Source organism: Melozone crissalis, unplaced genomic scaffold (genome assembly GCF_028551555.1).
Source record: "Melozone crissalis strain CALT ecotype California unplaced genomic scaffold, PUWL_Pcris_2 ptg000063l_1, whole genome shotgun sequence".
Lineage (NCBI taxonomy): Eukaryota > Metazoa > Chordata > Aves > Passeriformes > Passerellidae > Melozone > Melozone crissalis.
Genome location: NW_026535841.1, coordinates 10,723,090 through 10,784,037, shown reverse-complemented (window position 1 = coordinate 10,784,037; position 60,948 = coordinate 10,723,090). Strand labels below are relative to the sequence as shown.

General features: G+C 55.6%; 3 protein-coding genes across 8 annotated transcripts; 1 reads left to right on the top strand and 2 right to left on the bottom strand.

The window, feature by feature from the left end:
- Positions 1-207: 207 nt before the first annotated feature.
- On the bottom strand, positions 208-16,031 carry TPST2 (tyrosylprotein sulfotransferase 2). 6 transcript variants are annotated; one of them, XM_054289105.1, is made up of 9 exons: positions 14,448-14,988; positions 8,317-8,382; positions 6,360-6,529; positions 5,696-5,788; positions 4,213-5,115; positions 2,586-2,784; positions 1,682-1,732; positions 1,526-1,574; positions 208-424 (listed from the first exon to the last, which is right to left on the bottom strand). In XM_054289105.1, exons 5-8 carry the CDS (start codon positions 5,046-5,048, stop codon positions 1,545-1,547), a joined length of 1,116 nt encoding a protein of 371 aa, XP_054145080.1. In that variant the 5' UTR covers positions 5,049-5,115; positions 5,696-5,788; positions 6,360-6,529; positions 8,317-8,382; positions 14,448-14,988; the 3' UTR covers positions 208-424; positions 1,526-1,544. The 6 variants fall into 6 exon arrangements, with proteins under 6 accessions (XP_054145080.1, XP_054145078.1, XP_054145081.1 ...); XM_054289103.1 differs by lacking the exons at positions 5,696-5,788; positions 6,360-6,529 and adding an exon at positions 15,964-16,026 and having other exon boundaries at positions 14,448-14,594; XM_054289106.1 differs by lacking the exon at positions 6,360-6,529.
- Positions 16,032-17,033: 1,002 nt separating this feature from the next.
- Positions 17,034-20,487, bottom strand: CRYBB1 (crystallin beta B1). The gene is made up of 5 exons (XM_054289109.1): positions 20,347-20,487; positions 19,495-19,613; positions 17,851-17,983; positions 17,585-17,727; positions 17,034-17,214 (listed from the first exon to the last, which is right to left on the bottom strand). The coding sequence occupies exons 1-5, from the start codon at positions 20,485-20,487 to the stop codon at positions 17,034-17,036; spliced, it is 717 nt and encodes a 238-aa protein (XP_054145084.1).
- A 4,047-nt stretch (positions 20,488-24,534) lies between these two features.
- On the top strand, positions 24,535-25,814 carry CRYBA4 (crystallin beta A4). The gene is made up of 5 exons (XM_054289110.1): positions 24,535-24,573; positions 24,679-24,797; positions 24,973-25,114; positions 25,213-25,355; positions 25,667-25,814. The coding sequence occupies exons 1-5, from the start codon at positions 24,535-24,537 to the stop codon at positions 25,812-25,814; spliced, it is 591 nt and encodes a 196-aa protein (XP_054145085.1).
- Positions 25,815-60,948: the final 35,134 nt, after the last annotated feature.

Sequence of the window (60,948 nt, the reverse complement as noted above, 5' to 3'; positions counted from 1 at the left end):
GCAGGGCCAGGGGGCAGTTCCTGACCCTGGGAGTTGGGAACAGCAAGACCGGGATGGCCTTTCCCGATCCCAGGAATACGGAACAGCGGGGATGGGAGGGCTGTTCCCCACACCGGGAACGAGGAACAGATCACGAGACATAAACGCGATGTACGGAGTCCTCCAGCCACGGCACAGGTAATGTCCTGCTGTCCATCAACCCCAGCCCGGGTTTCCATAGCTGCATTCCCCACAGAGCGCTGGGACCGGCCGGGGATGTTCCCGCCGTGGAGCACGTTTGGCCTTTGCAAATAAATGCAAATACATTCCTGGAGCGCAGTCATTTGGCAACAGTAGGAGCAAGCAATATGCTTGGAGAACAGATTTCCACGGGCCCACTGCACACTTCGTCCTTCTCGGGCAACAACAGGCCATTGGCAGCGTTCTGGAAGAGACAAAACACAGAACCTCAGGGGCAGGGTCCCCTCAGGAGCAGGATCCCCTCAGGGAAGGATATCCTTGGGAAGAGGATCTCCTCAGGGGCAGGATCCCCTCAGGACCAGGATTTCCTCAGGGGCAGAATCTCCTCAGGGAAGGATCTCCTCTGGTAAGAGGATCCCCTCAGGAACAAGATCCCCTTGGGAGCAGGATCCTCTCAGGGGCAGGATCCCCTCAGGAAGACGATCCTCTAAGGAACAGAACTCTTCAGGAGCAGGATCTCCTCAGGAGCAGGATCCCCTCAGGGGCAGGATCCCCATAGGAACAGGATCCCCTCAGGACAGGGTCCCCTCAGGGGCAGGATCCCCTTAGGAACAGGATCCCCTCAGGACAGGATCCCCTCAAGAACAGGATCCCTCCAGAACAGGATCCCCTCAGGAACAGGATCCCCTCAGACTAGCACAGCAAGGCCTGACTGAGAGTTTAAAGCCCCTGAGACACAAAAAATGGCCAGAAAAGAATTCTCAGCCCAGGACAAGGGAACACACAATTCCTGATCTTCCCTCCGTGCTTCTGATCTTTTTCTAGCCCAGCCATCTGCTTGTACACAGAAAGTTGCTCTTAAAGAATCAGTTTTAGTGCCAAGAATGGTATTTTATGCTTTAGCATGGAGGAAGAACATCCAACACATCAACAGTTGTCTCTGGAGCAGCAGCCCAAGGCAGCAGCTTTGTTTTCCATCATGTTTTCCTTTGTTTTCTATCCCCTTCCTCAGGTCCATGGCACGTCTTTGGAGGCAGCTGGGGAGCAGCTCAGCTCATCCACACATTCCATGTGTCCCTGCTGCCCGCGGGGACGGGCTGCAATAACCCTCCCAGGCGGCTGAGTTTCATTTTGCAGCTTTAATCCCGTTCCCAGAGCTCAGGAAAAGAATTCCTTACAAATGGTCCCACTCAGCAGCATTGTGTGGGAAGACCTGAGGCGACTGTGAGGGATCTCTGTGAGGGAACCCCAGCTGATCCACAGAAATCACACAAACCAAGTGCTGGTCCTGGAGCGACACAGGCAGATTTGCCCAAATCCCAAAATTAACTGCACAGGGTCTTACCTGGAAATCATTAATTTTCTTAGTGAGAAGATGACGTGTTCTGAGTCACCTGGAAGAGCCCCAGAAGAGAAGGGTCAGCTCTGAGCCAGCATTCCCCAGGGAAGGCAGCAGCAACCAGGTACCCTGGTGTGTCCCAAACCCTCAGGGTGCTCTTACCTGCAGGTGACCTTTGAGATTGGCCGGTGTTTTATAATCCCCCTTTAAAACCTGCGGGAAAGAGAACCTGGAGTGACCCCCTGGGACAGTGGAATCACCTCTGGGTCACTGCTGTTACCCATTCCCAGCCTTCCCAGGGAAAAGGCTGCACCTTGAGTGCTCTGTCCTGCTCCCTCCAAAACAGACACGGAGGGGCTGGAGCGTGTCCAGAGAAGGGAACAAAGCTGGGGAAGGGGCTGGAGCAGCTGAGGGAGCTGGGAAGGGGCTCAGCCTGGGGAAAAGGAGGCTCAGGGGGGACCTTGTGGCTCTGCACAACTCCTGACAGGAGGGGACAGCCTGGGAGGGGTCAGGCTCTGCTCCCAGGGAACAGGGACAGGAGGAGAGGAAACTGCCTCAAACTGTGCCAGGGGAGGCTCAGGTTGGACACGAGGAGGAATTTCCTCATGGAAAGGGTGGTCAGGGACTGGAAGGGAGGTTTGGAGTCCCCATCCTTGGAGGTGTCCAAGGAACATGCTCCATGTGGCACTCAGTGCTCTGGTGGGGAGGACTTGATGGTTCTGGGAGACCTTTCCCAACCTGAATGACTCTGGAATTCTGTGATTCTGTGATTCTGTTTTTCCTGTGTGAATCTGCTCCCCTCTGTTCCATCCCAACCTGGCTCAGGAGCTTCCCTTGCTCCAGAGGGCTCGGTGAGCTTCCCTTGCTTCCCAACCCAGCCCAGGAGCTTCCCTTACTCCAGAGGGCTCGGTGAGCTTCCCTTGCTTCCCAACCTGGCTCAGGAGCTTCCCTTGCTCCGGAGGGCTCGGTGAGCTTCCCTTGCTTCCCAACCTGGCTCAGGAGCTTCCCTTGCTCCGGAGGGCTCGGTGAGCCCCTGGCCTGTCCCCTGCACGGCAGTGCCACTCACCCTGTGTGTGTTGTTGACAACCAGGGGGTCGGGGTGGCCGTAGTTGGGGGGATTGGCGTAGGGGTCGTAGCCCAGCCTGGCCAGCATGGGGGCGATGTGGGCCATGTCCTGCAGCACATCCCCCGGGATGTGCCCGATCCATTTGGATAACGCCTCCATGTTCACCGGCTTGATCACCTGGTCTGTTGACCTCTCTATCCTGGGGAAAATAAAGGAAAAAAACAAAACACACAATGGCTGGATTTCATGCATGTGCTGGGCTCACACACAGCTCACAGCCACCTCCACAAAGAACCACAGGACAGGATCTTAAATCCATCTTAAATCCCATCCTGTTCCACTCCCTGCCATGGGCAGGGACACCTTCCACTATCCCAGGTTGTTCAAATCCTGTCCCACCTGGCCTTGGGCACTTCCTTGGGTGGGGTAGCCACAGTTTCTGTCCCTCACAGCCCTGCTCTGGGGAAGCAGACCCTGGCAAGGGGTTCCACAGCCCCGGAGGCTGGATCCTTCTGTTTACAATCATGGAATCACTGAGGCTGGAAAAACCCTCTAAGACAAATGAGTCCAGCCATTCCCCCAGCATTCCTAAGGCCACCACTGACCCATGTCCCCAGGTGCCACATCCACACAGCTTTTAAATTCCTTCAGGAATGATGACTCTACCACCATTCTGTTCTAATGCTTAATTAGCCTTTCAGGGAAGGAATTTCCCTTTTTATCCAACCCAAACTTCCTCTGGCACAACTTGAGGCTGCTTCCTCTTTTCTTACAGGAGGGATCTATCCTTCACTGGGATGGAGGGTTTCACCTTGACACCTTTGCTTATCAGGGAAAAACAATATAAGATGTGTGGGCTGTAGCACAGATACACCTGGTGACCCCTATGAATATTCAAAACCTGATCTAAGCAACCTGGACCAATTTACTCTGAGCAAACAGGGAAGTAAAGCTGGCTGCACTCCCAGGGCATCCTGGAAAACTGGAGCAGCTGCACATCCCCCCGTGGCTCCTGTGCCCTCACCACCAGGCACCATCAACTGATACAGAGACTTGGATAATTCCCTTACACGGCTGATTAAATTTTGCTAAGCCTGACTTAAGCCTCCATTTAGAAAAGAAAAAGCATTAAAAGAGGAAGAGAAAGTGGGAGAAGGCAAACACCCCCTACACATGGAAAGGGCAGGAGGGAGTGCTGGGTGTGCCTCCACTGGGCAGGTATTGCTTTTATTCTGCAATACCAACCCCAGACCTGGCAAGAACTGCAGCTCATCATCATTAGCAGCACAACTAATCACACCAAGGAGCCATCTGAGGACGGGTGGAGAAAGAGACATTAAAGAGCTCACGTTTCAGAGCAAGCAGTTCTTTGCAAATTAGAGACTGAAATAATTTCTGCAGTGTCAAGAGAGATTAAACAGTCACCTGCTCCTGAAATCCTTGCTTGACAAGCTGTTCTGTGGAGTACAACAGATTGGGAGCATTAAAGCCATCTCTTACTCAGGAACACAAACCCCACTGCAGTACAATGTGCTGTCAAAATCACACACAAACACCAACAACGGGGCTCTGTCCTATTTTACCCTGCTTTGTGCAACGAAAAGCTGAGGAAAGAGCCGAGACTCACTTGGAAAGGGACACCCCACCGGGCTTCCCGATGAGCTCCTCGTGGTGCAGCACCGTGTCGCTCCAGGAGATGTCCAGGAACCTCATGATGTTCTGCATGGACTGCTCGGGGTGCAGCACCAGCTGCTCGTAGTAGACGGGCAGGCAGCGGGCGCGGCCGATCTCCAGGCACTGGGAGTACATCACCTCGATGGCCTTGTTCCACTTGGTCAGGCAGTCCCGGTAGCTGTTCAGGTCGAAGCCGGCGATGGTCACCTTGCGCGTGATCATCGAGTGCACCGAGGCGCGCCCGTCCCGCACCATCAGCAGGAACTTGGAGTTGGGGAACAGCCGGGACAGGTACACGGAGGATTTCAGCGTGAAGGGGTCCTTGTTGCACAGGTACCTGGCGGGCTCGCCGTGCTTGGCGATCACTTCCAGGATGAAGGCCTGCATGGCCGCGTCCAGCACCTGGTCCGTCACCCCCGCCTCGTCCAGCCGCATCTTCTCGCGGCCGGACTTGGACCAGGCCTGGCGCATGGCCAGCACGCGGGGGATGATGCGGGTCTCCTCCCCGCAGCGCACCTCGGGGTGCGCGTCCAGCATGGCCCTCATCAGCGTGGTGCCGCTGCGGGGGACGCCGCCGATGAAGATCAGGGGCATGTCCTTGCTGTAGCGGTACTCCACGTGGTTGGCGTCCACCATCACCAGCTCCTCGTTCTCCGGCCTCATCAGCCTGTGCCTCCTCTCGCTCAGGACCTGCTGGCACTCCAGGACCTGCTGCCCGAGGTGCAGGGTCACCATCAAGGCCACCACCGAGCCCAGCAGCAGCAGCACCCTGCGCGTGGTGACCCGCATCCTGCTCTCCTGGGCACAGGCTGGGGGCTTCAGCTCTCTGCTAGCGAGTGTCCAACCCCACGGGCATCTGCAAGAGAACAGCGCTGTCAGAGCAGCCATGGGATGGTGACACCATCCCAGATTTCATCACCTCCTTCACTTATCAGCACCTCATTTCATTTATCAGCACCTCCCAGGCTTGGTGCCCTACACCCAGCAGGTAATTAAAGTCTGCCTCAGTGCACACCCAAAGAGAGAATTTCTGCATTGTGCTCCCAGAAACACAGGTTTACAGCTGGAGCAAAGCTCCAGGAACGTTTTGGAGAGGAGGGGCACTGTACATTCAGAGACAAAAATCTTTACAGAGAGCCTGCTCCATCCAGATAAAGCCAAGACCCAAGCTGAGGTTATTCCTCCCAAACCCAAGTCAGCACTCCAGCACTGCTCACCTCCCAGCCACCTGCATCCTCCCTACATTTTGTTTAGCTTAACCCTGCAGTCACAGAGGAGGGGGAAGCTGAAATAAGAGAAAAACAAAAGCCTCTCATGCCAGCTTTAAGGGTCTGAGTCAGGAGAAACCGTTAGAATGAAACACTGAGAGGTTCAACCATCTGAGAGTGAACAGCCACACGCAGCGTTCACCACCCTGCCCTGCCTCGGCAACTGACCTGACAGAGAAATCCGTGAAACTTCATCTGGCACCGAGACTTTTCGGGGTTTTGCACGGCTCGGCAGGACATCCAGCAGGAAGGCTGCAGCCTCTGCAAGTGCCCAGCTCAGCTGCGTGCCCGGAGGGACTCCCGGGAATGCTGGCACCGCTTCCCGCTCCCTCCCCCCCGTCCGCCCCAGTTGCGAGTGCAGGTTTTGCAATCTTCCCCTGGGCTCACCCCGGGATTTCCAGTTCTTTGTGATTATGTGGCTGGGGCAGGAGCTGAATGGAGTGGAAGGAACGGGCCGTCCATGGATTCTGTTTTGCTGACAGGCCAAAGAGCTGCTCCAGAAAAGAGTTTCCCCCCACAGAGAAGGAATACATTGTGCAGCAGCCCATACGGAGCAGGGAGCAGGCAGGAGAGAGCCTGGAGCTGGGCAGCTTTCCTGCTCCTCCTGCCAGGCACTCAGGGACTCCTCTGCTCCCCACTTCCAGTCCCTGACATCCCACTCACCATCCTGGACTCCACCCACTGGCTTGTATGCACTCCTGCCCAGGCAGCGCCTCTCTGCCAGCCCAGGGATGCCCTCCCACAACCCAGCAGCACAGCAACATCACCACCAAAAGTATTTTTGTGGTTCTTTACTCCCTGGTCCACCCTGACCAGCTGCTTGGTAAGATACCTGAAGCTAAACAGCCTCAACTGCATCCCCAGGCATGAGATAAAGTGGGTGGATTTGTTGGGATGTAGATCAGAGGGACATCCAACAGCTCTGGCATTTTTGCAGCACCAAGCAGAGTCAGGGCCATTAACAAGACAAGTGCTGCTCCTTCCTGCTCTCTTCATCTGTTTCTGTCATGTAAATATATTCAAATATTCACCCCAAAATAATTGCAAATGCCACAAGACCCATTTCAATGGATGGCAGAGGAGCAGGCAGGATTTAGGGCCAACTGGAATAATTAGGGCAGTGCAGACCAAGACAGGCTAATTAGCAGCAAAGGCTGCACCATGAAAGGAGGCTGGAGCACAGAAGTGCTCTGTTCTCCAGGAGAAGCAGCTGACAGGGAGCAGTTCCCATCGAGATGCTCCAGCAGCTCCAGAGGGAACAAAGGGACTCTCATATTGTGTTCCATGGGGCTGCCAGCTGTGCCAGGGGAGGTTCAGGTTGGACATCAGGGGGAATTTCCTCATGGAGAGAGACTTCAGGCCTTGGGAGGGGCTGCCCAGGCAGGTGGTAGAGTGTGCTAGTTGTTATCTATCTACCTAGTGCCTGGGGGAGTTCTTTGCTGTCTAAGGCAGCGCAGTGGTGCCCCAGAAAGTTTGTGTTCACTGCTGGTCATGACACTCTTGGGTCAGTGACTTGTGCTGGACTTCAATTTTCTGCTTTTCCTCTGCTTTTGTTCCCTTGTTCTTACAGTAAGCTCTTCACTGAACAGTGCCCAGATGTGATAAAGGGCTGCTGTTCGAATAAAACCAGCAGTTAATAGAATTTTAATTTCCAGCATAATTAAAACACTCCCATGTAAGGCAGAAACGCTGCTCGGAGCTCTTGCTGTGATCTGGGACAGAATTTTGTTTTTGTTGTTGTCATAGACTTAACCATAGGATTTGTTCCCTGTCTGTTTAGGCCATCTTAGCCAAAATGCCTGTTTAAATAAATGTTGCAACAGAACATCAATGAGTGCTTAAATCCTGAGGTTTCTTTTTGAAACTCTTTTTGAAGCTAATAAAGTGCACTGTTACAGGCTATATACTCCCAAGAGAAAGACTTCATTTGAGACAAGGTGAAACTTCAAGGCAAATACAGATGTGTAGATGGCACAATGAGACAGAGCTGGTTCTCAGGTCTTTTGTGAGATTCTCCACTGAGAACTTCCTAAAATTTATGGGCCTCATTAGTCTGTGAGGGAAGATGGATGGGTCATTTCCTCCCCAGCAGACATTGTGCTGGAATCAGGGTGCAATTAGGTTCCAGAGACAACACCCTTTCAAATGCCCAAGCTGGCTCTGAGAGCTTCCCACTTGAGCAGGATTAGGGAGCTCTCAGAGGCTACTCTGGCAGGGAATGGTGACATGGGAGCAGAAAGCAAAGCAGCTGCAGCAATCCAGGGCTGAAACCCCTGAGTACAGCTTGGACACAGGGATGTCACACAGGGGCAGGGGCATGTACCTGGCCAGCATCAGGGGGGTAAGGCTGGTTCCAAAGAAGAAGCTGTGGAGGAAGCCATGTTGTGGCAGTTTTGTGTTCCCCTTGGGATGCCTTTTGCAGCTGCAGTGTGCCTGGAGCTTGGGGCTTTGTGGTTTTGACAACCCTAACCCTAGGTGTAACCCTAACCCTAAGCAGAGCACTAAATCAGCTTGTAAGGCTGGCACCCAGAGTGTGGGGGAGAATGGGGACCAGTGGGGATGTGATGGCAGTGACAAGAGCTCCTGCAGGCAGCAAGTCTTCTGTATTCCCATGCTGATGGGACTTGAGCATGAAGAAGGCTGACACTGTGTCGTGCCAGCTTGTGAAAGCAGCACAGGATCAATGTGGTACCAGTGGTGGTGTGGACAGATGTGCAGCATCATGAGACACATGTGCAGCAGCCACCCAGCCTCCCAGGGGAATCACACATCCAGCAGCTTGCTCTTACCTTTTCCCCGTACGGTCATGGTGCTTCTAGTTGAGCTTCATGCTGAACCCATGGCCACCAGAACACCTGATGGGGAAGAGAAGCCACAGTGTTGATTTGTTTATTTAGCACACACATCCACTCCCCTCCTCAGCACCTTCCCCTCCTCCCCACAGCCTCCCCTGAGCCCCAGGGAAAGGTGTTCCTGCTGGAGCTGGTGGCCCCAGCTCATGGCAGCGCTGGCAGCTGGACTTGGCACACCTGCCCTGACACACCAGCGCTGTTCACAGAGCACAGCCAAGCCAGGACACACAGGGGGAAGCAGCAGGGCTGCTGCTCTTTTAGGAAATGCAGCCTGCTGGAAAGGAAAGAGGCCTCAGGGGGACCCTAGCAGCCTGGATGTTTAAAGCCCAGGGGATGACAATCCAGCTGGGCACAATTCCAGCACACACTGGCCAGCACAACAGCCTTGACCAGAGGAAGCAGCTCCAGACTCGCCTGCTGCAAATGCTGAAATCAGGCACAGGTCAGACTATGACCAGAGCCCCCAAATCAGTGACAGTGGAAGGAGACAGAGCCCAGAGGACCTGCAGGCCTGGCAGGACCTCCTGGCTCCAGCCCCAAGAACAAAGCTCTCACCAGCCTCACCACCTGCCAAGGCAGTAGCATTAGCCCTGCACAACATGGAAATCCCACCAGGTTGGGAACCAAACCTCTGGTCACTGGCTTTCCCACAAGGACTGCTCCATGCCAGGGAGCACAGCAGCCTTGGCTGGAGCCATCCTGCAAACACAGAGCATCCTGGGGACAGTCTGGGACACGGAGCTGCAGCAGAGCACCCTGAGGGGCCAGGAGCTGGCGGATCACCAGATGTGACTCTGCTCCCAGGATCACAGCATGGACATCTTGGGGTCACTGCTGCTGGGACATTCCCAGTCAGCTCCCCCTGGCTGTGCAGCAGTCCTGGCCTTGCAGGATGTTCCTGAGAACATTTCCAGGAGTGACACTAATGGCTATTCCAGTCTCCTCTCGTGCCATCGAGTGTCACCGGCCCCTCCGCCTCAGCACTAAAGAGAAACCAGAGGGAAACTCCACCCAGCAGGAACTCTACAAGGGCTTATCCGCAGTGCAGGCGCTTCCCTGCGAGGCTTCCTGCTCAGCCTGGCCTCCATGGACTACAGGATTCCAGCTCCAGACCAGGCTGCAGCTCCACGGAGCAGCAGCTGCATCCCTGGATGTGCTTCTGCAGTGCCCTGAGTGCTGAGGTGCAGGGACAGAGGTGGTCCAACAGCCTACCTGACTCACCCTGCTCCGGAAACAGCTCCAGATCCTGCCCAGGCACAGACACACGGACAGACACACAGACGCACTTGTTTGTGACTTCCTTCCTGATGCTGTGCAGGGCGTCACCACCAGCTGGGCTCCAACTGCAGCTCTGACCGAAACCCAACCAAAACCCCTGAGTCAAACCCCTGACCTTGGCACCTGCACTGGGAACGGGTAAAAACCACCCCCGGAGCAGCCCCAGAGCCAGCACAGCACCCTCAGCAGGGAGGAAACACCATTTGCTAAAGTGTTACAAACAACTACAGAAACAGTTTCTATGAGACGCCCCATATGATCCAAAGCTGCATTTTTCTTTAAACCATTCCCAGAAATGAGTGTCATTAAGGGCAGCCTCCCCAAAAGATGTAGGTGTGGCCTGGAAAATTTGAGCTCAATTTGTTGGTGCTTAATAAAAGGATGAGGATCTGCAGACGCCCCTGTGGCGGAACAGCAGCAGAAACTGTGGTCAGCAAGAAATGTCCCAACATATCCAGCTCACATCTTTACAAATCAGCAATATTTAATTACTGAATTGATAGTCTCCAGTTCATTTACAAAAATAAACACAGCTTGCCTGAGGGCTGCTGCTTCATCCCAACCTGAGCTCAGTCCAATGCTGACACTGCTGATGAGAGCTTTGCTCCTCCTTGATGCTCCTGCTGGCAATTTCCAAACATTTCCCAAGTATCTCTCTTAGCAGGACTGGAATGCAGTGAGCATGGGGCACGGGGCATGGAGCATGGGGCCAGCCCCAGTCTCCACCAGGAGCACACAGAGGCACCACAGGGGTGGCTGTGGTCACTGAGTGCAGCGTCAGCCCTGTTGCACAACCCACAGCTCTTGCTCCTCCACCCTAGCACTGCCCAGACCGGGATTGATCCCATGGGACAGTGGGAACAGAGTCCAACCCACCCACCCCAGTGGTGGGACAGGGGCTCTGTACCCATCTCTGCTGCAGGTGTGCCAAGGCTCTAAGCCTTGGAGGGAAGATATGAAAATTAAACTGCTGCAGCACTCAAAACAAAATCCCACAACAAAAAGAAGCTGCTGTCAGCCACCACGTGGCAAGAACAGCACCACTGAGAGCAGGACTGGTTTGGTGACTAAAACTGAAGCTGCACTGCAGGTCATGAACCCAGGGCATCCACTGGAACAGAGGCCAATTCCAGTGAAAACACAATCAATCCCAACAAAAACACCTGGGTCTGGAGCACTTTGGAGTTCTGTGTCCCTTGGAAAATCCCCAAACAGCACTGACAGCCCTGTGGTTTACACTTGCAGCACTGCCATCATCCCAGGGAAAAATAACAGTCAAAAGAGTTCAGGGATGAGTGTTCAAGCAGCCACCTCAGCACCCAAACCACACAGAGGCTGCTCCAGCTGCATCTTAGCACCCAACAGGCTCAGGGGACAAAGGGGAATTTATTCTCACTGCTGAGTACCGAGAAAAATAAACCAGCAGAACCTGCTGGCCTGAAGATTAAGGCAGTGTGTGCTAGTTTCAAAACTTTCTGGCTCAGAAAAGCCTGCAAGGTGAAAGCCCTGAGCCACACCAATCATTCCAGCTGAGCATCCCAAAGAGCCAGCCAGGGATGGGGCACTGTGTGCCAGCCAGCTCCAACAGGCTCTAAATCACATCAGCAAAGGATCCACAGACATTTCACAGCACAAACAGACTGCTGGTTTATCGCCTCAAGGCTGTTACGATTAGCAAAACATTTTATTATCCTGCTCAGTGGTACAGTGTTCCTCAAACAATAAAAATCCCACCAATTTACAGTAACTCCCCTCCGCCCATCCCTCGTTCCAAGCAGGGCGACAGCATTTTATCATCAGGAGATGGAAACCTCAGTACTCACCCTGCCAGCCTTGCAGGGACACAGCCTTCAGCTCAGAGTGGCAGATTAATTATGGAATGCCCATGATTATGGAATGCCCATGATTATGGAATGCCCAAGGGGGAAGCTGCTGGCAGGACACAGGGATGGAGGCACCTGCCCACTGCCCAGCACCTGGCACCGTGTGCCTGCACCGCAGAAAGGCTCAGGCACGTCAGACACGCTTGTGCTGAAATAGGACACGAGTTCTGCACTTCAGAGGGAGCTCTTGACTTTTAATTAACCCACAGAGCTTCACCTTTCCTTAATTATTCTGCAGTTGTTGCCTCAGGGGGACAAAGGCAAAGCCAGCACAGGTCCACTGACAGTGACACTGCCACGTTGGCTCCCCTTGTGCCCTGACCAGTGACTCCACTGCCCTGCTGGAGGAAGGAGCTCTGGGAAAGCACTGAGCTCTCCCCCAGCTCCTCTTGCCCAGAGAAGCTGTGGTTGCTCCATCCCTGAGGTGTCCAAGGCCAGGCTGGATGGAGCTCTGAGCAACCTGGTCTAGTGGAAGGTGTCACTGCCTGCAGAAGGGGGTGGAACTAGAATATCTTTAAGATCCCTTCCAACCCAAACCATTCCATGATTCTATGATTCCTCTCCATGTCTTTGATCAGATCCCTCCAACTCTCAGCCCTTGTCCAGGGTATGTCCTGGGGATCCACATGGGAGAGGGGCACTGGGCAAGGGGTGTTGAGGGTTGCAGCCCCCCTGTTCACTCATCACACTTCATGCAAACACAGCTCTTCCCTCACAAAACTGCACAAATATTCCCTTGCAGGCATGTGGGTGGTCAGAGCCTGCCATACAACAGGGAGGAAGAGAAGTCAGAGGAACTGCTAGAAAAAACACCAAGTATCTTCAAAAAATATTTTCCCAATCCACACGCCAAACCCTAAGTCTCAACAAGCTCCATTCTTGCATGCACAAAGATCAGGATCTGCAAATAAAAAATTGTTTCTGCAAGACAAACCCCAAAACCTCAAATTTGCTTAAGAAACAAAAATCAAAGTGTTTTATTTCCCCATGCAGCAGCAGCAGCCCTGGAAGCACTGCCTGAGGGCAGGGCAGGGCAGGGCAGGGCAGGGCAGGGCAGGGCAGCAAGGATGGAGGTGCCATTGCTCACCCTGCAGGCAGGGAGGGGACAGGGGACACTGCTCCCCATCTTCCCCAGCTCCTCTGCTCATTCTTGTCCTGTTTCCTGCAGCTCCCTCAGGAGCACAGACCCAAACACAGACCAGCCCCAGGATCTCCAGCAGTGCCCAGCCATGCTCAGCACAATGGATGCCATAAAGGCAAACATTTGGCATCTCCACAAAGCCAGAAACTTTGGGAAGCACCAGCACCCACTTCCGTCATGTGTGTTTGTGGCCTCCCACTCCCACCCCAGCGAGGACGGGCAGTGACCACTCCCAGGCCCTGGCACGGGTGAAGCCCTTGTGAAACCACTGGTGGAAGAAACGGAACCGGCGCCTTCTGAGCCTGCGCTGCTGCTGCCTCATCAGCCAAAGCACCCAGAACAGCACATCTGAGCTCCTTCCTGTCTGCACCAGCCCAGCTGGAGCCCTGCTCCTCCTCTGCTGCCATTGCATCTGCAAAACACTGGGCCACCAAGGCCTGTGCCCATGCCCTGAGTGCCACCCGGCCACGCTGGCTCACAGCCAGCTGTGAGCACAGCTGCCCGAGGGGGGTGGCTGTTATCTCACCCCCATTGCAGCTCAGCCACTGCTGGCGACAGCTGCTCACACCACAGGATCCCTCCCAGCACCGAGCAGGAACAGGAGTGCTGGAAAAGCTTCCCCTGCCCCAGCACAGCAGCCTGAGGCTCCAGAGCCAACATGCCCGTGGCCATTCCTCCGTGGAGAAGCACCTGCATGCTTCAGCCCCTTCAGAGCCCTCAGTCTCACTCTGGGGTCACTGCCTAGGAATGCACAGTGGGAAGCAGCTGCTTGCTTCACTTCCGAATGCTGCGTGTTGAGCAACCCCCGCTGCTGCTCGTGTTTGATGTTCCTGGGAGGGGACAAGGGGCTCCTGTGGCAGGGTCACCCTCCTGCCACACTGTGAGGCACCACAGCACGGACTGGGGACCAAACGGGGGGAAAAAAGGCATCATTTACCTTGAGAAGGGGAACCTTTGAGAGAATTCTTGCAGGAATTCTGGAGGCAGACAGGGCTTGGAAAACAGAGTGAACCAAAGCAGGCAGCCAACACCAGGGCAAGCTTCTCCCTGGTTCTGTGTGCCCGCTGCCTGTGGAATCTGGAGAGAAACGTGCTCAGCCAAGGCATGAGGCTGAGGCTCCTCAAGGCATCACAAATTCATCACAAGGCACATCTGCACGGTGCCAAATAAAACCACCTGCTGGGGGTTTGTTTTCTCTCTCCAAAAATCTTCTTGACAGTCCCCGCATTTTAACAGCGCTCCTGCCATCCCACACATCCCCAAAGGCTCAGCGTACCCGGAATGCAAACTGCCTTTGGAAAAATCTCCTTAAAATAGCCACAGAAATTACTAATACCGTTTGTAAAAAGGCAGAGGACAGCAGTGGCATGAGCCTGACCATGCTGGTGAGCCCACCAGCATCCTGCAGAGACCCCAGGCCTCAGCCTGCCACATCCCCCCACAGTGAAGCCCCCCAGTGCCAGCTGCTGTGGGCGATGCTGGGGAGGACTCACACAGTGCCCAGTTCAGCTGCTGTCCCCCAAATTCCAGGCTGACTCCACACAGACCCTGGGCTCCCCTCGGGCTCTGCAGCACAGCTGCTCCTGTGGTGCCACATGCAGCAGCCTCGGGGCACCAGCTGCCGCTGGCATGTGATGGCAAACCCCGCTCGTAGGCGCCCGCGCTGGCACTTGACAGCTCCCCACGAGCAGCCTGCAGCATCCCCACAAAGTACACGGCAAATCTGGAAACCTGTTGGCACCAATCATTGGGATGTCCCCACTCACCGTTGCTCGGTGCCTGAGCAGGAGGGAGCAGCACGGCTGTGCTGAGGGGGGACTCTCCTCTGAAACCGAGTCCAAGCAGCCAGCAGGGCCTGGCACAGGGAGGCGTCTGAAGGGATTTCAAGCTGTGAGATGACTTTTGGACAGAGCCTGAGCACACAAATAAACACAGAGAGGGACAGAGCAAAGGCCTCTGTGATGCAAACCATCCCCTGCCTGCCCAGGAGGGCAGCCCAGCTCACGCTGCTGGCCCCAGTGCCAGCAACTCCAGCCACGAGTCCCAAGGAACTTGAGCTGGACAAAGTGGATGTCACATCCCTGCCACACAGGGCACAGTAACAGATGGGCACTGCCAGGAGAGTGCCAGTGCTTTGTGTGGGCTGCAAGGTGCCAACACAGCTGCTCAGGAGTCCATCTGCACCCCTGCCAAGGGACTCACATCCCACAGCCACCCCAACCTCGGTGCTGCCAACACCTCTCAAGCCTCAGCAGAGGCTGATGCTGCCCAAGAACCGCAGGTGCAGCCTCTCACTAGGCACCCACCCTGCCCAGTGGGTGCCCACCATGCTAATCCTGTTATAGAAGGGCAGTCCCAACCCTGGCCGAGCTCTGGACACCTGGACAGACAGACAGCCTCAGCCCATGGGTGCCTCTGAGTATGGCAGTGCTCAGCTTATGGGGGCACAGCTTGGTGCTGGGCTGCCAGAGGGGTGCCATGGGAGGGGGGAGAGGGCACCGTGTGCCAAAGAGCAGAATGAGAGGACAAAGGTACGAAGAAAACCCTGCACTGAGCACCCTGTCCCACCTGCTGTGCATCCTGCACTGTGTTCTGTGCACTGAGCACCCTGTGGGCACCTCAGCAACTCTGCACTGTGCTGAGCATCCTGCACCCAGCACCACGGTCTGAACTGAGAACTGAGCGACCTGCGCTGAGCACCCCGCACCGAGCATCCTGTCCTGGGTACCCAGCACCGAGCATCCTGTCCTGGGCATCACGCACCGAGCATCCTATACTGAGCATCCTGCACCGAGCATCCTGTCCTGGGCACCCAGCACCGAGCATCCTGTCCTGGGCACTCAGCACCGAGCATCCTGCACTGGGCATCCCGCACCGAGCATCCTGCACTGGGCATCCAGCACTGCTCTGAGCACTCTGCACCGAACACCGAGGACCGAGCACCACTGTGTGTCCCCAGCACCGCACACCCCGCACCGCTCTGTCCCCAGCACCGCACACCCCGCACCGCTCCGATCACGCATCCCCGCCCGGTGTCCCCCGTACCGCGCACCGCGCACGCCCCGCACTGCGCACCGAGCATCCCCCGCCGCTCCGCGCCCCGTTGGCTTCGCCCGCGCCGCCCACCGAGCCCGGAGCCGCTACCAGGCAGCGCCCGCCGGTCCCGGGCACCGCCCGCCCGCTGTCACCTGCCAGCCGGCGCGGCTGTGGGCACAAGCGGCGGGGGCACATGCGGTTCCCGGACCGGGTCGCTCCCCCCGGTGCCCCCCCCCCCGCACTCACCGGGGCCGCCGCCGGCCCGGAGCGGCGCGAGACGCGGCGACGTCACGCGCACGCGGGGCCGGGATCCCCGCCCGCCGCTCCGCGCGTGCGCCCCGCGCGCCGGGCACCGGGCGGCACCGGGCGGCGCCGAGCCCCAACACGTGTCTCTGCCCCCTGCCCGTCCCCCTGCCGGTACCGGCACGGGTGGACCCGCAGCCGTCCCCGCCAGTTACCGGGAGCTCTCCGCACCGCGCTGCCCGCGGCCTCACCGTTATCCCCGGTCCCCGCCCCTGTCCCGGTACTGCCTGTGTGCAGCGCCCCGCCGTCACTGCTATCGCTGTAATTAATCACTAATTAGCGGCGTGGGAGCGCAGGGGAATGCCACCCGAGGTGCTGCACCGGGAGGCAACGGGATGGGAAGGAGGAATGAGGCCGCAAAGAAGTGCCCGGTGGGGACGGACAGCATCCGAGGGGGAAAAAACTCCTTGAAAGTGAATCGGTCATTGATTGACTGCGATATCGGCTGTCAATTAGTGCCCAGGTGGATCCCGCGGGCAGGGACCCAGGACCCCTCGCAGCCCCCTGATCCCCCAAGTGTGGACGGAGGCAGGAGCCTGTCGTGATTCCATGGACAGAGCCGGGAGCCCGCTCTGATTCCATGGACAGAGCTGGGAGCCTGCCCTGATTCCGCGGCTCCTGGGGCACCCCAAGTCCCGCAAGTGAGAGGGTCCCCACCAGCGCTGCTGGAATCAGGCTGCAGAACCTGTGCCACCCTCTTCCCCCGCACCAAGGCTCTCCTGTGTCCCAGCCCCAGCGCGGGGAGCTCCTCCATGACACCAATTCCCTGGCAAAACCCCCTTCCCCCGTGTCTCACCCTGCTCCAGCACAAGGCTGGCCCATCCCGAGCAAGCGATTCATGCACCACGGACCCCCGAGCAGTTCTAATCTTCTGGTTTTTTTTTAATTTGCCTCACAAGGTAGAGTACATCCAGGGAATGTGCAATGTACAAGGAAAGTGCTGGGCAGGCGAGCGCGAGGGGAGGCGGGGGTGCCCCACGGGGCCCGGGACTCGTAGCTAGCAGGCAGCACGCTCAGTCGGAGGGCGCGTCGGGGGTGACAAAGGTGCCCTTCTGGTCCCACTGCATGTCCCGGATGCGGCGGATGGACTGGATCTGGGGCTGGAAGGCAGACCACTCGTTCCAGTGTCGGAAGTCTCCGGTCTCAAAGAGGTACTGGTAGCCTCTGTAGCCAGGGTACTGGTACCCGACCCAACTGTGGGGAAAGCAAACACAGGGCGCCTGAGCGGGGTCGGCCACTCCAGGCAGCAGCCACACGGCTGGTGGGTGCTCAGGGGGCTGACACGGCCTCCCTGTGCTGGCCACCAACTTCTGGGGGACAGGGCACACCACTAGAAACAGCCCCACCACTAGAAACAGCTACACCACCCAAAACAGCCACACCACCCAAAATAGCCATGCCAAACAAAATCACCACGCCACCAGAAACAGCCATGCCACCAAAAGCAGCCATGCCATCAAAACCAGCCATGTCACTGCTTTGTGGCTGCCTGAGAGCCCACTGCAGCTGGTTAGGGAGGACAGGGGGCCTGGCACGAGGCAGCTGCCACTGCAGCCCAGCTTACGTTCCACTGGGCACCTGCACGCTGCCCACGCGGTCGCAGAAGCCATAAGCCCAGAGGCTGGGCACGTCGTCCTCCTGGATTTCCATCTTGTTGCCCTTGAAGTCAGCAGACTCGTAGAGGGAGATTTTGTGGTCCTCAGCCTCCTGGGGATGACAGAGGGAGGGTGCTGGGCAGGGTGGCCGAAGCCCTGGGGCTTTGCTGCAGCGAGGCATCGAGCACACAGCCCTGGGCAGATCCCACCAGGCTCTCTGCTCCCCAGCACTCACCATTTTGATGGGACGCATGGACATGAAGCAGTCGCTCCGGTAGCTGCTGGACCAGGTGTCCCAGCGAGGGTACTCGCCCTTCTCCAGGATGAACATCTCCCCACGCATGTTGGCCTGCTCGTAGGCCACCCAGCTGGGGAGAGAGGTGGGCAAAGAGCGGGTCAGGTGCCACCCAGCAGTTCCCCTCCTGCTCAGCCAGCTTGCAGGACAGTGGAGGAGTCTCCAAAACGGCTGAGGCCCCACCACCCTGCTCCCACCTCTCTCTCAGCCCAGGCACTGCAGCCTGTACAGAGCCAGTGCTGATCCATGACCTCCCGGCTGGAAGCTCACTGGTGTGTGAGTGCCCAAACCTGCAGCAGGCACCAGCACTCACAGTGCTCCTCTTCCTCATCTGGGGAGCAGCAGGACCCCTGCACAGCTGGTGACCCCGCAGAGTCAGCTCAGGACTCTGCTGTCCCTCCTGCCTGGGCTGTGTAATCCTGGCACCCCGCACGCCTCACTGCTCCATCACCAGCCAGCACTGGCACCCGTCCCACTGCTGGGAGTTGGGCTCACCCAGCTGCAATGTCACCTCCTCAGCAGAGCCACGAGGTGCTGAGTGCTGGGAATGTCATGGGTGTGGGGCTCCAGAAGCCCCCAGCACCACAACAGTCCTGCATTTGCTGCTTCCCCTTTCCCTGCAGCACAGCTCTTCCTGCAGATGCCAACAGGGGTTTTCCTGCTGGCAGGAGATGTGTTCAGGTACCTCAAGCTGCATAGCCTCAAGCTGCCTGCTAAAGCTCAGCTTTGTTGTTTTGCTTTCATCTTCCTCTAAGCACATTTTTGGGTGCAGAGTTCCATCAGTGACTCTCAAGAAGCTTCTAAGGACCCCAATGACACTCAAGATCTCTGTCCTCCCAATTTCACCCTTTCTACGTCTAGTGCAGATTCCCAGGTATCATATCTGAGCTCCTTCCAGGCTGCTCCATTCCCCATTTATTTCAAGAAGAGTTGGATATTCTGGATTCCTAATAAAAAAGACATTGGTGCTGCATGGTGTCATTCCAGGTCACTCTCCCGGACCCTCATGGATGCTGTCAGGACAAGCCATGTCCCGTGCATCCTCCCCACAGCTCTACCAGCCCCCCTGCATTCCTGGGCATGCTGTTTCCAGCCAGGCACGGCACGGTGGGATGCTCTTTCAACATGGAGATCATCTGTCTGCCCAGTTATCTGCTTTGGGGATCGTTTTTGTCCCTGCCTGTGTCAACTGTTCCCACGGCTTTGCGACCTGCCCAGCCCCCTGTTGCTGCTCAGCTGCCTGGGTGCAGGCGGGTGCTTGTCGCTGCCTGTCCCTGTTGCCTGCTTCATCCTGGCCCAAGGATCCCACCTCATTTCACCTTGACTTCTCTAAAATCTGCAGGTGCATTGTGTTCCATGCACAGCTCCAGGTGGCTGAAATGATGGACACCTGTGGTCCCCTTTTCTTTGCATGTGGCCCTGGCATCCTTCCCACCTATCCTGGCCCTCCTCTCCTCCTCGAAGGAGATCCGGGATGCCTGCTGTGCTCCTGTGCTCAGGGAAATGTCCCTGAACATCACATTGTTCCCACCCACCAGGAACGTCCCCAGGGTCACAGCCCCCTCCGTGGCTGGGGTCACTTACGGTCCGGAGGTGACAATGACACTGCGCACCCGGTCGAAGCCACGGTCAGCCAGGTTCAGGCACTCGGCGGTGAACTCCATCTGCCTGCCCTGGAAGTTCTCCTGGTCGAAGACAACAATCTGGGGGTGCAAGGAGAGGGTTGGATGAGGACAGGCACGCTCAGGGAGGGCAGGCTGGTGCTGGGTGACCAGTGCCTGAGCCTTCTGTTCCATGTGTCCCCCTCGGCTCTCCAAGCCTTCCTGCAGCTTCTCCGATGTGGTGCCTGCCCGTGCTGAGCTGGACTCTGTGCATGAACATGCCCCAACAGCTGTTCCTGCTCCAAGATGGCCTCATCCTGCCCCTGGTTTTGCTGCTGCTGGTGCACACAGTGGTGGGAAGGAGCTGCTTCTCCAGGTGCTGTCTGCACCTTGGCCTTCTCAGGCTGGCACGGTGTCACCGGAGCCCTCGCATCACTCACCCGCCCATCCCAACCCTGCTGCAGTGCCTCAGTGGCATGCTGGCATCACTGTGGCATTTCAGCGCTGACCTTGTCACCCCTAGTGTCCCCTCCACCTCCCCCAGGACCCCTGCATGCAGGAGGTGACCAGAGGGAGCAGGTGACAGCAGCAAGCAATACCACAACCCAGGGGAGAGCACTTCCCAAGCCTGTAGTCCCCAACAAGCTGTCCTGGCCAAGGCACCTTCAGGTTGTTCCTCCTGCAGCAGCTGCCCAAATCCCGTGCCTGCTGTGGGACCGAGCACGGATGGTGTCACCCACACTGCCACAGTCCTTCCCCCCGGAACAATCTCCTCCTGCCCTTGTCCCTCAGCCCAGAGCGTGTCCCTGCACACGAGGGGAGCCACAGGGCTTACCCTGAAGGCTTCTGGGGAGGGCTCCTCGCCCTTGCTGTTTGCGACAGGAGCAGGGTCGAGGGATGGGGTTGGAGCAGGAGCTGCCTTCTCCTTGTCATCCGCAGCCTGGCCGGGAGCAGCGGGTTTTGTGGTCTCAGACATCGCGGTGGTGGGCTCAAGTCTGTGACAGGGCACCAGCATCAGGTTAGAGGGAGGAATGGATGTGGGCACCCACAACCCGCCCCAGGAAGGGTAACATCTGGATGGGGTGGGTGGGCAGGGCCCGGAGAGGAGCTGCTGGAAGGTTCTCCAGCAGGCACAGGCAAGGATCCTGCCTTCACCAAGGGGATCACAGGAGGTCCTGGAGTCCACACTCTCCTCCTGTGGCCAGGAGAGCCCTGAGCATGGTCCTGGAGTGCCCGGGCATGGGGCCTGATGCTGTGCCAGGCACCGGGGCCATCCCGCACGGGGAGCACCTGGGAGCCTGGGGGGCACCGGGACAGCGTGTGAGGGGTGGGAAGGGGACAGCCCTGGTCTGCTGAAGCCCTGCAGCTGGCAGCCTGCGGTGGCCCCGCAGGTGAGTGTCAGCAGCAGCTCCCCAAGAGTGGAGGGCAGTGGGATGTGCTCCCAGACGTGACCACCACAGCGGTGGCCACGGCTTAGACCCTGACTTTCCCTCTCCCCACCTCGGGTCCTCTGCAGCCCGATGTCCAGGGACTTTGTCCTCTTACCTGGGCAGCTGCTGCTTCTTGTTGGAGTGAGCGGGCTTGTGTTTCGGGGCGCCGCGAGGCCCCCACTTTATAGCCTGGCAAGGGCAGACCCCCGGGCGGGCTCACAAAGGAACTGCCAGCTCATCAGTGTCTGCGCGGCCGCCCAGTCATCACATCCTGCAAAGCGCTGGGCGAGCTGGAAGCCTCTCCCCGGCCCCGTGCCCAGCCGCTGAACCCAGCACTTTCCTTTGTGCCCCCGGCACAACAGAAGACCTGACCGTGCCACTTTGCAGCGCGCCCGGCACCCGCTGCCCCGCGTGCGGCCGCCCCGGCAGGGCATATATAGCCCTGGCACGGCCCGGCCGGCGCCAGCACCGGCTCAGCAACAGGAACACCGGCCCTGCCCAGCGCCCCGGGCCCGTGGAGACACCCCGCTGCCGGCCCCGCTGTGCCCGGTGCTCCCCTCCAAACACTGAACCGCTCAGGTGCTTTCAGCATCACCCCGTGCCCACAGTGCTGCCCTGGAGATGCCAGAAAGCGAGACCTGAGTGTTCCGAAATGCTTCAGGAGTCAGGATTTTTCCAAACGATGTGTAATCGAAGCTGACATTTTCTGAACCACCTGAGTGCCTGAAACAGTGTTTGTTCTCTCTTGGGAACGTCCCTGCTCACTGGCAGGGTTCTTCCTTTGCTTTTTAGCCATTTTCCCTGTGCTGTGGCCACCTTGTACCACCCCTGGTTCTGCCACCATCACACTCATGGTTTTGGGGCATCAGCTCTGTCTGACTGGTGCAGGAGGGCCGTGGGTTGGCTGGTTGGGGATGCATTGGCACCAGTCTCTGCAGCAGCTCTGGTGCCACATCTCCCCCACTCTCTGGACCTTCCCCTGATTCCCTCTGAGCCTCTGATCAGTTTTTTGCACCTCCACACCCCTGTCCAGCACCCTGAGCTTCCCGCAGCATCCAGCAGTGCCTCACTGGGGGTGTGTGGGCACAGGGCTCAGAGCCCCGTGTGCTGCCCTCCTCTTTTGTTCCTCTCATGCGTCACCCAGCAGTGGTGGGATCCAGCTGCACCCTCTGGGCCATTGCACAAAATCCCCGACAAAAAGAATGTATTGATCCCTTCTTTTCCCGAGGTTTTTCAGGAGGTGTGCTGTGCCTGTGACAGGGCTGCGTGTGGGGTCTGCTGCCCCATCACCCTGGGCACTGGCTCAGTCTGGTTCTCACCTTGATACTGAGCAGTGTTTTATGATTCATGATCTCAATTTGTGCTCGTTTCCATGGTTTTTATCCAGATTTCTAATTTAATCTGCCCTCTCTTCCCCCCCATAGCCAGCATGGGTGCTCTCCCTGTGCTGCCTCCCCTGTGCCTCCTGGGCATTAATCAGCAAGTCTCACCTACCCTCTGCTCCTGACTCTGCTTCCCCCCCCATTCCCCAGCACCTTTGAACCTGAGTGTTGGAAAACCAGCTCAGAGGGGTTGAGCTCTGCTCCTGGTGGCTGCTTTGCTCCTTACTGAGCACTCAACATCCCTGTGGACTTCCCTGAGCACAGCAGGGATCGATCCTTGGCCATTCCTAAGCTCCTTAAACACAAAATCTCTGCCCTGCCATGGACCCTGTGCCCTCACTGCACCATCCCTCCCTGGCACAGAGATGCACAGCTCCAGCACAGCCCTGGCAGCAGATGGACAGAGCTGGCACAGTGTGGCCATGGAGGGCACGGGCAAAAGGGTTTTCTCTGCCCTGGTGAGTCCCACTGCCCGTGCATCTGCTGCTGCTGCAGCATCCCTGCCTGGCACTGAGTGCCACCATGGGGGCTCCAGTGACGGTGTCACACTGCCAGGACATGGTGTGGACAGTGAGTGGTGGTCACTGTGCTGGTGGCCAGAACAAGCTGAGTTTAGCTCAGGCCACAGCGAGAGGCCAGGGACAAATTGTGCCAGTGCCAAGAGGGCTTTTGCTGGGGTTGCAGGTGGCAGGGACAGCCCGTGCAGCTCTGCTGTGCCCTGGGGCAGCCCGTTGTGCTGAGCCACCCCAGCTGCCCTGCTCTGCCTCTCCCAGGCTGCCCAGGGCTCACAGGGCTGCTGCAGCTGCATGAGGGGGATTCTGGCTCAGCCTCCTGGCAGTTTTCTAGCAAATTCTGTCCCAAAACACAGCACTCCCTGCAGACATGGGTTTTCTCATTGGGCTCGACAGCCTCCATTGCCTGCTGCCTGCTCCGAGGGGCAGGCTGGGTGGGTGCCTCTGCCCAGCCTTTGTGGAGCCCTGGCAGCACCCCAGGATGATTTGTGAGGTCACCCCAGAATGTGGTGACAGCAGAATCTTTCCAGCACACAGAGGCAGGAGGCTGCTGCAGCTCTTCCCAAGTCATGACCTGCACCTCCAGTCCCTCCCGTGCCTTTTATATCCTCACCACCACTTTCCATGCCCCTGATCCCCACTTCTTATGGTGTCCATGGCTCTTGTGTGCCCAACCTGCAGTGAGCCACCCTGGATTTAGGGTAGAACTGCTCTGCCTGTGCAGGGAGAGCAAGTGGAGACGTGTCCTTCCTCCCAGCTCCCAGAAAGGGGTGAGGAAACCTCCTCACACCCTGAGAGCAGGCAGCACTGCCTGTGGGCAGGGGGAGCGCTGCCAGAGCTGGGACACAGCCCCAGCCCAGCCCCATGCCAGGGAGGGCACATGGCAGGAGTGCTGGCAGGGCCTGGGGGCTATGCCCCAGCCCTGGAGCTGTGGGGTGGGGGTCAGAGCCCGTGCCTGGTGGGCCAGCTCCATGTCCCGGCTCATCAGCGTCTCTGACACGGCGCCTTTGTTCTGGCCAGTCCCTCCTCCCCGCCATGTGCTGAGTTAGGGGTTTCAGTAATGCTCCCCTGGGTTCTGTCTCTATCTGGAGGCTATAAAAACCCAGCTGGAGGCTGCTGGACATGTCACCTCCCTGGGCACCAGTGCCTCACCCCAGGTAAGCGCTGGAGCCTGGGGCAGCTGCCCCGTGCCCATGGAGGGGCCTGGGAGTGAGCAGCTGTGGGAACAGTGGAGGAACACCCCAGATCCAGGGCTAGAGCTCTCCTTGTCACCAGGAGCTGTGGTGGGGGTTGGGGGATTGGGGGCTGTCCCTGGCTGTGGCAGTGGCAGGTGTTGATGCCCGCTGTGGGCACAGCTGACTCTGCAGCGCTCCCAGCTCAGCACTGCCCTGCCAGCACCGGGGCTTTGGCTCGGGGAGCTGCCAGTGGGAGGAGGAGTTTCCCTGGGCACGGGCAGGGATGTCTGCCAGGGCCAGGTGCCCACTGGGCCAGGTGCCCGCTGCTCCACATGGCCCTGGTGGCAGCTCCAGCTGGGCAGGGAGAGCCACAGAGCTCTTCATCTGCTCCAGCATGGAGCAACCCCCTTGCTGTCCCCCAGAGTGCTGTGAAAGGGGGACAACAAGGGCTCCTGAGGTCATTTTCATCTGGGCACAGAGGCAGCTTGAACTGTGCCCTTCCCCTGTGCTCTGGCAGAGCCACCATGAGCCACCGCTGCAAGAAATCCTCCGGCCTCTGGAAGGTACAGGAGCCTGGGCAGGACCAGCACCATGCCCTGTGAACCCCCGGGAATGGGGCTGCAATATCTGCACCCCCAGAGCCTCCTGACTCCCTCCATCCCCCCCAGATGGTGGTGTGGGATGAGCCTTTCTTCCAGGGCAAGAAGCACGAGTTCACCACCGACTGCTACAGCACCCCCGAGCACGGCTTCAGCACCGTGCGCTCCTGCAAGATCGAGAGCGGGGCGTGAGTGGGGGTCCCGGGGCACTGCCACCCCCCGGTGCTGCGGGACCCCACGGATGGCAGGGGGGTTGGAGCAGTGCCTTTTGCTACCCGAGCTGCCTCCCGTGGGCACCGCTGGGCACCGGCTGTGAGTGGGGCGGTGGGCACGCCGGGGGTCTCACCCCTCCCGCCCCGGCAGGTGGGCAGGCTTCGAGCACTGCGGCTTCCAGGGGCAGCAGTTCGTGCTGGAGCGCGGCGAGTACCCGTGCTGGGAGGCGTGGAGCGGCAGCAACGCCTACCACGTGGAGAGGATGTGCTCATTCCGCCCCATCGCCTGCGCCGTGAGTGCCCCCGCCCCGGCCGCCCCCGGGGGGGCGACCCCCGGAGCCCACCCCTGGCCACGGCGGCAGTGCCAAAACCGTGCCCGTCTCGGCCGCAGGACCACGGACGGAGCAGGTTGATGCTCTTTGAGGAGGAGAACTTCCAGGGCAAGCGGGCAGAGATGAGCGATGATTGCCCCTCGCTGCCCGCCCTGGGATGGGGCAGCAGCACCGTGGGCTCCTTCGTTGTCCGCTCCGGAGCGTGAGTACCCGGGGCACGCAGAAGGGCCGAGGATGCTCCAGCAGCCGGCCGAGGATGCTCTGGGAGCAGGGCCGAGGATGCTCTGGCAGCAGGGCCAAGGATGCTCTGGCAGCAGGGCCGAGGGTGCTCTGGCAGTGGGGCCGAGGATTCTCTGGGAGCAGGGCCGAGGATGCTCAGGCAGTGAGGCTGAGGATGCTCTGAAAGCGGGGCTGAGGATGCTCTGGCAGTGGGGCTGAGGATGCTCCGGCAGCTGCGGGGGCTCCACGGTGCCACCAGGCCCAGGGTCACCGTCGATCTCTGCTCTGTCGCAGGTGGGTCTGCTCGCAGTACCCGGGCTACCGGGGTTTCCAGTACCTGCTGGAGAGCGACAGCCCCGCGGGCGAGTACAAGCACGTGCGGGAGTGGGGGTCCCACGCGCAGACGGGCCAGGTGCAGTCCATCCGCAGGGTCCAGCAGTGACCGCGGCGCCGGAGCCGCCCCGCCCGGGCCCCGTCTGTCCCCTGAGCGGGGACAAAGCTCAATAAAGGCTCACTTGTCCAAGGCGGCGCTGGCAGTTGGGGATGAAGGCCATGGGGGTGCGTGGCCGGGTGTGATGCCACTCCCGGGGCAGGGATGAGGTGGAGGGGAATTTTTCTACCCAGGTGCAGGGGGCTCTGCAGGACCCCCACATCCCACCACCCCACAGACACCATCTGCTCTTCCAGCACCTGCCAGGGGCTGAAAGGAGCTGCAGGATCAAGCCAGTGTGCCCCTATCCCTGCATCCATGCAGACCCTGTACCCATCCCAGCACTCCCACCCACGTGTGCACACCCCTACACCATCCCAGCACACCCAGTGTGCAGCCAAAGCTGGAAAAACAGCCGGGAAAGGCTGCTCTAGAAAAAAAAAAAAAAAAAAATCCTCATTTCAGAAGAGCTCTGGAGGAAATGTTTGATGTGGCGAAAATGTCCCATGCATGACATTTGCAGCAGCAAGGCCACCAGCGGAGGGAATGCTGCCCAGCAAGAGATTTTCTCCGCAGGAAATCACAATTAAAAAGCCTAAATAGAAGAAGAAACAAAAAGCTGTGGGATGGGCTGAATGAAGCCATCCTGCGCCCCAGGGCAAACCCATCCGGGGCCGGCAGCCAGGGAGACCCGAGTAGCAGAGCGGAGCTTCTGTGACCCCCCGTCCTGGGTACCCCCTGTTCCTGCTCAGCACAGAGCCCTGGGGGGACGCGGGGTCGGGAGCGGGGCCAGCACATGGCCAGGCACGGTGGGCAGCTGGCGGCGAGACCAGGGGTCCCCGGGGAGTCGGCGGGGACTGGAGAACAATGCGGGAGCCCAGCAGCTGCAGAGCGCTGCGGAGGGGCTGTCACAACCCCCGGACGGGAGGGGAGCTGTCCTTGGACACGGCTGTGTCCCCAAGCCGGGCTGCTCTGTGTGCCATCCGTCGCCACCTCATCCTGCCACCACGTCCCCAGGGGTCCAACAACCCTTATCCCCCTTGTCCCGCGTCCCCTGTGTCACACCCATGCCCGTCACGGCAAACGATGCCTGGCAGGAGGTGACAGCGGCATTTGCAGCCGCAAAAGGGTCCCCAGGGTCTCCCGCAGCGGGAGCGATGCGGGGAAAAGGTGGCTGGGCCGCATTTCCAGCATTAAAATTTCATGCGAGTTGCAGCATCCTCCTGCGCCGTAGGTAGGGCCGGGGGAGCCGGGGGCTGCTGGAGGAGGAGTTTGCTCGGCCGCCTCTTCCTCGGGGATGCTCTGGGAAAGCTCCAGCACAAAGGAGCGGCGCGGCGGGCAGGAGCCAGCAGAACCGGAGCCCCCCAACCCCAGCCCGGCCCCCCGGAGCAGGTAACGCACCGCGGGCACGGCTCCGCTCCCTGCGGGCCGGGATGGGGTCTGGGGGCTCGGTGGGGCCGCCCCCACCTCCGGGCGGGAGCGGGGGCGATGTCGCCCCGGGATTCGGGGGGTCCTGCGAGGCCGGCGGATGCGGCTGCTCCGTCCTCTCCACGCCCCCAAAAATACCCCCATTCTCAATATATTATTCCCTGGTTGTAAATAACCCTAGGAGAGGCCTCTCCCGGCAGGGTCTCCTCCTTCCCTGGGGGGAACAGCCGGGGCCCCCTCCCTTTGTTAGGGCAGGAGCAGCCGCGCATCCCGCTCCGTGTTCCCGGCACATCGCGGCCCGGCGGGCGATCCCAGTGATCCCGGTAATCCCGGTAATCCCGGTCCTGAGCCCCCCCCACCTCGAACACCGACCGCAGCCCCCTCCCCCAAATCAGAGCTAACTGCTGCACGGCTGGTTTGTATTTTTTATTTTTTATTTTTTTTTCAGAATTCTCATCAAGAATAGGGCTCCTGCCAGGTAAATGGATTCTTGCCTGATTTTCAATGCTCCTGGGAGGATTTGTAGCCAAAAATGCTGTTTTAGTGTTTTGTCTCGAAGCCCCCATTTTCTCCTAAAACTGATGGTCCCAGGCGGGGTTAGAGGCGAGGCCGGGCCAGCAGCCCCAGGGCACAGCCCAGCCCTTCCCTCCCCTCCGCAGATGTTAACCTGGCAGATGCTCTTCTTGCGGAGCCATTTTCTCTGCCTCATTGTCTCGCAGCCTTTTGTGTGTGCGGGTAGGTCCTGCCCTGCGAGACAAGAGGAGCCCAGAAATAATCCGATTTTCAGGCATTGCGGGCTTGCAAGGAGCCTTTCACACCCTGACACCCCAGGGCTGCAGACAAAGGCAGCAGTGCCTGGCACCCCTGCAGCAGCACCGGGGCCTGGGCTGTGCTGGATGGCAGCGAGGGTCGGGCAGAGCTGGCAGGGCACAGGGCCGGGGTCTTTGCCCACCCTGCTGGGAGCTGAGGACTCAGGATGCCCGGATGCCACATCCCAGAGATCATCTCTCTGGGATCTGTTGTGCCCTCATCTCCCTGCTCCTGCCCGCTGTGGAGCTTCTGCTCCTCTTCCTCCCTCTCTCCTCACTCGAGGAGGGGGTTTAGCCCCTTTAATTCGGATGTCCAGCCCCAGGGCCACCGTATGTGCCACCCACACGTGTGGCAGAGGCAGCTCAAGCCCACACCCAAGACGAGTCTGCCCAAAATTGTTTTTCCCTCCCTGTCCCCTGGGATGTTAATTCCCAGGCCGCAGAGGCCATCCTGCCCCAGCACAGGCGCCTCCCGCTCGGATCCAGCCGGGGATCCATGTGCCAGATGCTCGGTGCCATCTCCACAGCTCATTCCCGCTGCTCCCACTGCAGCCGGGCTGCAAAAGCCACCAGGACGTGCTGTCCCCACGGCACTGTGGTGACAGCGAGCTGTGAGAAGCAGGAGCGGCTCCGCAGCTGAACTGCAGAGTCATCACAGCCCCGCTCCCCCGGGACCTGCTGCTGTCCTGGTCTGCCCGGGCAGGCAGGGCAGGGCAGGGCAGGGCACAGACACGGGCTGGATGCTGGCACCGGCCACGTGTCCCCAAATCCCTGAGGAGATGGAGCAGCACCCAAGGCTGTGACCACCAGTTGTCCCAGTTTAACCAGTGCCTGTGGAACAGCAGGGTCTCAGCCTCAGTTTACCCCATGGCAGGGCCAGAGGCGGCAGCAGAAGTGGCAGTGGCGGTGACAATCAGTCCCTGATTGCCTCACTGGAGGCAGGGACAGTTTGGGGCATTGCCACCATTTCTGGTGTGGTGGTTCCAATGCCCCCCCTGTGCCTGGCTCAGCTCCTTCACCCTGCAAGGGGACAGGGACAGGAAGGTCTGTGCCCAACCCTCCTGCCAGGCTGCTGGCTGGGCTGTACCTGAGGACGGTGCCCTGTTTCTCTGCCTTTGCTGCGTTGGTTGTTTCTTTTGCAGCTGCTAATGACTGACCTGAGGTCTGTTCACACAGTCCCCTCGCTGCCCCACAGAGCCACGTGGAACAGGGGACATTGCACAGCACTCCTGTAGCTGGTGACCACAGGTAGGACTCTGGGGAGGGGACACAGGCGGTGCCAGCCCTGTGCTCTTCCACGCCTCGTGAGCAGGGAGCTGCTGGGAAATTGGGATCATTCTTCCATCTCTTGGAGGGTTCTCCCCAGGCCCCAGGGGGGTGCAGGGGTTCACACCATCCCCAGGGGCCCCTGCATGAGAGGATGTGCCCCCCATGTGTGCCCAGCAGTGGAGAGGGGGTGGCTGTCACAGCCCAGGGTCTCACAGCATCTCTGCTCCTCAGTGCCACCACCCCGGGGGCACAGCCCAGCTCCTGCCTGGCCAGACTGACCATGTCCAGAGGGGAGCCAGGCTCAGGAGCTGCCATCACCGCCAGGACACGATGCCAGAGCCGGGCTGGCCCCAGCAGAGCACCCTGGTACCCTCTGCCGTGGCGTGGAGCCACCAGCCTGGCCACGGCGGGGGACACGGCCCAGGAGATGGCTCTGGTGACACCTGAGGACACTGGGCTGAGCATGCACACGGTTCTCCTGCAAGGTGCTGGGGTGTCCCTGCCTCCCATTTCTGCCCCCAGGCTTGTCCCCTGCCCCGAGCACAGAGCAGGAGGAGGGAGGAGGAAAAGGGAGTGGGGGCAGAGCTGTGCCAGCTCCTCATGGTGACACGATGGGCACAGAGCCCACAGGGGCTCTGTTTGTCCCCACTGACCCTGCCCTTCCCTCTGGCTTTCTGGAACACCTGGGGTGTGGAGCCTGGGCAGTGAATCCTGCTGCCATGGCCTCTGCAGTGCCCTGTAGGGGTGGAACCCTGTCCTCACCAAGCAGCCACTCGGGCCCATGTCCCCACACAGGGACAAGGACACGGGTACAATGGGCTGGGGGCACACACAGCTCATGGCAGGTGTCACAGCCTTGAAGTCCAAACTGGAAAAGTGTCTCTTGGGGACCAGAGGAGCTCGTGCTGTGGGAGGAGGTGACCCAGAGGTGCACAGGGCAGAGGCTTTCCTGAGTGCCCCATCCCAGCCCTGTTTCCTGGGGCACAGTGCAGCCCTTGGAGCATTGCTCAGCCCCATGGAGAGGCAGCTTCTGATGGGAAGGGGGTGAGCTGTGGGTCACCTTTGCTCCATGGTGGCTTTCCCTGCTGGACCTGCACGTGCAGGGGGAGCTGGGGCAGTTCTGGAGCAGCTGCCATGGTCTCTGCTGCAGCCTTACCCCAGACACCACCAGTGATTCTTTCACCCTTCCTCTTCTGCTTCTTGAGCTCCTTTGGAGTCCTTTAGGCACTGCTGGGGCTGTGTCCTCCATGCATCCTGTCTCTCACCTTTCCCAGCACCACGGGTGGGAAGCCCAGGTTGTGAGGGGGCTCTGGTACCTCCCTGGCAGGGATCAGAGGGGCAGGAGCCTGCTGAGCATTTCATTCAGGGACAGGTTCTGCTACACCACCTAAACCCTCCACTAACACCTCCCCAAACGCCAAAGCCCGAAACTGCCTCCTGCTCTTGTGAGCCAGAGCCCTGCTGCTGGCAGGCCTGGCTCTGCATGCTGCCAATATTAACCTACTAACCTGCTGGGCCCCCTGTGCCCTCCCTGGGGCTGCCACAGCCCCTGGCACACGGACTAACCCACTAACCAGCCCAGCGCATGCCCTACTAACCCACAGCAGCCCTGCCTCGTGCCCACTAACCACGGCAGCAGCGCTGCCTTTAAAGGGGAACAGAAAAGCTGGAAAAAGGGGTTTGGAGGTGCCAGGTGTCAGTGCCAGGCTGCACAGGCAGGGACAGGCAGGGACAGCCCTGGAGAGAGCACTGGCTACCCAGGAGTGGTGTTGGCAGCTCCTGCATGTGCAGGCAGCTCCAATCCTGGGCAGGAGAGAGGAACAGCAGCTCCAGTTCTGGGCAGGAGAGGAGACTGCTGGTCCCTGGGCAGGAGAAGGGAGCAGCATCCCCTGCTCTGGGCAGGAAAGGGAAGCAGCAGCACCTGCCCTGGGCAGGGAAGGGGACTGCTGGTCCCTGCGTAGGGAGGGGAGCACCAGCCCCTTCCCCAGGCAGGAAAGGGGAGCAGCATCCCCTGCCCTGGTCAGGAAAGGGAACCAGCAGCCCCTGCCCAGGGCAGCCCTCAGCAGCATGAGGAGAGGAGAGGGTTTCTCCCCACACGCCCTGCCCAGCTCTGCCTGTGGAGCCTGTTGCTGACTAGGAGCCTAAAACGGTTTTATCAGCAGAAGCTTTTCAGTTCCTTTTTAAGCCAGTAGATCTCTGTTACTAACACATTCCTGAACTGAATTAAACAAACTAACCATTGCTGCTTTTCTCTTCATTTCTCTTGCAGTGTGTGTGTCCTCTAGGGCAGACCAGCGCCCTGCTTCTGTTACTAACCCGTTCTTCTGTCCCCACTGTACTAATCCTCCCTGACTGTTTCTCTCTTGCTACTAACAACTCTCTTTGCACTTTGCCTCTCGGGTGCTGTTTGCCATGACAAGTGACAGTGGCTCCTCCTGGACTTACTCACCTGCAGCACTCGCTTTTCCGTGCTGCTGAGCATCCCTGGCTCCCGTTTGGTACCATGGGAAAGAAGAGAGATGCTCAGCCTGGGGCACTTTGAATATTTCCCTCTTGGCCTGTTTTCCAACAAATTTCACGTGGCACAATGAGGAGAAGAGGCTGAGTGGCAATAGGACAGTCCAAAGCCATTAATGGCTGTAGAGGCCCAGCAAACCCAGTTTGCAGAGATTCAGCCACAGAGCAAAGCTGTTGCCATGAGCCTGAGCTCGGGGCTCTCCTGAGGCCCCAGGTCACCTGTCATGGGCAATGTTCTCGTGCTGCTCCCAGCCTTGGTGCTCCTGGGCTCCTCTCCTCCCCTCCTGTGTCTCTCCACAGTTTCTCTTGTGCCTGGTGCATGTGGAAGCCTCTGCTGGCAGCGTGGCCCTGACTAACCCAGCTCTGTGTCGCCGTCCCACTGCAGCTCCCCTGGGCCCAGCCAAGGACAGGGGTGGGCAGTGGGTGTCACAGGGGATGGGGGCACAGCCTGGCCTTTGCTTTCTGTCCAGATGAACATCCCCAGCCTCTGCAGGGACCCTGCCAGGGTGAAGGATCCAGGCCCTGGCTCGCTGCTGGGGGTTTGGCACATGGCAAGGCACTGATGGCATTCAGGGTGCCATGACCAGGGGGACAGAGCCCAGCTGTCCCTGTGTGCCAGCAGAGGATGGTGGCCCTGTGCTGCTGGCTCATCTGGGAGGACATCCCAGACCGTGGCTGTTGTGGGGTCACAGCAGCTCTGTCAGGGGGGCAGATCCAAACAGGGCCCAGCTCTGCCTGCTCTCTCTTGGCTTTGCCCTGTGCTCTCTTTCCCATGGCCACGGCTTCCCCAGACCTGCTGTCACTGGCTGATGTCACTGTCACCGAAGGCAGAGCCGGAGAGGTCTCCCGGGTGGCCCCATGACACTGCCACCTCCCCTGCCAGGCACTAAGCCCAGCTTTAGCTGGGGGGTCTCTCTCCGGCTGTTGGGGTCCCCTCCCCACCCAGCTCTGAGTCTGTCCAGCCTCCACCTTACCCCACTAATCCCCCAACGCCACCAGGATGGGTTTTAGGGCTGATGGAAGGGGGAGACAGGGGCAGAGTGGGGAGCACAGGGCAGGAATGGGACGGGAGGACAAGCCAGGTTGGGCCCAGGGTGGGCAGATCAGAGCTCCTGCACAGGACAGGAGCACCACCAGCACTGGGCTGGAGTTGTCAGAGCCCAGCTCTGTGAGGGACTCTCCTCCTCACCCCACAGACGCCCCTTTCTGCTCCAGAGCAGCCCCTCTATGCACAGGGGGACTCCCCAGGCCGGTCACCCAGGGGACCTGTGGGACCACGAGTCACCTCCATGGCAGAGGATGCAGCTGGCAGATGTCACCCTGCACAGTGGGGACAGGCCACCAGCGCCCATGGGTGGCTGCTCCCCCCTCAGAGCAGTGCAGGAGGGCAGAGAGGCTCCACCAAACAACCAGATCACTCCTTTGCCCTGCTCCTGCACCACAGGGCTCCCTGTCCCCGCTCCCCAGTCCCCGTGGCTGGCAGGAGTTGATCTGTCTGTCTGTCCATCCCTCTCTGCTGTGTGGAGATGGGCGGGATGTGCAGCCCCCCCTTCCAGCTGTGGCGGTGACGTGTGGCCAGGGCAGCCCAGCAGTGACAGGGGCAGAGCTGCCGCCCTGGGGACACTGTCCTGCCCTGGCTGCTCAGGGCTGCCCCTGCTCTGCGGGCACAGCCACGCAGGGCGGGCACTGGCCGCGAGTCCCATAGGTGACCACAGCCCCGAGGATGTCCCCAGAGCCATGAGGATGTCCCCAGAGCCCCGAGGATGTCCCCACTGCCTGTAAAGTCTACTGTGAACATGGCAAGTGTGCAACCACCTCGCTGTCCTTGTTTTCTCTCTCTGTGCCGTGTGGGGGGCTGCGGGACCCTGTGAGGCTGGGCTGGGGGTCCCCAGCTCTCATGGGGGGGGGGGGGTCAGGACAGGCTGTTCTCGGGGGACCGGGGCCACGGGAGTGTGGTGGGATTGGAGGGGCCCTGGGTGGGCGGAGGGGAGAAGGAGGGTGGGAGAAGGAGGGTGGGCACACCTGGGCACCCCCTGGGCATCCCCGGGAACCCCGGGCACCCCCGGGCACACCCGGGCAGCCCGGCTGGTGGCTCTGGGGGCTCGGTGCCATCACCCATGGCGGGCAGCGGGGCGGGCACGGAGCCCCCGGAGCCCCCGAGCCGGGGCAGCGCTGCGGGGGCTGCGGGGGCTCTCGGCGGCACCGGGCCGGGCTCGGAGGGGGCGGCAGGTGGAGCTCGTGCTCCAGCAAAGCCCGCCGGCCCCGCTGATTCCCTGGAAGTGCCCGAGGACAGGATGGATGGGGCTTGGAGCGGCCAGCCTGAGATAGTGGAAGGTGTCGCTGCCCACGGGCTGAAAATGGAAGGATTCAGTTTCCCTCTCGCCTTCTTCCATCACAAACCATCCCACGGGTCTGCGATTCCAGCCTGGCACACAGAGAGCAGAACGCGGCTTCTTCCTGCCTTTCTGCGGAGGGGAAGGCTGCACACCCCCGGCCCTGGGGAGGGGTCCCGGCTCCATCCCCTCCCGAGCGGCCGCGTTTATTATCCAGCATTCTGTGGTGTCACAGCGAGAGCCCCCAGCCCGTGCTGACACGAAAATTTCGTTCATTTGCATCAAATTGCGATTCTGTGGAATGGATCCGGGGCTTTTTGGGGAGCGGCTGCGAGCGCGGGGCTCTGCCACAGAGAGGCCCTGCGAGAAGGGCTTTGCCGGAGGGATGGGGAATGCCCCAATCACCTTCCCAAAATGCCCCAGTCACCTTCCCAAAATGCCCCAGTTACCTTTCCAAATGCCCCAGTCACCTTTCCCAAATGCCCCAATCACCTTTCCCAAATGCCCCAGCGCTGCTCCCGGCCGTGCAGCTGCCCAGGGAAGCAGGCAGGGATTCAGCCCAGGCAGCAGCTCCACGTCCACATCTCTGCCCAAGTCACTGCCCTGCACGGGATCAGCATCTCTGTTCCCACTTCTGCAAATAACGCATTACAAACCCCACAGATCTTCCATTCTCCCCTCCTTCCCTTTCAGGTACATGCAGCAGTTCTCACACAGTCACACCCTTATCCAGATTTTTAGATCCTGGAGCTTTATCCCGGGGAGCATCGTGTGTTTGCTGTCCCCAGCCCCTCACAGGGACACAGCTGGTCTTTGAGCCACCTTAAATGGGAAAAGTCACTAACTGTGGGTATCCCCCCTGCCACCAGCTTCCTGTGGGGCTCTCAGTGTCCCTGCCCACCCTGGGCAAGGAAAATCTCCCTTAACTCCATCCCTGCCCACCGTCTGCAACCCCTTTTTCCCCCAGCTAGCTCTGTCCATTCCATATCTTGCAGCGAGCAGAGCCAAGAGCCACATGTGGAATACTGAGTGAGCTGAAGGCAGGACATCCTGGCACATCTTGAAGCAATTAAAGTATCACTTACAGAGCTCTGGTCCTTCCCTCTTCCATCCTGCAGAACAAGGCAGGGCCTGGGGCTTGGTTGGGCACCAGGATAAAGCTTTCAGCTGGCAGAAAGCAGGTTTAGGTTGAATATTAGGGAAAAATTCTTCACTGTGGGGGTGGTGAAGCCCTGGTTGTGGCTGCCCCATCCCTGGAAGTGTCCAAGACTGGGTTGGACAGGGCTTGGAGCAGCCTGGGACAGTGGGAGGTGTCCCTGCCCATGGCACAGGTGGCACTGGATGGGCTTTAAGTTGTCCAACCCAAACCATTCTGTGATTTCATGTCATGCCAAGAGGTCCCAGATCCTGATTTCTCTGGGATCAACTATGTTTCGGCTCTTCCTTCCTCCGGGAGCAGCTCCAGGCCCGTGCAGCCACACTCTCATTAATATGTGGGATTGTGAGGCGATCCATAATTAGATGCTAACTGAGTTTTCTCTAAGTTGGGTGAGGGAAGGTCACCAAGGTAGGACTGGAGTCAGCTTATTGTTATTATCAATCAATAGCCTATTTATTTTCCAACATTCCTATTAACCTCTGCCAGCCACTCGCTGTTTCCCTATGAAAGGGCTGTGCTGCTGCTTTGCTGACTGGACAACTCTGATTGAAAATGGAGCAGTGACCCGACCCCAAAAGCAGAATCCAATTAAAATCATTTTCATTTGTAGATTAATATCTTTTAGCATGTTCTACATCCCTTGCTTCAGCATTTCACACAGGGGCTGCTGCCTCGTTACACCAGCGCCCGTATCAGCAGTGCCATAAGAAAATAATTACAATTAATTAGACACGGAGACAATTAGGACTGTCCTTTTCCGGGGCTGAGGGACAGTGCCCAGCTGTGGTGTGGCACTGCCGTGGTGGCAGTGATTTGTGGCTGGTGGGACAGGGCTGTGCTTGGGGCAAGGAGGGGACAAGGAAATTTCAGTGTCTGGCTCCTTGTGCCCTGTCCAAGCACAGGGAAGGAGGGTGGGTCAGGGTCCCTGGTGGTCCAAACTGCGCTGATGGAAGAGGTCTCCAATCATGGGGTTCATCACATCGTGGTGGGTCCCATCCTTGTCCCCTCCCTGGTGCTGGGCATTGCTGAGCGCAGGAATTGCCGGATCCAGCTTGGTCTCAAGGTAAAGTCTATTATTAATAATGTGACTTTGATAATAAAAAGATGAAAATTAGGTTTATGGTTTGCCGACTGCCCTTTCCACGCTGTAATCATCCCTCATCCATATTCATGAGCCTCTCATTAGTAACCACTGCTTACAAGGCGGCTAAACAGCCCAACCCTTCAGCAGCCACCATCTCCTTAACTGCTTAACTTGCTCGCTGATTACCAACATCAAATTAACTCTGCAGAACGGATCTAATAAGCTTCCCGGTGGCTTCAAACCTCCTTGAAAATTGCTCTGATGTCTCCATGGGGCCCTATTAAAAAAAATCCTTCCCCTGTGAGTATAGCAGGGAAAGCATCGGGGGCGCAGCCAGTGCCCAGCCCTGCCCGGTGCCCCGGGGCCGCTTCCCCGGAGCTCCCGCAGTGCCCGGCGGGGCAGTCCCGCTCCGTGCGGTGCCCCTGCACCGGGAACCGCTTTTGGAAACGATGAGCTGTTCGCCCTGATCCTTCATTAAACACTCCAAGACTTAATTTCGCTGTTTGGTAGCTCGGGGGTTGTGTAACAAAAGAATAAATAAGAACGACCTTTCCATTTAATTACTTTTTTGTTTTTTTAAGGTGTGGGAAATGCCTCGGCTCTCTGGCAGGGGGTGTGTGGAGCTCTGGTGGTGTTTAGGAGTGGTGGGACCAAGCTGGTGATGCTGGCTCTGGTCTGGGCCAGGTTTGGGGACAGCCCAGGGTGGTGGGGACAGTGCAGGGGACAAGCCATGGGTTGGGGATGGCACCTGGCACAGAACACGGGGGTGGCTCCCTGGCAATGAACTCTGAGTGTTTCAGCAGCGGCCATGTGGAGGAACGCCAGGGAGCCTTCATCCCTCATTGCCATGGCAACCGTGCACAGGGATGGAGAGCTGAGGGGCTGGGGGATGCAGCCCTCCTGGTACACAGACCTCCATCGGGGGTGGCTGCTGAGACACCCCAAAACCCATTCTGGCTGCACCCTTGGGGACGTCAAAGGCCTCCACCAGCAGATCCAGCCCATGTGGGACTCAGAACGCCCTGGGTGCAGCCAGGTGGGATGGGAGATCCACCCTTGGCTGCATCCCCTTCTCCTGGGAGAGCTGTGCCAGGTGCCAGGCTGAGCCTCTGTGCCATGCCCCCTCACCCCCCTGCCCTGCCTGGCGCTGATGGAGAGAGCTGGGTGGCTGCAAATTCCCACATCCAGCCCATATTTCCTTGCCTGATGTAGAGAGCACCCTGCAGCAGGCACAGACAGGGAGATTTAGTGGGCAGGAGGTGGAGAATTTGTGTTTGAGCTCCCTGCTTGGTGCCCCCAGGGGCTGGAGCTGGAGGAGGCAGCTGCTGGCACTGTGGCTCCTGAGGGAAGGACAGGGATCCTCCAGTGGGTCCTGAGCCCTGGAACCCAACCCTGGGGTGCTCACCAGAGCCAGCAGTGTCCCTCTGCAAAGTTAGAGGGGTCAGGGACCAGGCTGTGTGCCCATCTCCTGCCCCAGGGTGGAGAAACCCCCCCAAACCCTGTGACTCTGCTGCACAAAATCCCAGCCCTACACCATCCTTGTCCTGCACCATCCCAGCCCTACAGCATCCCTACCCCAAATTATCCCTTTCCTGCACCATCCCAGCCCTACAGCATCCCTATCCCACATTATCCTGGTTCCACACCATCCCTGTCCCACATTATCCCTGTCTCACATCATCCCTGTCCTACACCATCCCAGCCCTACAACATCCCAACCCTGCACCATCCCTGTCCCACATTATCCCTTCCCACATTATCACTGTCCCACAATTATCCCTTTTCTGCACCATCCCAGCCCTACACCATCCCTATCCCACATTATCCCTGTCCTGCACCATCCCTGTCCCACACTATCCCAGCCCTACACCATTCCTGTCCCACATTATCCCTGTCCCTGTAAGGCACACAGGCTGGGTCAGGGGCACAAGTCCAGCAAATGAGGAAGGAGATCCTCATCCTCCTGCCCAGCCAGGGGACACCTTCCCAGCTGGCCCCAGCCCAGCTCCAAGCTGGGGCACCTTGGCAAGGCAGAATTCCCCACCCTGGTCCCTCACTTTCACTGCACATCCTTCCCCCACAACCCCACATCCCTGCATGTTCTCCCCAGATTCAGGCTGATATTAAAAATGGCTTATTTCAAGCTTTCAGCCCACTTTCTCTGAAGAAAATATTTATCCTGAGCTCCATTTTCCATTTCTTTTCAATTACCCAGGGCGGATCACCGCCCCACAACTCTCCTCTTTAGCCACGAACACAAATCCTATTGCCTTTCCTCTTTCTGTGTATTTGCCCTTTGATTTAAGCTGCATTTTCTCCTGTTTTCATCAGTTCTGGCCCTCTCCTGCTGTATATCTCCCTGTTTATCTACTTTCCAAAGGCCTCCCCCTATTTCTCTGGCCTGGATCAATACAGCTGCAGAACCAACTGGCAGCTCCTTGCTGCTGCTGCCTGTAGTTTTTCTTAGGGGACTTGTCCAGTATTTCTTGTTAAGCTTCTGTCTCAGCTTGTTCCATTTCTCATTAGGTTTTAGCACTGGCATTGTAGTATTTCTTGCATTTCCATGCTGCCCAGTGGATCTCTTGGAATTCTTAATGTTGAGGCTTAAAGCCTCCTCTTTAGTGGGCTCCTGGGTTCCTCCTCAGCAGGCTGGAAGTGCTGAGCAGTGAGACACTTGGATTTTCAGGCGGAGAAAAGAATTCCTCTGGCTCCAAGCCACTTGGATTTTCTTTTCAGGTGGGGAAAAGAATTCCTCTGGCTCCAAACCGGGGCCAGGAGCTTTTCTTACCAAAGAGGTGATGGGGATTTATTTACATTTTACAGTGTTTTTACCTGAGGCTGTTGTGGGTGGCAGTGCCAGAGGGAGGGATAAGGATGGGATGGATGGAAGGGCAGAGTGTGGCAGCTCCCCTCAGCTCCCTCTGTGCCCCCAAAACCCAAATCCCTTCATCCCTGCCCACCAGCACACATCCTGCCTATTCAAAGGGGTTTTTTGTTTGGGGGTTTTTTTTTTCCACCATCCCTCCCAGAATTTTCCTTCCAAGAGAAAAGCTGCTGTTAAAGCCCAGCCCAGCTTTGCAGCTGTCAGGAGCCAGCAGATGTATTGCTCTCATGGCTGCATCCCTGAGTATTAAACACGACGTGCAGCCGCCACCACGCAATATTTCCTGGGATGCCACAGCTCTGCAGGAGCCAGGCACTGTCCTTTAAAATCAAACCAATTTTTCCTGTCTCCTCCACAGAATAGTTTTATTTATCCACACTCCACCAGCTGTTACTGCAGGTTAACCAAAGGTTGTAAAAACACTTTTTAAACATCCTTTAACTTTGTGTTTAAACATCCAATAACTTTGTTATTGAAATTGCTCATCTTGGATTGAGGGGTTTTTCTTTATCAGGTTGGGGTAAAACAGGGAAATCTGACCCTTCCCTTCCCTGCAGAGTGCTCTGTCCCTGGAGCTTGGAGCCTTCTTGGGGCTGTGGAGCTGCTCCATATTGTCTGGGAGGGATGGAGATACCAGGGATGGGGATTGAGGGATGGAGATTGCAGGGATGGAGATTGAGGGATGAAAATTGCAGGGATAGGGATTGCAGGGATGAGGATTGCAGGGATGGAGATTATTGGGAAGGAGATCGAGGGATGGTGATTGCAGGGATGGGAATTGAGGGGTGGAGATTGAAGGATGGGGATTAAGGGATGGGAATTGAGGGATGAGGAAATGAGGGGTGGAGATTGCAGGGATGGAGATAGCAGGGATGGGGATTGCAGGGATGGAGATTATGGGGATGGAGATTGAGGGATGGGGATTGCAGGGATGGGGAAATGAGGGATGGGATTTGAGGGATGGAGATTCCAGAGATGGGGATTGAGGGATGGGGATTGCAGGAATGAAGATTGAGGGATGGAGATTCCAGGGATGGATATTCCAGGGATGGGGATTGAGAGATGGGGAAATGAGGGATGGAAATTAAGGGATGGGAATTGCAGGGGTGGAAATTGAGGGATGGAGATACCAGGGATGGGTATTGAGGGATGGAGATTGTGGGATGGGGATTGTGGGATGGGGATTTCAGGGATGAGGATTGCAGGGATGGATGTTGTGTGGTGGTTCACTCCTTGCACACCTCTGAATGCCATTTCTGTGGAGGTAATTCCCTCATCCAGGAAGATGATGCTGATGAAATCCAATCTCATCTTCAGTGTGATCACGATAATTCACCATGAGCTCAGCAAAAGGGAATTATTATTATTATTATTATTATTATTATTATTATTATTATTATTATTATTATTAAATAAAAGTGAAATAAAGCTGCTTGGGAACTGCTCTGTGATGGACCATCCACATCAATCAGGGGGAAACACATCACTGCAGCTCCTGCTCAGGTGTCCAGAGCTGCCCAGACCCTCGTTAGCTCCCTGTTAATGGGGACAGTGATGGCACCCTGGGGGATGTGGAGGGGAGCACAACTCTGGGGACAGCTCAGCGAGGTGGGCCGGGGGACAAGGGGGACAATGAGGACAGGAGGCGTCTGACCCACTCCAAGGAGCCATGGAGCATCCTGGTGTTTGCACTCCTCTGTAACCCACCCTCCAATCCCAGGGCTGACAGAGATGTATTTTTAGCTGCTGCAGCACAATTAAGTCTTCTCGTTAGTCTCAGGAGGAGAGGGAGGCTGTTGGTTTACTTGCAAATGCTTGAGGTAATTCTCTAATGGCTCCTCCACCATTACACAGACTCTGTTTTCCATCTCTTATCATATGTAATCCCTAATGATTCCTCCGTTATGTCCTGTTTTATTAAAGCACCATTGAACTATAGCCTATTGATTTAGATTTCACAGACAATTGAAATTTAAATTGACTCCAAATTGAATGTCTCCATGCAATCTGTGTTCTGCACTAAAGATAGATAAAATGCTTCTATTTTTGATAACAACTTATAGCGGAGGCACATTTTAATTTCAGGAAGCGCAGAAGGGCGTCAGGATTTCCATGACAATGGCAGGTGGCCAGGTGGCAGCAGGTCCCTGACCCCTCTGGGCTCCTTCTGTCCCCTGGGGCTCGGAGGGAGCAGCAGGGCAGCGTGCACGTGGTCATCATTTGTGGTGGATTTGGAGGAAAAATGGGACTTAATGCCTTGAAGGCTGTGGCTGGGGAATTCCTGGAGGGCTCTTGATTTCCTGAGCACCAGCTGAGCCCCCTGTGCTGGCTGCCCCAGGTTCAGTGGGTGCTTGGCCCTGGGATGCTTTTATAAACCACAGAACTGTGGAATCCCACACTGCTCTGGGTTGGAAGGGATCCTGAATCCCATCTCTGCCAGTGATGAATTCAGACATCTCTGAATTCCACTTCTGCCAGTGCTGCTGAGGGATGTCAGGGGATGCTCCAGCTCCTGTCCCCAAGCAGGGACTGTGGGGATCACCCTTCCTGACAGGGCTGTAACCATCATCCAGTAAACAGAATTATCCCTGCTGGCATTGAGGTTGGCTCTAACACAGAGGAGGAGGCAGATGGGCAGAGCTGGGGGCAGAACCCTTGGTTATTTACACCAGAGATCCTGGGAGGGAGAGGAGCAGGGTCTGGAGCTGCAGGGGTGGCCACACTCACCCTGAGCTCCGAGGAGACACCCAGAGATGGGTACAGGGAGTGAAAATTCATGGGCACAGGTCTGGGCACAGCTCCTGGCAATGAACTCCTGCCCCAACCAGCTGCACCCCCAGAGCTGGATTAACCCTTAATTTGGTGAATAAAACCTGGAAGACATTTGGGCTCTGGTGGGATTTTCCCCTCTGGTGCTGTGTCAGTTCTGCTCTGTGTGTGCTGCCAGTGGGATTCCCGAGAGTGTCCTCTAGATTGATGATCCTTGTGGGTTCCTTCCAACTCCAGATATTAGGAAAAAATTCTTCCCTGTGAGCAAGGTGAGGCCCTGGCATAGGATGCCCAGAGAGGCTGTGGCTGCCCCTGGATCCCCGGAAGTGCCCAAGGCCACGCTGGATGGGATTTGGAACAATCTGGAACAGTGCAAGGTGTCCCTGCCCATGGCAAGGGTGGCACTGGATGAGTTTTAAGGCCAGTCCCATCACTGGTCTTGGGGTCCCTGATTTTCCTGAGGCAGAAACCTCTATAAGTTCTGCCATTCACAAAATGTTCCTGTTTCTCGCTCTAATTAATTAATTAATAATTGATCTTTCAGCTTGCCCTGGTTTCAGGGGTGTTCTCACTGGATTTGTTTGAGGGGGGCTCTTCCTGTGCTACCACATCACTGTGGCATCAGCGACTGGGGGTGAAGCGTCCCCTTAAATTTGGATTTTGGGGGGGTGGGGGCTCATCCCATCTCCTGGGGGTCCCTCAGACCTAAAAGATGGGGTGGGTGAAATCTTTTTGGTGAATAACCTGCCCTGAGTCTGCTGAAATTGGTGCCTGGCCATTCCAGGATTTCCCAGCCATCGGGGCTGTGTGTGGAACCAATGCATGCTCCAGGGGTGGAGAGGTGAAAAAACCTAAAAAAACCTTTAAAACCCCCAAAAAAAACTTTAAAAACCCCCCAAAACCCTAAATAAACCCTAAAAAATCCTGCTGGCATTGGTGCTGCCCACCTGGAAGGACAAACCTTCCCCCTAAACACCTTTGCTGAAACCCACCTGCCTCTGAAACCCACCTGCATTCCTACAGCCAGAGCTGTCACCCAGCTTCTCAGGGCACAGTGGTTTTCTCTGAGTGATAGACAGTAATTAAAACTCAGCTAATAACCTCCTCACTCCTGACATTTCTACAGGGGTTTTCTTCACCATTATCTACATATAGATTAAAAATTGTAATTGGACCAGAGATAGGGTTAGAAAAATCCACCCCCTTTCCCACTGATCGTTTGCTGCTGAGTGACACTTGGAAATTTTATTTAATCTGAGGAAAATTGAGTTGAACTCCAGTAAAAGTTGAGTTAACGTGAAGTACCTGCGTTGGGTAGGAAATGCACTTGGCTGAGGGATGAAAAAATGGGTGGGAAAAGGGGGTGGAGCAGCAACAGGGATCATATTGATGTTTCCATACAAAAAAAAAGTAAAAATAAAAGAAAAATTGATTACTTTGGTAGCACCAGATGCTTTAAAGATTCATTGGGAGCAACGAAAAAAAGTTAAAAAATGGAAGAATCAGTGATGTTGGCAGCACCAGGTGCTTTAAATATTCATTGGAAGCAACCAAAAAAAGTTAAAAAATTGGAGAATCAATGACGTTGGCAGCACCAGGTGCTTTAAAGATCCATTGGGAACAACCAGGCAAGCTGAGAATTAATCCAGCCTCACCCAGCAATTCCCAAACTCTTATCCCATGGTTCATGTTTTGCTGGAATGCCCAGATGCCCCCTGGGCATCCCAGGAAAGCAAAGATTCTGTGAATTCCCTGCATCCTTGTACCCATCCCAACCCCACAATGACTGCAGACACTTAATTATGACCTCAATAATTATCATACCACGGAATTAGTAATGGGATAATGACAGCATTTATTGGAAGCGGTGACATATTAACTAAGCGGGGCAGTATTAATTGCAATGGTGAATTATTCTCATTGCCACTATTTCAATTCTTGTTTTGTCACTATTACATTTATGACAGCAATAATTACATCTCTAAAATACTCATTATTGGGAGATATACAGAATAAGTCTGGATAAATGCAGCAATTAAGGGATAATGCTCCTGGTGGGGAGTTGAGGAGCAAGAAATGGCTTTTTAGGTTGGTTTTAAGGGCTCTCCTGATGGAGATGACCTTTCACAGGATGAAGGCTTGGCACAGGGAAGCATCACATTGCCCCAAGATCCCAGAGAGGCCTGAGCTCCTGAAGATGTTGGAGCTGGGATGTCTGGGGGCGTTTCCAGGATCAGAGGTGCCCAGGGGTGCCAGTCTGGGGGTCCCTGTGAGCTGGGGTGAAAAGTTTTGTCCTTGGGAGTTTTCCTCCTGAGAAGCTGGGAGACCTCAAGAACAGAATGTAAACAATGATTATCTGCTGCTGTGGAATGCAACAGGTGCATCTGTGATTGGTTCATGTTGATTGTTTCTAATTAATGGCCAATCACAGTCCAGCCGTGTCAGACTCTCTGGTCAGTCGCAAGATTTTATCATTCCACTCTTTGCTTGCAATCTTTCTGATGAAATACTTTCTTATATTCTTTTAGCATAGTTTTAATGTAATATATAAAATAAAATAATAAATCAAGCCTCCTGAAACATGGAGTCAAGATTCTCATCTCTTCCCTCATCCTGAGCGCCTGTGAACACCACCACACTGGGGTGCCCAGGAAAGGCCATTGAGCTCCTCAAACCCAACCATCAGCCCAGACTCACCTCTCAATAAGGTGGCCACATCCAACACCTTTTCTGAACACTCCAGGGATGGGGGCACCATCACCCCCTTCCAAAGCCCGACCACTTTTCCATGAGGAAATTCTTCCTGAGGCTCTTCCCTCTTCTCCTGTTTGTTGCTTGGGGGAAGAGCCAGACCCCAACGTGGCTCCAACTCCTTTCCAGGGAGTTGTAGAGAGCAGAAAGTTCTCCTCCCTACAGTCCAGTTTTCAACCCAATTCCTTCTCCTGTGCTCACCTCCAGGAGCCAGAACAAGGCTGTTTGTCCCAGAAAGTGCTGTCCCCCCTTTTCCCCAGCCACATCCTCTTCTTTCCCTATTCCCAGCAATCCTCAGTTGGCTCCATTGTAAATCAAAGGAGACTCCATCCAAGGGGAGAGAATGATGAGGAGGACTCCATATATATCGGAAGGCTAATTATACTGTAATTTTATATACTTTAATTATATAATTATATATTTAAATTTATAAATTTATAAAATTATAAATGTATAAATGTATAAATTTAGAAATCTATATTATATTGAAATTTATATATTATATGATATTATATGATACTATATGATATATTATATTAACATTTGTATATGATATTGTAAATCAAAGGCAACTCCAACCAAGGGGAGAGAATGATTAGGAGGACTCCATGGATATCATAAGGCTAATTATACTATAATTATATATACTTTAATGATATAAATTATATATACTTTAATTATATAATTATATATTTAAACTTATAAATTTATAAATCTATATTATATAAAAATTTATATATTATATTATATTATATTATATTATATTATATTATATTATATTTGATATATGATATTGTAAATCAAAGTCACCTCCAACCAAGGTGTGAGAATGATTTGGAGGACTCCACGGATATCAGAAAGCTAATTGTACTGTAATTATAAATGCTTCAATTATATAACTATATATTTAAATATATAAATTTATAATATTAGAAATGTATAAATGTATACATTTATACTCTATATTAAAATATATGATATGATATAATATGATATAATATAATATGATATGATATAATATAATATGATATAATATAATATAATATAATATAATATAATATAATATAATATGTAGTGTAATATAATAGAATATATATTTAAATATATCTGCTGTAATTATACTATACTATACTATGCTATACTATACTATACTGTATACATTTCATCCAAAACTGAATCTGCCAAGCACTCACTCTGCACACACCTGCTCACACTCTGCACTGAATCTTGTGACTGTCACGCGACACACGCACACGCACACACACACACACACACACACCTGGCCCTGACAAGGCAAGGAAACAAACCACCCTCAGTTTGGATAAACAATCTCCACATTTCATTCTACTTTGGCACAAACACAGGCACAGCGAGTGATAAAAATCGTGTTTTCCCTTTCTCTGATGTTCAGAGAATGCGAATCTCAGAAACCCTCGGGAAGAATCGCGCCTTGCTTTTGCCAGTGAACAGAAACGTGCCGACACGCTCCGTCCGAATCTCGGGCTGGCGGCCCCCCTCGGCATCCCTCGCTGCTCTCCGCGTCGCGGGTGTCGCGCCGGTGTCGCGGCGTGTCCCCACACGGTGTCCCTCTTCCCCCGCGGCACGGCCCCGCCAGCGCCGCCATCCCCTCACGGCGGCGGAGCCCGCGCCGCTCCTGCCGCGCACAGCGAGGGCAGACCGGGCTCTTCAGGAGCGCCACTTTGTTGTTGGTACAAAGGAGTTGGGCTGTTAACACGTGTAAGGTAATGGGATCCCCCTTCCCGGCTGCTGCCTGATGGATTACCCACCCCATTCATCTAAATTATGTCACGGGCGGCGAGCGAGTGGCTTCGTCTGCCCAAAGCCGCGGCCGGGGTGGCAGCGGGGACACGCTCCGGAGCTCTCGGCCACAGCGGGACAGCCCTGTCTGTCCCCACCGGCCTGCCCGGCGCCTTCCACAGCCACATCTGGAGCTGGGAGGCAGCTCCTGAGCCTCTCCCAGCGTGGAGGGAGCTGAATTCCATCAAACCCCATCCCCTGGAGCTTGACACCTGCAGAAATGAGGCCCCAGTTAGCAGCAGGACCCATATCCAAAGGTGCTTTGAGCACCTTGAGGCTGTGCAGGAGGGAGGGATCTACCTGGGGGGGCTTCAAACTCCAGAAAAAACCTTAAAAGCAGGCTCACATCCAGCTTGAAGACCCCCTGCCCTGCAGAGGGATGGGGAAACCAGGGGATATTTGGGCACAAGAGCCAGGGGGGGACAAGGGGAGGAAGAGCAGCAGGTGATGCTCAGGGTGTGCGGGGCTGCAGGGCAGCACCCGCTGCTGCTTGGGGGATCCTTGCTGGTTTAATCCGCAGTTATTTCCCTTCTTTCCCTCTGCCGGCGTCCCTGACAATCGTTAATGTGTGAATTGACTGATTTTCATGATAATATGCTAAACAAGTGCCTCTCTCAGTCAGATTGGGGTTGCATTCCCTGAGCAGCCCCCGGGGCACAGGGTGGGCGCCAGACCCCAAAAATTGCTGCTGGTGTGGGGTGGGCAGGGTGGGGGGTGTGGGTCCTGCCCTGGCTCTGGCATAGAGTCCTTGTGGTTTTCCAGGCATTCCAGGAGCTTCTAGAAGAGCTGGAGAGTGGATGGGCAGGTAGTGATAGGAAAAGAGGGGATGGTTTTAAACTAAAAGAGGAGAGATTTAGATTTGGTGTTGGGAAGAAGTTCAGGGGGCAGTGAGGGCACAGGACGCCCAAAAAAGCTGTGGCCAGCTGCTGCCCCATCCCTGGAAGTGCTCAAGGCCAGGCTGGACAGGGCTTGGAGTAAATTGATCCAGTGCAAGGTGAAGAATTTCTTCTTCTTCTTAGTGGAGAATTTCTGCCTCTCGCCCACGTCAGCTCCCAGCTGCACAGAATCCCCAGGGATCACACCAGCGACAGCAAATTGGGTCCATCCCTGCTCACACGTCCCACGCTGGGGCTCACCCAAAGGAAGAATCAAACTGGCTTATTTTAGAGACGAAGAAAGGAAGGAGAGGAGGGAGAGAACCCAATTTTCCTCCCAATTTGGTGCCACGCTGACGCCTGGAGATGGTGTCTAATTTGACAAGGCCGTTGGTCCTGCAGTGATGGTGTTTGACTAATGACAGGATGAACTCTCTGTCGGTGCTGCCTGCACTGGAATAGCCCTGGGCAATCACCCAGCCACATGTTCCAAATGTGGCAAAGGAAATTGTCTAATAAAGCGATAAAGTGAGGGACTCACTAAATGATTTGTCTTTTAACTATTGTAATGGATTTTTTTTTTCCCTTAACATTGTTTTATGTTGGAATGCAAAAAATTATTACAAGTAATTAGAGTCATTTTGATTCGAATCTGTGCTTGGGCTTGACATATTTTGCATACTTCCACCCCATATAACAAGTCAGCTCATAAAAATGCAGGCAGCTCGGAGCGTGGCGGCTCAGGCGAGAGCCAGGGTTGTCTAAAGCACCATCAGATCCTTTGCCTCAGCGAGGGGAGGGAGGGGGGGGATGCAGCACCACGTAAATTTATTTTGTCTCATTAGGGAGCAAGGAAGAAGCGAGTTCTGCATGGCCACAGAGCTGCAGCATCACCGCTCCCCTGGCACTGGCACAGCTCCCACTGCGGCTCCCCGGGCACCCACAGCCCCAGGAACCACCCTGGGAGGGGAAGGTTGGGTGCTCCATCCTGATCCTTCAGCATCCAGACACAGAGAGGCTCTGAGCAGGGATTTGTCCACCCTGGTTTGAGCACAAAACCTTTGGAGCACCTTGGGGGTGCTTGACAGGCATCCTCTCCCCTCTTTTTCTTCCCGTGGGCTCATCAGCATTTTAATAACATGGAAATGGATGGAATCACACGTGGCACAGATGCCCATCAGCCTGGCACACACAGCACCATTGTCCAGCCAGGATTGTTCTGCTGGGGAAGAGGGAGAGCTGGGGAGCCGGAGTGAATTTCTGGAGGCAGCATCACCCTCTTCAGGAGGAGTTTGGCACAGGGCAGGTAGCAGGAACAGGTTGGTTCTGCCCCAGCAGCCAGGTCTGTGCTGCTCCCTGTGCTCCACTTCCCACCTGGCTCTGGCACAGCTCCGTGTCCTGCCCTGCTGCTTAACACAGCCTAGACTAGCCTGGATCCCTGGGACTGTGCCAGGGAGATGGTGCCATCCAGCTGGGTCCCAACCCTGCTTGGATCCCTGGGACTGTGCCAGAGAGGAGACAGTGCCATTCAGTGCGTCCAAACCCTGCCTGGATCCAGAGGATTGTCCCAGAGAGGAGATGGTGCCATCCAGCTGGGTCCAAACCCTGCCTGGATCCCTAGGGCTGTGCCAGAGAGGAGATGGTGCCATCCAGCTGAGTCCCAACCCTGCCTGGATCCCCAGGATTGTGCCAGAGAGGGCATGGTGCCATCCAACTGGGTCTAAACCCTGCCTGGACTCTACCAGAGAGGAGATGGTGCCATCCAGCTGGGTCCAAACCCTGCCTGGATCCCCAGAACTGTGCCAGGGAGGAGATGGTGCCATTCAGCTGGCTCCAAACCCTGCCAGGACCGTGCCAGAGAGGATCCTGAGCCCTGCCTGTCCCCAAGGAGGGAGCAGGGCGTGCTGACAGCGCCGTGGATCTGCTCCCCTCAATCAGATGGGATCTCTTCCCCGCCGCCCTGTGTATCTCACCCTGTACACAGCATCTCAATACCAGATCTTATTCTTTCTATTTGTCTTGTTTGAAAGCCCCTGTGTAAGAGAGACAATTTTTTAACTGGAAGATGGATTGCCTGGAGCTGTGCGACAGCAGGGACAGGAGGCAGGGGATGATGGATAACGTACAAATGATTAGAGGACAGGCCGCACAAATTCACATGGAGGAAAAAAACCTTCCTGGCAATGTCACGGCTCCCTCCCCTCTGGTCAGTGGTGGCACGAGCCCCTGGCAGTGCCCACAGCTCCTTTTTTGCAGAGCTGGGGGGTCTGGCACAAAGCCTGCAGGGCTGTACCAGGTGTGATGCTGGTGCTGCAGGATCCCTCCAGCCTCACAGTGGGGCACAGACAGCTCTGCCAGGGCTTCATCCCCACCTCAGCCCATTCCCAGGGCAGCCTCAGGCTGAGAGGATGATGAGGGACAGAGGGAGGAACACCTTTGCTGCCCAACCACGTCTCTGCCATGGCACTTGCCAAAGACAGGAGGTGCCACATGTCACCAGCACCAGCACAAGGGTGGAGCTCCCCCTCCATCTGCTCACCCAATGCAGATGCTAGCAGCTCTATTGCACCTCGGCTCAGCTATTTTTCAACTTAAAGGGCTAATAATGCCTTAATAAAACTCTTTAATTGCAGAAAATGTCCTTTATTAAGCATAATCACCATATGGTTGTAAAGTACTTATGGTCACATCCGTTACCTGGGAAAGTGAAGCTTCTCTGGTGGCACCAGCATTGGCAGGGTGTGTTTAGTTTATCCCACAGCACCCTTCTTCGTGCTCTGGAGATCAGAGGAATGGAAACTGGTGTGGTGTTGGGTCCCCAGGACAAGGTGAGAGATGAGAATTTACTCCATGCTCTCAGAAGGCTGGCTTGTTATTTTACAATATAATATTAAAAGAAAACTATATACTAAAACTATACTAAAGAAAGAGAAAGGAGGATGCTAAAACAAGAATGAATAATAAAAACCCATGACTGACCAGAGAGTCCTGACACAGCTGGACTGGGATTGGTCATTAATTAAAAACATTTCACATGGAACCAATCAAAGATGTGCCTGTTGGTGTCAAGGATCCGTGCAGGGTGCCAGGGATCCATTTAGAGTGTCAGGGACCAGTTCAGGGTGTCAGCGACCAGTTCAGGGTGTCAAGGACCAGTCCAGGCTGTCAGGGATCCATGCGGAGTGTCAGGGACTAGTGCAGGCTGTCAGGGACCAATCCAGGCTGTCAGGGATTAATTCTGGGTGTCAGGATCAGTCTAGGATGTCAGGAATCAGTTCAGGGTGTCAGGGATACATTCAGGATGTCAGGGATCCATTCAGAGTGTCAGGATCAGTCCAGGCTGTCAGGGATCAGTGCAGGGTGTCAGAGATCTGTTAAGGGTGTCAGGGACCAGTCCAGGGTGTCAGGGACCCATTCAGGGATGTCAGGGATCCATTCAGGATGTCAGGGATCCATTCAGGGTGTGAGGGACCCATTCAGGGTGTCAGAAATCCATTCAGGATGTCAGGGATCCATTCAGGGTGTCAGGGACCAGTCCAGGCTGTCAGGGATCAGTTCTGGGTGTCAGGATCTGTGCAGGGTGTCAGGATCTGTGCAGGATCAGTCCAGGCTGTCAGGGATCAGCGCTGCCTGCACAGTTCCATGCTCTGCCCCATTTAACCCTCCAGCACCCAGGAATTGATCACTTTGTGCAGGAGCAGCCCACCACAGACAGAGAGATGTCCCTTCCCAGGATAGCCAGGCACAGCCCCCTGGGAGAGGTTTGCTGAAGACAAAGGGGGCTGCAGGGACACCTCTGCACCCCCTGTCCTCGCTGGAGGCTCGGTGTGAAGCTGGAGGAGAAGGAATTGCGCTCATTTTTCAGCTGCCGCAATTTTACGTGTAATTAAGTTTATTAATTGTGTATATTAGTGATGAAATGGAGACACACGGCTGTGGGAGCCCACCCCAGCAGGCATCCATCTCCCAGACCTTCTCCCAGAGGAACTGGAGCTCTGTCACACCATCTGCTAAGGGATCCAGTCGGTCCCTGGGTCACCCCACTGCCCTCCCTTGCCCTGGAGCAGGGTGGGTGCTGCTGCTCCTAAAACTTGTGGAAATGGACCCCAAAAATGCTGCTGGGGCTGTGTAGGGTGGGGCTGGGGGCTGCTGGGAGCAGAATGAGCAGAAGAACCCATCCAACCTGGCCTTGGACACATGCAGGGATCCAGGGGCAGCCACAGCTTCCCTGGGCACCCTGTGCTCTCTTCTTGTCCCTCTCTTCTGGGGACAAGAAAAGAGATGGGGCAAATGTGGATGGGTGGGTGTGACGGTGTTCACAGGGGTCTTATGTTGAGGGAAGAGATGGAGATCTGACTCCATGTTTCACAAGGCTTGATTTATTATTTTATGATATATATTATATTAAAACTATACTAAAAGAATAGATGAAAAGGTTTCATCTCAGAAGGCTGGCTAAGCTAAGAATAGAAAGGAATGAATAACAAAGGTTTGTGGCTCGGACTCTCTGTCCGAGCCAGCTGGGCTTTGATTTGCCATTAATTATAAGCATCCAACATGGGCCAATCACAGATGCACCTGTTGCATTCCACAGCAGCAGATAATCAATGTTCACATTTTGTTCCTGAGGCCTTTCAGCTTCCCAGGAGGAAAAAATCCTAAGGAAAGGATTTTCATGTAAAGATGTCTGCGACAGGTGGGGAGATGGACAGGCTGAGGCCCCCAAAGGAAAACCAGCTCTGATCCTTATTCACTATAAACAGACGAAATCTGTTAATTGCAGCATTTACCCTCTGCCTGGTTTGGGTCTCAGCTCATCCCCATCATCCCCTCCCGCTCTGTGCTGCTGTCCTGGGGGCTGGCAGGGCTCAGGGGACCCTTGGGCCACCAGCAGGGGCACGGCAGGGGCTGGCTCAGCACAGGAGGCTCCTCTGGCAGGTTTCTCCCTTGGGCTGCTCACAGGGCTTCAGGCCCATTAAGGATTTGCTGATTCTCATGGCCCTGGGTGCAGCCAGAGGCTGAAATCTCCTCATTTCCCTGCTGCACAAGCCTGAGCACTGATGAGCCTCTCGTTCAGATGCTGCCTGGGCCTTTTGTCCTGATTGGATTTAGGTTTTTGCCACCAGGAATAAATCCAAGGCACGGGATGTTGGATGCTCTGGGTTTGCTCCTAATTTGTACTAACGGGCTCTGGAGCCGCTGCCCTGCTCCCAAAGCATCACAGACTCCCTTGGAATGTGGCTCAGGAGTGGAGGGACACAAACTCCTCTGCAGGGTCTGCTGATGTGGTGGCATTGGCCATTTGCAGGGAAAAAATCCTGCCCTGGCCTGAATCTTGGGTGTTTGCAATCCCATTGTCCATCCCAGGCCAGGGGTACTGGGAATTGGTGCCTTCCCAAGCTCACCTGCCTTTGTTTGAAGCCCCACTGCTCCCTGGGGCTGGGGTTAGTCCCAACCAGCGACCTCAGTCACTCTTTCCATGCTGTACGTTTTTTGGGAACACCTGGTTAACATTTTCCAAATGAAAAGAGCTCTTCTTTGTTGAAAAATGCCTTCTTTCCTCTTCTCAAAATTGCTGAGACACATAAAAAAATTGTCCTTCTTTTAGCTTCCCTGAGGTGTTCTGTCCTTACCCTGCTCTCCTGCAGGAACCTGTCTGTAGGGTCAGAACCTGCCATTGGGGCCCCTGCCAAGAAACACCTTCCCTGGGCAGTGCCTGTTTGTCACAGACATCTTTTATGGAAAATCCTTCCCTTAGGATTTTTCCTCCTGAGAAGTTGGGAGGCCTCAGGAACAGAATGTAAACAATGGTTATCTGCTGCTGTGGAATGCAACAGGTGCATCTGGGATTGGTCTCATGTGGTTGTTTCTAATTAATGGCCAATCACAATCAGCTGGCTCAGACAGAGAGTCCGAGCCACAAACCTTTGTTATCATTCTTTCTTTTTCTATTTCTTAGCCAGCCTTCTGATGAAATGCTTTCTTCTACTCTTTTAGTATAGTTTTAATGTAATATATATCATAAAATAATAAATCAAGCTTTCTGAAACATGGAGTCAGATCCTCGTCTCCTCCCTCATCTTTGGACCCCTGTGAACACGGTCACATCTGCTGGCTCAGCCTCTGCCTGCAGACACCCAGAAAAGTGGGGCAGGACTTTGTTATGGGGGTCCCTTCCTTGTCCCTTTGAGGGGACACAATTGTGGTTTGACTCCCAACCCCAGGAGCTGAGGGTGTCCCCACTCCAGCAGCAGCCTGGAGCTGCTCCCCACTGCAAGCCCAGTGCTTGGGGAGGCCTTCAGGCCCTGTGGCTTGCAGGGATGGGCAGGGATGGGGTGAGACCTTCACCCCACAGGTCCCACAGCCTCCTCCCCATGCCCAGGCCGATGGGATTCTAAAGCTTTCCATGGAGGGGAGAGTTTGCATTATTCCCCCCCCACACACACTCCCTTCAAATCTCCATCCCTCGGATCTGATGGGCCCTCTGGGGAGCAGGATGCCGTTTGATCTCATTTTGTGTTCCATTTCTGATGTTACACCTTGTCATGGTGTATTAAGTGCCATCAAGCTCCGTGACGCGGTGACACCAGAACCTGATGCTCCATGATCGACACAAACACTCCTGTCCCCAGAGCCCTGCTGCCACTGTCAGCTCCACGCCCCGTGCCAGGCACAGACCCCCTTCCCTGGCAGCTCCCGAGCCTCTCCCAGTGTGAGGGGAGCTGAATTCCATTAAATTTCTCCCCTGGAGCTTGACACCTGCAGAAATTAAACCCCAGTCAGCAGCACGACCCGTTTCCAGAGGTGCTTTGAGCACCTTGAGGCTGTGCAGGAGGCAGGACCTGCCTGGAGGAGCTGCAAATTCCAGAAAAACCCTTAAAAGTGGGCTTATATCCAGCTAGAGAACCCCCTGCTCTGCAGAGGGATGGGGACAGCAGGGGATGTTTGGGCACAGCAGCAAGGGGGTAGGATGAGGTGAGGAACAGCAGCAGGTGATGCCCTCCAGCCCAGCACACCCTGATGTCCTGGAGCCTGACACCTGCAGAAATTAAACCCCAATTAGCAGCAGGATCCATTTCCAGAGGTGCTTTGAGCACCTTGAGGCTGTACAGGAGGGCAGGATCTGCCTGGAGGGGCCGCAAATTCCAGAAAAAAAACCTTAAAAGTGGGCTTATATCCAGCTAGAGGACCCTCTGCCCTAAAGAGGGATGGGGACAGCAGGGCACAAGAACCAGGGGTTGGACAAGGGGAGGAAGAGCAGCAGGTGATGCTCTCCAGCCCAGCACACCCTGATGCAGAAATGAGGACCCAGTTAGCAGCAGGATCCATTTCCAGAAGTGGTTTGAGCACCTTGGGGCTGTAGGGGAGGGCAGGACCTGCCTGTTTGCAGTAAAAGCCTGGAAGGGCTGCAAATTCCAGAAAAACCCTTAAAAGCAGGCTCACATCCAGCGAGAGGACCCCCAGCCCTGCAGAGGGATGGGGACAGCAGGGGATATTTGGGCACAAGAGCCAGGAGGTGGATGAGGGAAGGAGAAGCAGCAGGTGATGCTCAGGGTGTGCGGGGCTGCAGGGCAGCACCCGCTGCTGCTTGGGGGATCCTTGCTGGTTTAATCCGCAGTTATTTCCCTCCTTTCCCTCTGCCGGCGTCCCTGACAATCGTTAATGTGCGAATTGACTGATTTTCATGGTAATATGCTAAACAAGTGCCTCTTTCTCTCGGCAGCGATCCGGCGGCTCCGCCAGAGCCCGGTGATAGAGTCGGTGCACAATACCCTGATGCAGGGAATGTGGCATGCCAGAGTAATTCCCAGTGAAATCCCGGGGGATTTATGTCAAGGACAAAATAGTGTATCCCATGGGTAAATATAGTTAGCACAGCTGCAAAACAGAATTTATTTCTTGTTTGCGATATCATTTGTAAAGTATGGCATAGGGGAAGCTTTAAAAATGAAATTATAGCAGGCAATAAAAAAAGCTCATAGCACTGTATTCAAATTATGCAACAGTAATATGCCGAGTTCATAAATAAACATCTCTTATTAACCCTTCTCATAACAAAATGGTGGTTTTTCCCTTGGAAAAAAAAAAAAAGAGTCAGAGTGAAAAAACATCTTCAAATACGGGTGAGGCAGGGCTGCAGATGGTGGGACCTGTGGGATCTGTGCCATGATCCCACATCCCAGCTCCTGAAAAGCAGGAATTTGGGGGGGTGGGCATGGCAGTGACACCCCCAGGCTTCAGCCCTGCTCCCCCAGCCCCTCCTGGGTTATTAAGCCAAGCTGAGAGCAGTTAATCAATTTTGTTTGCATATGCAGGGAGGGCGCTGCCATTTCATTAGCTCAAGTAAGGACTCAGCACACTTTCTGCAGCTTCAATAATTCTCTTTAAAGTTATTGAGAAATGGATGCTTAATTATATTTGCATATGAAAAATAGGGTCTAATTAGTTTGATTGATTATTATTTTAACCTTAATGACATTTTGAGTATCTGTCCCAACTAATAGCAAATGTATCGCTAATAAATCACGAATTTTTATAGCGTGTTCTATCGAGCTTCCTTTTGAAATACATTTTATTAATCCACCAGAATGTATTGAAAGTGAAACAAGTCAAACAACTGCTCATTTATTAAACTGTTTAAATGTCAGATTTATACAAGTGTAATAGTACAGGAAATACGTCCCCATGAAAGACATCTGTGGGCCAGGGACACTCCAAATCTTCGTTATTTTAGGGAAATATATTAAGGAGATAAAAATTCAATTATGTCATTTATTGCACTAAATAAATTTATATCGACTGGCATAAATGTTTTGCATTAGCAGATGTTCTCCCCTGCAAACTCTTGGATTTGCTGTGGCCAAGCCTGTGCTGGATGCAATCTCAGAGTGGTGGCACCTTCCAGCAGGATCCCAAACTTTGGGGGATTTTAGGGTCATGGGAACACTGGGAAAAATCCCAGCTGGAGCAGAGGTGACCAACGTGGGGCTGTGGGCCAGAGGAGGAGCCCCCCATCCATCCTGGGATAAGAACCTGGATTCTTTCTGCACTATCCGTGATTGGAATTCTTGGGGGTGGTGGTGGTGGTGTCCCAGCCATCAATGCCTTAATTAGAAATTAGGATAGTCACTTTGGCATAAATTAAATCAGACTAAAGATGATTAACAAAGTAATGCAAGAAATCATTAAATTAAACCGCTGCGCCTAGTCCACTGCTGATCTATCACAAATTTGGGCTGCTAATGAGGTCTTAATTAGTGAGTTGGGCTGGAATAATTCATGTCATTCAATTTGGAGGAGATACTTTTTTTTTTTTTTCCGAGACTGGATGCACATTTATCAACAAATGGGGCCCACAAGCAAACAAACAAATAAATAAATAAACAAACATCTCTGTGCCAGCTCAGCCCAGCCCTGGCAGGGAATTGCAGCAGAGGAGTTGGTTCCTCCTTTTCCAGGTGCTCCTCACCCTGTACACAACACCCTGCCCATCCTTTTGGGGATGGACACAGAATGTTGTGCCCCAGCTCTGGCAGCAGTGAGAGGGTGCAAACCTGTCCCGGGGCAGGGACAATCCCTGTCCCCAGAGTGTCACCTCACCGAGGAGCCGCGGCTGTGCCATCTCAGAGCTGCGAGGGGCAGTGTCTGCAGAGTAATGAGCCCGGAGCAGCGCAGCCCCGGCAGGGCCAGGTGGGAATTACTCGAGAATTCCTTGGGCTCAGCCCACCTGGGAAGGTGGGGACATTGCTGGGCTCTGCAGGGTCCCTCCATTGGCAGAAGTTTGTGGAATTGCGGAATCGCAGGCTGGATTTGGTCAGATGGGAGCTTAAAGCTCATCTCAGTCCACCCCAAATCATGGGCAGGGACAATTTCCACTATCCCAGGTTGTCCCCAACCTGGCCTTGGACATTTCAGAGATCCAGGGGCAGCCACAGCTTCCCTGGGCATCCTGAGCCAGGGCTCGGCATCCTCACAGAGTAATCCCAGTGCTGCTCATTGTGGTGCTGTGCCAAGAGCAGGGAGGGCAGCTGGGGGTGCCAGGGTCCCCAAAAGCCGGAGCAGCTCCTCAGCTGCCCCACACGGGGATGTGCTGGAGGCTGGGAGATGGTGCTACACTGTCTGCTGGAAAATAACCCTTCCAAATTGGCCGTGGCAGCTTTGGGAAGTGCCTCAGTGCAGGAAATAAGGATGGGGCAGCCAGACAGGGAACCTCCAGCATTCCCCTCCCATCCAGGGGCTTGTGACCCATCTGCCCTGGATCCCCACAGCTCCAGAAATGGGGGGATTTTCTACCCAGAGTCTCTCCAGAACTGGGTGCTGCTGGGTACCCTGCCCCAGCACAGCACAGGAGAAGGACAGAAACGAACACTGATCCTGTCAGTCCTGCAACACAGAGCAGTGGGAGCAAGGAATGATCAGAAAGAGCCAGGGAGGGTGACCTGGAAACCTCGTCTGCATGCACACAGGGCTGCTGCCGTGACTACTGCGTGGGATGTGTTTGGGGAATTAAGCAAAGCACATCACTTTTTTTGCATAATTGAATTCTCTGCATATTTTTTTCTTTCTGTGCATAATCTTCCTTTCATGTTGTTCATGTACTTCCTAGATAATTCAGAGGTTACCTTCCTTGAAAAGAAAATACTGAAAGAACCTATGGCACTATATCCTTAAGTATTCCACTTGTTGTAAACTCCCCGAGGAATCTTACAGACACTAAACATCACTGGAAAAATATTCAATACATTTTCAGAACAGCTCTTTGTACTTGAAATACTCTGGTTGATATTAAAATATTCTCATCTCCCTATAATTTATAAGAATTCATAGAAGAAAGAGGACTCTATTTCTTCCAAATTCTGTTTTGTGGTGGGCACAGGGCAGGGGTCAGTGTGTGCCCAGCATTGGCATCACCCTGAGCCTGGGGGCACCTCCTGCCCCTCCCAGCCCGGCGGGAGCAGGCAGGGATCACGCTCTGCTTCCCAGCACACGGACAAAGGGAGATGTGGAGGGGGAGAGGAGCGGAAAATTGCCCAGTGACATTTCACCGGCAGCTCCGACACCGCTCGGCCCCGGGGTGGGGACATGGGAGCGGCAGGGCTGGGGCATCCAGCCGGGACTCTGGTGGCATGAGTGCCACAGTCACGGTGACAATGGGTGTGTGTGTGCCACAGTTGTGGTGACAATGGGTGTCCTACAGTCATAGTGACAATGTCTGTGTCACAGCCGTGGTGACACTCTGTGTGCTACAGCCACGGTGACACTGTGTTTGTCACAGCCACGGTGACTGCGTGTGTGTGTGCCACAGCCCTGGTGACGCTGAGTGTGCTACAGTTGTGGTGACACTGTGTGTGCGTGTATGTGCGTGTGTGTGTGTGTGTGTGTGTGCGTGTGCCACAGCCCTGGTGATGCTGAGTGTACTACAGTTGTGGTGACAATGTGTGTGTGTGAGTGTCACAGCCATGGTGAAAATGTGTGTGTGTGTGCCACTGCCATGGTGACACTGAGTGTGCTACAGTAATGGTGATAATGTGAGTGTGTGTGCCACAGCCATGGTGACACTGTGGGTGTCACAGCCGTGGTGACAATGTGTGTGTGTGTGTGTCACTGCCATGGTGAGACTGTGCTGCAGCCGTGGTGGCAATGTGTGCGTGCGCGCGCGCGTGTGTGTGTGTGTGTGTGTGATTGCCACGGTGACAATCTGTATGTGTGTCAAAGCCATGGTGACAATGAGTGTGCTACAGCCATGGTGACACTGTGTGTGTGTGTGTCACTGCCATGGTGAAAGTGAGTATGCCACAGTCATGGTGACACTGTGTGTGTGTGTGTGTGTGTGTGTGTGTGTGTGTGTCACAGACATGGTGACACTGCACGTGCCATGGCCATGGTGACACTCTGTGCGTGTGTGTCACAGTCATGGTGACAATGTGTGTGTGAGTGCCATAGCCACAGAGACACTGCGTGTGCTTCAGTCATGGTGACTGTGTGTGTGCGTGTCAGTCACTGCCATGGTGACATTGTGTGTGCCACAGCCATGGTGACACTGTGAGTGTCACCACCATGGTGACAGTGCTAGTGTGTGTCACCGCCACAGTGACCCTGTGTCTGTGTGACAGCCACACACAGTGTGGCACACGTGGTGTGTCTGGTGTCACCTGGAGCTGTCTCCAAGTGTGTTTCCCCCTGGGAAGGGCTGTCAGGGACAGTTTGAGGTGCACAGGAATCCCCAGAGCCAAATAAGGCTCCCACGGGCGAGCTTCCATTTTGGTGCTAAAAGGGGAATTTTCCACTCCTTATAAGGGCCACAGGAGAGGCTGGAGGAAGGCAGAAGGAGCCAAGCCAGGGTGATCACCTCATCCTGCCTGGCCAGGATTCATGGCTCCAAACCCAGCATTTTGCCCCCAAAAGCAGCGCCCTGGTGGCCACCCCTGCCTCTGTTCCCTTTACAGGGACACCATCACCCTGAAGGGCATCGGGAAGGAGCTTCCCAAATTCCTAGCACTTCAGTGGTTAAAATGTTATCACTTTTATTCGTGTAATAGAGATGAAGTTCCCGGGCCTTCCAGGAGCATCAATCTAGAGATTTATTAACCAATTTAAAATACTATTGTCTTTCACTTCAATGTGAGATTGAGGTGTGTTGTCGGAGGAATATAAAGCCACAATCAGCGAGCCGCAGTGCTGGGAGCCGCCAGTACCTGGAACTCAATAGATATTCATGAACATTCTCGTATTTAGTGAAGGAAATAACTTAATACCGACAGTGTCGATGGAATAATAGCCATTTCCTGGCTGACTTGCAGCCCTCAGAAAATGAGATTGCGCCTGCCTTCATTTTTCTTGTCTTTGCCGGGTTTCTCGCCGGGGCCCGCTCGGCTCAGGGATGCTCTGCGCATTCCAAATCAGCCGCAGGGCCGGCCCTGCCACCGCCCCGCGGCACCGGGAACACAGGAACACCCCTCCCCGCCAGCGGGGACATTATAAATATTCCAATTATTATTCCAGGCCATAAAGGAGGGCGAGCGGCGGCTGCTCCGGCATCCCACGCCGAGCCCCGCATTTTCCCCCCTTCCCTTCCCCGCCCCGCCGCACACGCGCAGCCTCGCACGCCGCATAAATATTCATGGCAAAATCAATTTGCACCTAAAGATCTCTCCTGAAATTGCATATCCCCCCCTCCGCCCGTGGCGTGGCCCCGGCAGCGCAGCTGGGATGTGGCTGGAAACGCCACCTTCAGCCCAAATATATAGAAGGGGGTAAATCTCCTGTAATTGTTACATGATTTCTCCTATTCCTCCGTCATAAACAGCACTAAATTGGGTTTTATCATCCTAAAGGCTGCTGGCAGATGCTGCTGGGCAGGCTCCAGAAAAATGAGGCCTCATCCTCTCGCCAGAGTGTCAGCAGAGCACTTGCTAGGAATCAGAATTCCAGAATCCTGACATCATTCAGG

Excerpts from the sequence above, each read along its gene's own strand:
- TPST2 (XM_054289104.1), bottom strand. The coding sequence starts at position 5,048 with ATGCGGGTCACCACGCGCAGGGTGCTGCTGCTGCTGGGCTCGGTGGTG. Across the intron at positions 1,733-2,585 it reads TTGTCAACAACACACACAGG|GTTTTAAAGGGGGATTATAA; the intron begins GTGAGTGGCACT and ends TCTTTCCCGCAG. Across the intron at positions 1,575-1,681 it reads ATCTCAAAGGTCACCTGCAG|GTGACTCAGAACACGTCATC; the intron begins GTAAGAGCACCC and ends GGGCTCTTCCAG.
- CRYBB1 (XM_054289109.1), bottom strand. The coding sequence starts at position 20,487 with ATGTCTGAGACCACAAAACCCGCTGCTCCCGGCCAGGCTGCGGATGAC. Across the intron at positions 19,614-20,346 it reads CCTCCCCAGAAGCCTTCAGG|ATTGTTGTCTTCGACCAGGA; the intron begins GTAAGCCCTGTG and ends TTGCACCCCCAG. Across the intron at positions 17,215-17,584 it reads GTGCAGGTGCCCAGTGGAAC|TTGGGTCGGGTACCAGTACC; the intron begins GTAAGCTGGGCT and ends CTTTCCCCACAG.
- CRYBA4 (XM_054289110.1), top strand. The coding sequence starts at position 24,535 with ATGAGCCACCGCTGCAAGAAATCCTCCGGCCTCTGGAAG. Across the intron at positions 25,115-25,212 it reads TCCGCCCCATCGCCTGCGCC|GACCACGGACGGAGCAGGTT; the intron begins GTGAGTGCCCCC and ends TCTCGGCCGCAG. Across the intron at positions 25,356-25,666 it reads TTCGTTGTCCGCTCCGGAGC|GTGGGTCTGCTCGCAGTACC; the intron begins GTGAGTACCCGG and ends GCTCTGTCGCAG.